The sequence below is a fragment of the Cyprinodon tularosa genome, unplaced genomic scaffold (genome assembly GCF_016077235.1).
Source record: "Cyprinodon tularosa strain WSP-4 unplaced genomic scaffold, ASM1607723v1 ctg271, whole genome shotgun sequence".
NCBI classification, from domain to species: domain Eukaryota; kingdom Metazoa; phylum Chordata; class Actinopteri; order Cyprinodontiformes; family Cyprinodontidae; genus Cyprinodon; species Cyprinodon tularosa.
Genome location: NW_024038976.1, coordinates 390,625 through 462,713, shown reverse-complemented (window position 1 = coordinate 462,713; position 72,089 = coordinate 390,625). Strand labels below are relative to the sequence as shown.

At 37.9% G+C, this 72,089-nt stretch overlaps 1 protein-coding gene across 2 annotated transcripts; it reads left to right on the top strand.

The window, feature by feature from the left end:
- Positions 1–16,319: 16,319 nt before the first annotated feature.
- Positions 16,320–57,427, top strand: fign (fidgetin). 2 transcript variants are annotated; one of them, XM_038289781.1, is made up of 3 exons: positions 16,320–16,507; positions 17,328–17,362; positions 50,259–57,427. In XM_038289781.1, exons 2-3 carry the CDS (start codon positions 17,338–17,340, stop codon positions 52,487–52,489), a joined length of 2,256 nt encoding a protein of 751 aa, XP_038145709.1. In that variant the 5' UTR covers positions 16,320–16,507; positions 17,328–17,337; the 3' UTR covers positions 52,490–57,427. The 2 variants fall into 2 exon arrangements, with proteins under 2 accessions (XP_038145709.1, XP_038145710.1); XM_038289782.1 differs by lacking the exon at positions 17,328–17,362.
- The last annotated feature ends 14,662 nt before the right edge of the window (positions 57,428–72,089 follow it).

Below are 72,089 nucleotides of genomic sequence, written 5' to 3'. Positions count from 1 at the left end.
TAAAGTGACTCTAAATTGCAATGCTCATGCCAAGAAGTTGGATGCTTAAAAAGCAATAAAATTTATTAAAGTTCTGTGGCTACCTGGCATAGGTATAAATCAAATTACCTACCCTAAGTATTAGACACTGCACCTATGTTCATATGGCATAGAAATATAGGGCAGAACACATTTAATTGGGTAAAAAGATAACATTTTCGGATATAATTTCTTACCAATTAATAACAACAAGAACAATCATATAAGAATTTAAGATATTTAACATGTTTTTAAAGAATAAAAAGATAGATTAACCACACTATTAAAATGAATCAATTTTTAATTTTATTGGTAATAACTTTAATTAGTAACTTTAATATTATAATTGTTTTTGTTCTTAAATATGTTAATTTGATTCATTAGTTGATATTTGCACCACCCTGTCATGGTTCTTTTTACATTAACAAGAATTATAAACATCCTTTTAAAATTCTATGCACATAGCACAAAAGGAAAGAAAAATGACATAATTTTCTTTAAGACATCAAATTATATAAATCCATGTTCATCAACTTGATTAGAAAAACTCCACTGTGTGATCACGGTGGGCTTTCACATGGGCACAAAAGCACTTAAGTGTGATGGGCAAAGAGGCAATCAGTTACTGTGGAGCCGGTGAAGCTGATAAAAAGGGGACAGGCATTAATTGAGTGACCCTGGCATCACTTGTTTAAATAAGCAAATGTGCTTCAATATCAAAGGCACACAACTGAAGAAAATTGCATCTCACTGGCTTTTAATATTCTTCATCTTCTGTCCATGTTTTGAATGTTGTTTAATTGTTAACTAATCAGCCTCAATAAAATTACACACACAATGTTGGTGGACTGTACGGTACAGGTCATCTGCATTACAAAGAAGTCTTAGGATATAAATAACTCTCGCTGGGGAATTCTTTAGGTTAAAACCACAGTAATCTACCATTTTAACAGACTGCAAACATGCTGTGTTTATGTTAATGTAATCTTATGTGTCTCTGAACGCATTAGAACTGAAACGAAACCAGAGAAGACAGATCTAAGCCATACCAAGAGAAGAAATGTTTTAATAGTGTCAAAAACCTGAACCCCAGCTGAGGAGACACTATTGCTGCTATGACAGATCAGTTAAAGCAGCAGAGGTTGTCTCTCCTTATGTGGACTTTGCTTTGGACTCATTCCCATCCACACTGCAGCTCTTCATAGTCCACTTGCACGCAGACTAACTATTTGTGCTATTATTGTCCATTATCCAGTTTCTAAAGCATTCTGTTCAATTAGGACATATTGCGGCCTTAAATACAAGTGCTTTATGCTTTATTTGGACTCAATTATTGTGTCAGCTATTTAAAGTTGTTCACAATCAGGAGACAAAATGGAGTCTCTGTGAAATTGTTTTTGTAATGCTTTCTTGTCGACCATATGACACCATGCTGTACAGTATGCCTTGGAGCAGACTTCCAAACAGTCCCAGCATCATCTGGTGTATCTGTCACATCCACAATTACATTATTGCTGTTTCACTCACACGAGCCACTGTGTCAGAGCTCTCAAAAACCAAACAGATGGAGCTTGTTGGCAACAGAAGGCATGCAAATCATGGATCATTTGATTGGAGATCTTATTTAATTATTCAACCAAGTGGCCATCTTGGATACAACTCAATACATGCTGCCTACTGTACAATATGTGTACACAACTGTTACAATCTTCAGGCTAATAAGAAAACTTATTGTGTTTGATGAGCAGGATTATACTGAGCTTATAAGAAATATTTGTCATAAAAAATAACTGTTGCTTTTACTGTTGAACATTTCAATTTACTGCTCTTTAACTCTCTGTGTGTGCTTTATTCACACAACAATCTCATTCAGAGGAACTCTATGGCAACATTTAAGTATAATCTTCATTTTATACAAGCTTTATGAAAAAAAACAGAGGGGAAAATAGAGGGAGAGGGAGATATGACAATGAACCTAAATTACAATCATGTCATACAAGACAAGGATTTCCTACAGTGAAGTAAATTAAATGAAAATTTGGTGGAGGCTGAAATAGTTTGCAGAAAAACAAAATGAGCTGTATTTAACATCCAGGCACAATGTTGAAAAGTGACAATTGCTTATCTCCATGGAGATCAATAATGGCAGCAGGATCATTGTGTAAAGTGTCTGCAGGTTTAATGCAGAAAGGATGTCATTATTATTTTCTTTCTCCTAATGACCATCATTATGCACGGACACTGATTGAATTCCATTTGTTACCTACGTTTGAGCCTGAGTGGAATAATTACCATTTAAGTATCTCCATTAAAATTCATGCACGGATGTTCATACTCAGACCGTCTTTTAAAAATAAGTAAAGTGATAAATGAATAGAAAATGCCTCAGATATAACGCAAGCTTACATTCATACTTCCAAGTATAATTACATTTATTAAAGCTTCTATTCTTTTTTCCAGTTTTCCACTTTTTAAACAAGAAAAGCAGCTGCTGTTCAGTTGTTATCAATACAGCACACTCTCTTAATATTTAATTAAAATGGATTGTTGGTAAGTGTGATCAATACTCTAGACCCTTTCGAAATTGCTTTTTCAACCTCTTGAGTCACAAAAAATAAATATGCTCTTAAGCGTACATATGAATTTGTTACATTCCTGTTATCCTATATCTATCTAAAGTAGAAATAGTGACTGTGTTACATTTAGATATCAGCAGATCTTTTCCTGGAAAAGAATGACAGCTTTAAACAAGATTTATTTCTAAAGCAGCTCTGTCATAGGTCTATAAGCTTATTTCATTATCCACTGGTGCATGAATTCAACAACAACAAAACATGTCACTCCTTGTTTCTAGTTTTACTGGTGGTCATCCTGAGCCTGTAGTCATCCAAGTGGAAGTAACTATGTATATGCAGCAGGTTCATAAGAACTATACATCCCAACACACTCATCTTCCTGTAAATACAGCCCAAGTAAAACAGCGAGCCAGTGGAGGCGAACGGGTAGGGGGTTTGGCTACACCTAATCAATCACTGACAGATTACTGCTAAAACTACTTCCATAAACATTAAAGAGGGACAAATGCAGAATTGCAACTGAACAAGTGCTAGTTTTAAGCCAACAGCAGGAATTCCTGGTGATTTATCAAAGTCACTGCCACTAAGCTGCATGCCTGTGTGAATGTAGTTTGCAATGGACAGGACTAAGAAACAGAGCTGAAATGAGTGTTTATGTCCTCAGCTGTGGCACTGTCAGCCTTGTGGAATTTACTGTAAATCACATTGCTTTTATTGCAAGATTTAGTAGCTTATCCTCTTGTGGGATCTCTTCACTTCAAAATTCTCCCTTTTAGAATTGCAGCAAGAGTTTATACAGTTTAAAAGAATATATACCAGCGGCGTAGGAAGCGGGGGGGACGGGGGGGACATGTCCCCCCCAATATAAAAGCCAGGTGGATATGTCCCCCCAAAAAATTGTACCGCAAAATATTAGCTTTTGACATTTTTTTAACTAGCGTGCTTTTATTTTGAAGGCGCAGCATAGCGTTACGTCACTGTACTCCCCTTCCCCTCTCTGAACTGCTGAGTGTTTGAGCACTCAGTCAGCAGGGAGGGAAACGGCGACACAGAAATCAGAAACTTGTGAAAGAGGTAAAATAGTCTGTCGGGATGCTGCTATGAATATTGCCCATTTATAACGTTTTGTTTTTAGTTCACTTTCATATATAGAAACTGAATCTTTTTGGTTTAGTCATCTTAGTCTTATACGGAAGAGGATTAGGGCCACTGGAAAAAAAAAGTTAACTGATTTTTACATTTTTTTTTTTAGTTTAACATGGGTAAAAAAGTCAGAATTCTGACTTTTCTCAGAATTCTGACTTTTTTCTTCTGACTTTTTTCTCAGAATTCTGACTTTTTTCTTCTGACTTTTTTCTCAGAATTCTGACTTTAATCTCAGAATTCTGACTTTTTTCTCAGAAATCTGACAGATGATTAATATTTCTAATCAATTTACAGTGTTTTTATTTTTTTTCGGGGGGGTACTTATACAGATACATAAAAACAAGTAGGTCTAACTAAAAAATAACCAGAATATATGTTTAGAGTAAAGATTGACTAGTGTTTACACAAGCACACAATTTCAAATCTGCTGAGCTTGCTGTGCAAGAAAATGTAAAATATACGTATAAAGAAATATAACAGGAAGTACTGCTAAAACATAAACTAAATGTTAAATAATGTAGATATTGGTTTAAAAAATTCTTCAGATATGGAAATTTGGAAGGAATACATAATTTTGAAATTAATCAACAAATCTGGTAAAAAAAAAACAACAAAAAGAAATAAAAAATAAAAGTTGCACTTTTTTACTAGAGGAATTTGTTGAATAACTTCATAATTATGAGTTTAACTAGTTGGAGGTAATGCTACACTTCTCTGCTTCCTGTCCTGCTCATAAAAGGTAAACATTATAAACCCACCATTCATTTTCTACATTATTTGGAAAACACAACACAAATGTAATATAACAAAAGTATGTTTAACAACAAACATGTTAGCATCCAGCCATAGCCATGTCTGTTTTAGAGACTAGCTCTCTTGTTTTAATGACCTTCTGCTCCTCCATTAATGAGGGGACCCCACGGGCACGTAAAAAGTTGCCTAATTCTGTCATTTTCCACCAATGTGTCACTGGCTCTCTCAAACAACTCACATCTTTGTAGTGAAGCTGAGTGCTCCACATCTCTGCCTTCATGGTGCCCATCTACATTAAGATCCAAAATTCTGAGATTAAAGTCAGAATTCTGTGAAAAAAAGTCAGAATTCTGACCTTTTTCCCGTATTAAACTGAAATGAAATTTAAAAATCACTTAACTTTTTTTTTTTTTTTTCAGTGGCCCTAATCCTCTTCCGTAGTCTTGGGATGATCACTCATCCAATATTTAACTGCCAACTTTCTCTAGACGTTTGCTACGCTAGCCAAAATGTTTTTTTTTTTTATATATCTCATTTCAGTACAATGCCACCACCAACTAAAAGGCTTAAACAGCAGTAGGACTTACTCAGATTTTTTAAAAAGAGAAACGTAAGTGTGAGTTACAGTCACCTTACACAACTTGTGTTGAAATTAGCCCGGTCTGGGCGTGCGTTTAACGAGGATTTTTTTATTTTTTGCGTGGTTTTGATTCGCCGAAATTGACAGATGTTATACCTGCCGCGCTCCTGATCGTTAGTTAAAACCACAGGGAGAATTAATTTTAATTCTTAGCAGCGGCGGTCGCATTGGTTGTGCAGCAGTCCACTGCACAACCACTAATTAACCAACTAATTAACTTCTGCACCTTTATTTCCTCAAATAAACTGCTGGCTCCTCTTTTTAGACGATAAACAGATTAACACAACATTGACAACTCTGTAGTTTTCTCTGTTCTGTACTGCAAACTGGAATTAAAGGCGCCATTTCTACCAAAGGTCTTGACAGACTGGCCACCTGTCTAGGGTGTATCCCGCACCAGCACCTCCCGACCCCACTAAGGGACAGGGTGTACAGAAAATGGAAGGATAGATGGATTTCTACCAAAGATTTAGAATGCGTTTTTGAACCAGATGCTTCAAAGCACCCTGTCCATAATTCTTCAACACACTGTCAGCTCCCTCTGTCAGTCAATCTATATAAATTCATTTTTGACCATTATTGCAAGTTTGACAAAATAAAACATATCAAACTTTGCACTTCTGTGGCCTACTGAATTGTTTTTAATCAAACTGAAATATTTGATTTTCTAGTGTGATGCAGACACTAAATATGCCAAGGGCTGAAGCCCTTGACAGACACCTCCCTTTGCTTAATAAAAGACTCCAGTCATTTTGTTTGGTGATATGCTCACATCTTATGAACAAATGCATTATGTAAATTTTAAATGCATTATTTTTGCAAGACACATTTATAAAGGAATAAAGTAAAAGATAAAATAGCCTTTTTTTTTAAGTAGCATACTTAAGATATGTTTCTGTTGAATACGAATCTCAGATTTCCGACATGTGTCCCCCCCAATAGTAAACATATTCCTACGCCCTTGATATATACAATAAAAAGTTGTGACACTTTGCAAAGATTTTAAAATATCTATTTTCAATTTATATTAATCAAACAGAAGACTAAGATGACCTAAAAGCTCCGGGCGATAGTTACAGTTTGACTATTAATAATTATTATTATAAAATGACAAAGGCAATTATAATTATTAAAAGTTATTGGTTTATATCAAAATTACCAAGTTGGAGCAACACCCAATTATTAGAAATTGCTAGTCAAACAGCCCTCAGTCTTTGTCAGTTAGTGCTTTATATCCTACAGTTGGTGGTATTGTATAGAGCAGTAGATTGAGTGAATTCATATACTGGCATTCTCAAAGTCGTCAAGTTGGCCATAAAAAATCGTACACAAATCATGCAATGCTGAGTCGTTGTTTGAATATTGTCTTCTTCATGAAGTTGGAAAAAATGGCTCAATTTAGTTTGTAACCTATGAGATGAATCTATTTTGTTTAGATTAACAGAAAGCCCTGAGGCACATTTCACATAATTTTTTGTTAACCTCATAATCAGGGAAACTCTCAGTTTCCGTTTTACAAACAGAGTGTACTAATCCTTTGTATTTTATACCACAGTAATATTATCCCCAAAGCTAATCTGGTCAGTAGCAGATTTTCTTCCATAAACTCAGTGTCCTCTGTCTCAACCCCCCTTAAAGGTATAGTGGAGGATTTTAGCAAATCTTTTAAAAGACCTCTCCACTTTTAAGAAAAATGTGCACAACCATGCATGCACAACCCTGTACTCCAGAACCATGGAGGCCGTTGCTTGTGGAGCAGGAACCTTGGAGGGTGGCGCCTGATTAGCAGGAAGTGAGCCCACACCAGGGTCTTGGAGATGAGGAGCACCCACAAAACTTTGATTATGGAAAGGGTCCTCTATGGAGTATAGGTATGACAGTATAGAAAAGAGGGGTCTCTGGACAGCACAGAGCAGGCTCCTTGTGAGAATCTGACTCTTGAGACAGATCACTAAGAGGTTCTGGCTCAGTGCTAGGGGGCTGACAGGGAGATACAGACACTGAATCAGATGGCTGACGCCTAGTGGCCCAAGCATTTATTTTGTTAAATTATTTCAACAATTTTAAAACATCCTGGAGCTGCAGTAATTCAGACATTACTATCAATTAGGACAATTTTTTGGCTGGTATCACTTTCTCATGTATTTGAGGAAGACGAATTAAACACCTCATCAAGATGCCAAATAGTGAATAGTTGTTTATAAAAGTGTACTATCAGACCATTATTAATGATAAAAATATATATATATATATATGAGCCCTATATAATGTATAACTCTATAACTACAGCATGAATATCTGTTCAGGCTCATGCCACAGCCCCTCTAATCAGCTGTTGCAAACAAGTAGACATCTAAATGGAAGACAGAGAAAATAATCTTGACAAAGGATGAAAGGGGGAATGCTTTAAGAGGCTTTAGGGTTGGTTTTAAAAAACTGTTTTAATTTAGCCCCGGAAAGGCTGTTTCACGGTCCTACCTCCAGCGGAGACATCGGTCAGCCCCACTCCACCTTTCTGGTGTGCTGTTTGCCTGGCAGGCTTCTCCTATCTACCACTGTTCTCCTGCACTCTCCTCCTTAGCTAGCACAGGCAAACCGCCACCTTTCATCTACTTGTGCTCGTGTTGAAATTTGCCTGGCCAGGGAAAGCAACTCAAACAGCCAGCGCAAGGGTCCACTACAGACTAGAGGAAGGTGAGACTGTTCTGGAGCTCTGATTTACTGCTGCCCGCCTCTGAAGTTCAGAACATGCCTCATCAAAGTCTGACATAACTGTGGGATGTTTTAAAAGTGTTGAAATAGTCAAAAACATTGCGCAACCTTTTTCTAGATTAAAACCCCAATTACTTTTGCCCCTGTACTGTACTGTAACTACCTTTACTCCAACACATTACTGGCCTTCTTCTAGAAGGAGGCTCAGTATTTCACGCTTCATGTCCAAAAACCTGAACTATCCCTTTAAGCATACAGCCCCATCTTGTGACTAGAAATAGAAAAAAATAAATTTTCTTTTTTTAAATAAACAGCTTTAATTTTCCACATTCACACTGCATGTGTTATAGTCAACGAATGAAAATTAACAATTTTACATTCTAAATACAATTTTTACATTTACTAGTGGTTAACTCGGACCAAGATTTGTAACTGGTTTAAATGTCAGAGTTTCCTGGCAAATTAGGATAATAATTACTAATTGATAGTCTGAATTGTTAATTATAACCAATCTATGCCAGTTGGGTGCTGTCTTTGCCCAGCGGCCTTCTCCGATCTACCCCTGTCCTACTGCAATATGCCGGTGTAGATTAGCTCCAGAAAGAGGCATGACCCGGTGCTTGTAATGGTTCTGGTGCCCTCTCTGGTGGGGTTCTTGCTGCTCATGTCCAAGCGCAAGAACAAGTTTCCCCTTACCTCTGTTGTGTAGATGATCTATCTTCTAAGAGGGAAAGTTTTGGGTTTCTTAGATGTTAAAGGTGGAGGATTTGATGGACCCAGGCCACTGGCAGCGACTGCGACTTACTTTCTGCTGACAAAAATGTCATTTAGAAAATCTGTTACTAAAGTTCTTACCTAGAATGTGATTTTGACCAAGAAGAATCCCATTTTATTGATCAACAATAGGAACAACAGAAAGGGGAGGGCCTCTTATAAATGTATGCATTGACTTGAGCAGCAATCTTCTCTTTCGCGTCTTCCTCTTCTTTGCAGCTGAAGCGCTGTTTCACTGTCTTTTAAACTCATTCTGATTTTTCTTAAATTTCTTCATTAAAATCTCTAGTTCAAGTGGTGTGAAATAGACATTTCCTCTGGCCAGTCGTCATGGTGACTCATCTAAACGGCACTCCACTGATGATGACAAATTTGTTATGCACATGCTTAACTCTGTGTGGACCTACTCAGAGTTGAATAAACTAACTTACAGCAGTAGTTCTGAAACTGATAACTCAGAGTGTCCAACCTTAAGCTAAATCAATGTAAGTTTGTTAAACCTGCTTTTTGAAACGGGCCTCTAATATTTCCGTTAAAACACAAGAGCAGGTTTAAAGGTTTCAGTAAAACTAAATGTGTTGAATGGAAGGAAACGGTAAGAGGAACAGGGTGGAACCTTTGTAAACTGTGTCAGGCGCAAGCAGGCAAGCAAGGACATCTAGATGGTTCACTGACATGAAGGCTTTTAAGAAGAGATACATCCATCCATCTTCTCCTGCTTAGTCTGTCAGGGTTACAGTGGGGCTGGTGCCTATCTATGGGCGAGAGGCAGGGTACATCCTGGACAGGTCGCTGGTCTGTACAGAGAAACACAAAGACACACAACCATGCACACACAGACTCAAACCTAAGGTCAATTTTACAGAAGTGAATTAACCAAAAGCCATGTTTTTGGACTGTGGGAGGAAGCTGGAGTACCCGTAGAGAACCTATGCATGCACAGGGAGAAAACAGAAACTCCATGCAGAAATACCCTGGGCCAGGAATAGAACGCAGAACCTTCTTGCTGCAAGGCAACAGTGCTACCCACTGTTTCACCATGCAGCCCAAAGAAGAGAGCATCAGGTATATTTAGGGAGGATTGCAGGTGCATCTAACTATCTCAAATTAGCAGCGGCAGATGTTGCTGCTTAGGTAATAAGGGGAGAAGAGCTGGGCAGCCAGAAGCAGAGCAGGCATTTGGGCACAATCAAAACAAACTCCCAAAACACAGCAGAACAAACTGGGTCAGGCACATGCCCAGCATTCGAGTATGTATGCAATAAAGAGTAGATATATTACAGGAATTAGACTAACATACACAGAAATTAAACCAACACTCAAAGCACATGCAAAGGAAAATGCTGCAAGTAGCAAGAACAACTGCAAGTTAAGAAATGCTGCAAACTAGCTTTGCACACCACTAGGAGAACCACTTGGGACAATTATGACAAATAACTCAGGATCAAGAAGCTGAACATGGTAGCACGTTTGAAAATAGCATTGCCAATGGTGCTAAACTCATAAAAGCTTGAGTGAAAACTTAATTCCTAGTTTTCAGTTTTATGGCGTCTCTTAACTTTTACTTGATACATTATTTTTTGATAGGTCCCATATACTTAATATAGATTCACCATTTTTGAATAGTATGATAGAAGAGACAAATCAATAAGCAACTTCAGATGTATTCTACACAAAATCATATAAGGTAGTACTTTTCCCCAAATTATCAGGGGATCTTTGTTAATTTAAATTAGTAACACATAATACATTTACTAATAACTAATATACATGATATAGATGTAAAAATATACTTGGTTAATGTATTTTAACCCCAAATGTCTTTTTTGTAGGGCTTTAACTACAATAAACATTTAAAAGCATTAGTAACATCTGTTCTATAAATTATTGTTTTTTTTTTATACCTTATTTACTTCATACATATCTGGAGCTCTTCAGGCAATAACATTTTATGCCTGTGACTCAACTAAAACAAGTGTGCATCTGAGCTCAAAGATCTTTATTCCTGATGAGAAATCATTGACTCTGATGGCCCATAGATGCAATATAAGACCTCAGCAAATTATATTGTTTACACCATCACTCTATGAAAAGTCCCCAAATCGAATTTGATTAACTTGTGTAATGACAGAGAATATAAACACAGACACAAGATGAAATAGCATTATAGGTTTGAGGGCCGGGGCAAGAACTCAACATGTTGTTATTTGTTATGAAACATGATGCAGGTGTAGCTGCTGTGATTACGCTGAGGATCAGTCAATACCTTGACACACCACTGATCAGGGGAATAAAAACGGTTTGGTAAAGATGCATGCTCCACTGCCTGCTGATGGTTTCTCCGGAGTCAGTGCTTCAATAGACAGCAACGCTACTGAAGTGATCCCACATAAAATAGAATTCAGTAGGCAGAGGTTAAAAAAATGGAAAAGCAACTCACATGCTTTGTAGGCCCCTAGCTTCTTTCCGGGGGAAATGAACAGTTTTGCTGGCTGAGCAACAGGAAAAAGGATATCATCAATTGTTTTCATTCTGTCCTCATTCTTTCATAGGCCTAAATTTAAATCATGTTAATTTCTTTGCCAAATTCCAAAAGTGTGAAATGTAGTTCTTAATTTACAATAAAAAACAAAAGACAATGTAAAATATCTTATTTCTTAAGATTTTGGCATGTGTCAAAAATTGCAGTGTGATAGACATAAACTGTGCTCCCTGTGGCCATGTGTGTACAAGCTTCTGCACGATGTGTGTATTGACATGCTGTAGCAAGAGTTCAGGGAGGCAGCTGAGCAAAATAATTTAGAATGTCCTGCCTGCTGACACAAGGACAAAGGCACAGACTGAACATGCCTATATGAGGAAGGAGACAATGGACGTGGCTACACCTGGAAATGCACTGCTGTTGTTTTCACTGTGACCTTCACAGCACACAGAAATTTTCACAGGCAGTTCCTCTACAAGCTTGGATGCCCGCTTTTGCTTGAGTCATATGAGTGTATGAATTATCTGATGAATGTTGGCATCTCCTTTTACCCCGCAGCAGAATCAGTTCTACCACTCTGTCTCCTTGCCATATAGCTTATTAACCCTTTCATACATAGTGGTCACTACAGTGGACAGTTATTAAATGGTTGTTTTCTCTTAAATGAACATGTTTTAATGTCACATTTGCACATATGTTACTACAGTGGACGCTAATGTATCATCCTGCCACTTGTCAAACTGCCACCTACTCCTCAGCCTTTGCAAGTGACTTTTTTTTCCTCAAAAAAAAACAAAATGGCTGACAGAGGAGCACATGGGTTGTGAGGGAGAGGAATATCTGCTCATTCCTTCTATTCTAGGCGATCCTTGCAGGTAAAAAAAATATGGGGCCATCAAGTAACAATAGTTTTCTTTAAAACAAAACAAAACAAGGTTATATCAGTTGCACAAATGCGCATTGTCCACCCAAGTGGACATGTTACCAACTCCCTAAAGAAAGTATATTTTTAAAAAAAATTTATGAAAATGTTTTTTTCATTCATAAAGAGTAATAAAAACACTTGGTAAAAAAATCATAACATATACTATCGTAATTCATGCATGAAAGGGTTAATATCACATACTTGAAAATACTGCTTGTTTTGATGTGTTCAAAGTGTTATTTCCAGGTGCAGCTCCGTGACTGCTCCCTGTCCTGCCTTATGATTTCTCCAAAGAGTTGGGCCAGCTGGAATTAGCATGTTGAAGCCAAGGGAGTGCTGAAGGCTGATTCAATTAATCTTTTTCCAGGACCTTGGGTACAGAGATGAGAGGAATAATGCAACATTTGCTGTCAAACGTGGCATAAGGTGTCAATGGTATTTTTGGTGTCCCAAGTGAAATATAGAGAACAGCAGTGTCTTTCAAGGTATTTAGTGAAATAAAAAAATGCAATAAGCATATAAAGCAAAGATGTTTATTAAACTTAATGAAACCCAAATTATACTTTCTCTGAATCTGGGTTAGTATTTTGTCTAAACACTTAATTTATTGGCTGGATTTATGGATTTTTCCTGGAAGTCGCTACTCTTGTCAATCAATGTTTCTGTATCTTGTGTGTCTGATTCCGTGGCACATACGTCTCCAGACATGGTTTTAGAGCCCACTGGCCAGCATGTTTTAGGGGTTTCCCTTGTGTGCAACTGACTTACATAATTGGGTGATTAGCAGGCTTTTGCAGCACAGTGGGTCCCTTAGAACCTGGGGTTGAGGACCACCATTTGAATACTGCTTATTTCATTTCCACTTACAAGCACTCTCAAGCTGGCTAACACTGCCTTTTTTTGGACATAATGAAAGAAATGTGTTAATGTCACACATGTAGCTATGAGATTTTTCAGCAATGAAACCCACAATAACTGAAACTTGCTCCAAGAGGCAGGATTTGTAACTGTCCATTTTTTTGCTTTGTGGAAACCCCTATCTTCATAACTGGCTATAAAGAGATGTGTTTGCATGTTAAACATTGAAGGACTTGCATCTCCCATGCACAAACAAAAAACAACAATGGAGGACTTTAGGGTTGTGTCTGTGTTTTAGAAACCTTTTAATTTATGGTGGAGTTTACAATGACACATTTCTTTTTTCTACGGTGTTTGTTTTACCTGCCTAATTGTTGCACAAACAGCTCTTTTCATGATAATAATAAAAGTCTGTATTTGTTTTTGTAAATATTGATTACAATAAAATGTGATTTCTGGACATAACTCATCACACTTAGGGAGCAGTGAGGAGCGATCCAGTCCCCAGGCAGCGGTCTGGGGCTAATGGCCTTGCACAATGATGCAAAGAGGCCATCTCTGGGGTTCAGACAATGTTCAAACTTTTGTTCTATCCAGTATGTCACCACCTTTTCTACATCCTAAATTTATAGTTATCACCCTGTCTTTTTTATTCCCTGTACCATCTTTACATTTGCAGTGTTACCATGCCCCTCGCCACCATGGCAAAAGTAATACAAATCTTATATTACAAGTTCTTCTCTGGCCAGTTTCCTTTTTACACTTAAACGTTCCTGGGAAGATACCCATTTTTGGCTCTGCATAAATGACGCCTTAGATTCTGGGCTAAAATATATAAAACATTGTAGTTCCACTTAAGTACACAATGTATTCACACATTTCTCAGCAGGGAGCATCACCTCTTCATCCATGGAGTGCACATAAGTAAAATTATGAGAACAGTGGTACTAGTTGTATTATAAACAACTAGTTGTATTATATGTTCAGTTTTACACCCACCCACACACACACATACATATATATCAATATAAAACCGGGCTACTCAGTGGTGCAGTGAGTAGCACTGCTGACTTGTAGCAAGAAGGGTTCTGGATTCTTTCTGCATGGAGTTTGCATGTTCTCCCAGAGCATGCGTGGGTTCTCTCCGGGTACTCCGGCTTCCTCCCACAGTCCAAAAACATGACTATTAGGTTAACTGGCTTCTCTAAAGTCCCCGTAGGTGTGAGTGTGTGCGTGAATGGTTGTTTGACCTGTTTGTCTTTGTGTTGCCCTGCGATGGACTGGCGACCTGGGTGTACCCCGCCTCTCGCCTGTAGACAGCTGGAGATAGGCACCAGCACGACCCGCGACCCCACTTGGGATTAAGCATGTCTGAGAATGGATGGATGTATATATATATAAATATATATATGTGTAAGAACCAATATTTTTATATTCAACACTTTATGTTCAACTGCCTAAATGCCTGTAGTCATGATGGTAAGTTGAAGATGTTGGCTGAAAGAAGAATGGACGTCTTTTAATGTATGCAAAACTTTACCTCCTTTCATACTATGTATAGCCTAATTGTTTTCAGTTGGGGGAGAGGACTGTGTTTTCATGGGAGAACATACCAAAGCACTTAAACAAAGGAAACAGGATAATAGTTTAGTTCATCGTTTAATTATTTAAATTGTGCCACTGAGACAGTGAGGCAGTTGTGGTTCTGGAGCTGCAGGCTGCAGACCCCCGATCTAATCAAAATTGGGATCCATTCTTAATATAACTACAAAGTGTACAAAAAGCTTCTCTTTGGAAAAAAATGTTAAAATAAAACAGTAAGATAAATGGTTTCTATGCCAGCACATGTCATCTTAACATGGGCGTAGGTTTGCATAGGGACCATAGGGACATGTCCCTACCAAAATTTTGAACCGTCCTAATTGTCCCAACCAATAATTGGATGTGAGCAACATGTTTATAATTTACAGCAGTAGTTGTTGCAGCAGTGGCTTCTTTTCCTCTCGCAGCTCCTCTGCCTGGTCTCTCCTGTCCTTTTCATGTAGCAGCGCATGGAACTGTGCTGCGCTGTTTAACTCCACTCTCATTGGTTGTTCTGCCTTAAGTTCCGCCTTCTCTCTCTCTGATTGGCTGTTTTCTAGTCCACGTGTGCTTGGAGCACAATATTGAAAATATATTCACACTAGAATGCAGCGGTTACAACAATTAATATTAGGCTACAAAACTAGTCCCAATTAAAAAAAAATGAATATCATGTACACTAAAAAACAAAAACCTTTTTTTTCTTTTATAAAACGAAATATTCTGAGTCAGCCAGGAGTTCTGAAGACTGCTAGAAAAATGAGCAAATAAAGGCTGTAAGCCATCAACATTTCTGATTCTTAGTCACAGCCAATTAAAAAAGAAAATGTGAGGGTTTCCTTTTTACTGATATTAAGTTGATATTACAGTTTTCATTTTTTTGTTTTTATTTTTACAATTTTGATATAATAACTGATCTAAGTGGGTTGCTCTGTGGGGAAAGGCACATTTTACATTTATATTACTGTATGTTTTAAAGTCTCTATACTCCAGTTAATGATGAATCACGTACTAAATTAGTTGACGATTATTGAAATAATCAATTAATATGATTCATTTTTTTCAGCCCCAGATGAAATACACGAAATTGGCTACACAGAGTAACTACAGCCCAGATGTTCAACTTTTATAGTGAAGTTAATATTTTAATGAATGTATTATTTTGCTTGATACAGAGAGAGCATAGTAGGTACAAATATTAGAGTGGGGTTTAACTCTGCACAATTCTATATCTTCAAAAGAAAATACTGTATTTACCTTCTCTCTTAGTCGTTCAAATGAAACCGTTTTCAAAGTGGAAAACAGTCCTAATTCCACATTCATCAGAGCCGGTGATACTTCAAACATTGATAAACAGCATCTAATGAGTGTAGAGCTTATAACATTTTTATTAATGGAGCAAAATGTTGCTTTTCTCTTTTAACAATGAATTCCTCTTATCAGTACGGATGCTCACATCGAGCATAAAAAAGGGCATGCATATTGCATAGCACCAATGACACCAGACTGATAGTGTCCCTACCAAAGTTCAAATCAAACCTACGCCCTTGCATCTTAACAAAAAGTGAAGGGGTCAGGACACAGTCCTGATTCTGTTTAAGGACATTAGAGATGAACCTTTTTGTTATTCTCCTCTTAAGGTGGTTTTTAAGGTATTGGTCATCTAAATTTGGAAAGACAATCCAAAGAAATTTAAATTGAAAAACACACTTAGCTCAATATTCACTGATTTTCTTCCCTGAAACACAGACTATTAAACACATTTAACTGTTGCTCATTGGGGGTGAATAGCTTTGAATTTGGCTCTAACCGGACAGAACATGCGCAGTGACGCGGCGAGCTGCCTTCAGTCAGTGGAGCAGCTGTCCAGGGTTTGGAATTCCAACATGGCAGAGGCTGTGGTCAGTCTTCCCCCCACTAACTTGGAATGGTTTCAAACCGCGAGAAGCCACGCTTGATCGCGGCGAGCCCCGCATTCCTCCCTGCGTTCCGCGGATCGATGGTCGCGTAAAGCCGTGACGCTGCGCTGTCACCTCACACAGGTGAGTCCCGCTCCGTCTAACAGTGATGCGAACAAATTCTATAGAAAGAGAAACTGAGCAGGAAGGCTGAGACACGGGAGGCGAGCATCACAAGGCTGCAGCGCTGTCCGTCTGCGGACGCGCATCTTGCGCGCTTTAAGCGCTATATAAAATGATTTGCTTTAAAACGCAATATCGTTGATGTTGGAGTTAATCCGACTTTGTGTGTGTGTCTTTTTTTAATTTATATATTTATTTTTTTAACGCGGCACAGTTTCAGGGCTACATCCCAAATAAATAACTTTCTTGCATCGGGAAGTTTTTGCATGTCAGGCTGAATAAAAGCGGCCAGTTGAGCTGCAGGCAGGAGGTTAATAGAAAGATGGGCTGTCATTGCGCTCTTAGTGGGACAACTGCTGGCAAGTAATCTATTTTAAACGTAAAGGGAGGAGGGGGGCTTCACGCTGCTTTAGCCTCTTCCTCTTAATGGGCGGCTGGAAGAATGTGTGTTTTATGTCATCTCCAGTCCCTCACATGCTTCCTATTCTATAGTTTCTACTCAGCGCAAGAAGTGACAGCCCCTGCAATCTATCCTCCGTCCACGGGAATGCTTTATTTTTTCCCCCCTGAAATCATTCTTTTTTTCTTTTCTTTTTTTTTTTTTAAACCTTACTCTTAATTATTAAGCACTAAGGAAAAGAACAACGGAGCCTTTTTTAAGTTGTGAAATCTGATAGCTGAAGGAAAAAAAAAGTGGCTGTATTGAGAAGCAACCTTTGGAATTCCACCTCGTGAAAATTCCGATTCTGCTGTTTTTCCCCCCCTCTCCTTTTGTTTTTAGGCTTGAAGACATGATCACTAGCAGCAGTATTTATGGTAGGCCTTTGTTCAATTTGCAATTATCTTCATTGATATAAATTTATATATATATTTTTTGTTTGTCATATTTTTGAAAAAAACATTTTCATTGCAGTATTTATATTGTCTTTTTGTGTGCATGGTTCATCCTAAGTTTCTTTAATGCAGCCTCAATATGATTAAAGATATAAGTGGATATTGATTAGACGAGTTATTGATTTCAGACAAATAGCATTAGTTATCTGCTTTTTAGTTGACAGAAGCACTTTACCTTTCTTTAAGTTCCACGTAACTTTTTAAGTCGCCATGCATGTGCTACTCTAAAAGAAAATGCATTCATAGGACCTTATACATTTTTATCTAAGAAGACAAAAATATTTTCATGTTTGTTTTTCTATTGTGCATTTTAGGCATAAATATATTGTTTGGCTTAGTTTCAGTTATTATTGTATAGCAGTTAAAATACCTATACTAATTTACTAACAATTTGAATCCTTAAAGTATTGAACTCTAACCTTTAAACTTGTAAATTAAAGTACAATCTTAATGTTAAAAATCCACAGTTAACGGGGAGAATTGTAACAGTTCATTTGGTTAATATGCAGAGAAGAAAGATGACAGTAATTAAATATGTCATTAAAGTCCCATGTTGGTTGATATTTAAATGTCAAATAGGGAAACACTTTTTTCAGTTCTCCTTCCAACATGAGTTGACACAAAATAAGATCTGCTCACATATATTGTGCTAAATGTCAGAAGTAGTTCTCATTCTTTGTTCCAGTGGTAATCATTTGTGACAAGCCAGTAAATTGACACATAGTCAGATGGTGTGTGTGCGTCTGTGATAGGCTTGGAGGTGGGGGGGTAACAAGTTGTGTAAATTCTCTCCCCCTGCAAACGTTCTGTCCTGAGTGAACCTGTTCTCCACCTACCAGTTACGAACAACTCACTTAATTGTGTTCTTGCAGTTCATTTGCATGTTTCGCTCTGAGAGGAAATTAAACATCGCCATCAGTGAGCTGAAGTGTGTTTCACTCCTCTTCAAAAAAAAAAAAAAAAAATGCATTCCAGCATCCGTAACTCATTAGTTTAAAAAAAAAATACATAACCACCACATTTATTATCTGTAAGTGTTTTTGTTGTAATTTGTTTTTTTGTAAAGTGGGTATAAAATGTGCTGCTTGTATTTTGATTGTTTTGTCATTTTTGTGTTTCCCAATGTATGTGTGATGTGTAGTTGTGTTAAATGATTTTTTTGGTAACTTAACTCAGTATACAGGATCTTAAACAGGATGAACATAATTTCTATGAGATGCAATATATTACCCTCTCTCACCCTGTATGCTGCAGATTTACTATTTTATTTTTTCATCACATGGATTAAATGACAAGATACAAAAATGGTAATGTGAGCATTTAAACTTTCCATTTACCCATTAGATCTTTATAAAATTTTTCCTGAAAAGAAAACCCTTTTATTAGATATATCTGCATGTTAGAATAAATCTGTTTTTTCTCCTACTTCTCAGTATTTGACCTCTAATAATTAAGAAATGCCTGAGCATGCGTTTCAGAGTTTAATGTCCTGAAGGGTTCCACGCCTGAGCTCCTGCAGAGCATTAGGTGATTCTAGCAGGTCCTTACTTAACCCCAGACACTTCGGATGTGCATAAAAAGAACGCTGGCAGCGCTGTTTATTTCTGTTAGGATAACATTTGCGATTACAATTCCAGCTTCAGCTTGACCTAAATATTAAAGAAAAAAATCGTCAACAAATACTGACCCGCCACAATTATTTTTTTTGTCACCCTTTTTGCTGTTAATTTTTTTTTGAAGTGACTGGTAATAGTAATATGGGAAATATATTTGTATTAGCTTTAGTTAAAGTTAAGGGAACTTTTGCTGAAAGAAATCAAATTGTTTATAGTGCAGTTATATTATCAGACTGTAAAAACATGTATAAATGCTAAATTAAATTCTTAAAGGTTTACTTTTTATCATATTACTTTATTTATTTATACACCAGAATTATTCCAGTAATCAATCTTTTGCCTATTATTTCTAAATGCACCAGAAGGCACAAAAAATATTCAGGAAAGTGCATCCCTAAGAAATCTTCAACTTTATAACGTCTTTACAAGCAATTTACCTTCTCTAAGTGTTCCGCCTATAATCTGAAGTGTGCAGCACCACACTTTCGTAAAAACGAAGAGAAACATGTATACAACAGACCTGACAGCTCAACAATGGCAAATAAAAGAACACTGCTTAGGTGTCTAGAGAAGCTTTGTAAATTGATGAAATGTTTATCTTTACACATTGATCTATCGAGCTGTGACAAAAAGAAATCCCTTGTAAGGGACTCACTATATTAAACCTGATCAGATCGGGGTTGTCAGCTTTATGGAAACATATTAAGCGGTGTCATTGCTGTTTTTTAATGATTAAAAAAAGAAGACTGTCCGCAGAAGTCAGACTTCGGCATAAAAAAGAGAAAAAAGAAAAACTCCAGTCTTTCCACGTTTCCCCTCCCTCCTCTCTCTTTGTCTATGTCTCCCCTTTTCTTGTTTCCCCATCTCTGTCGTTTCCCTCATGGCAGCCTGCTATGTTATCTTTGTGCGTTTTCTCTCTACACTGACAATTCTCGCAGTGATTTAAGTTGGACGGCGTTAGAAGGTGGAGGCAGCTGTCTGTTGCCATACTGAGGGACGTGTTTGCTCTACTGCAAAGATGAAGGACCATGGATCCTTGACATCCTCCCTTTTCCTTCCCCTCCTCCTCCTCCTACCATCTCATTTAGACACAGTGACTGTCTGCTCAGACTTGTTTTTTTTTCTTTCCTCTGAGTGACAGCATATGGCGTAGATGTTTTTTTTTTTAATTCATGGGCCTACATTTGACTGCTTGTAGCTACCAGCTTATCGTGCAATTCATTTCTCCTACTAGAAAGATGAAAAAAACACACAAATAAATTCTAATTGATTTTAAAGCAACAAATTTTGCAAGTTGAGGAGTAAATCACCAAGCAGAACTTTATGTAGGCCCAAAAAACAAAACAAAACATAAAGATCACTTTTATATTATTCCTAACTTGGCTCTTTTGCATGTTAAAAAAACTTTCCATTCTAATGTCTGCTAAATCCGAACACGTCATTCCTCTTATAAAATACTGATTAGGTGTTAAACTGAACCAAGCAGCATATCCAAATAACTGTTGTGTTTGCCAAAATGCATTAAACGCGTCTTTGTTTTTCCAAGTATTGATCTCTGAACTTCTCCTCAGTGAGGCATATTATTTAGAAATGAATATGACTTTTTTTATTTGAGTTATTTTATGATCCTTAGTATGGTCCTGTACTTGCCGTTCGCTAGTCGTTTTTTTTGCAAGTAAAAGGTGAAAATCTCTCTCCTTATTTTTTTATAGAGTTTTGTATAAATTTTTTATTCAGATGGGAATGAGGTTGCATGAGGTCATCATGCTGTGATAAATGTGTTTGAAAATATTACAATATCACAGTATAAACACAAAAATGACATGACATGATCCACTTTTATTTATCAAAAAAAGAAAACATAGCGATGTAAAGATTATATAGTGTTTATTATAGTTTTAATACTCTTGTCTGAACCACATGTTTACACTTTTCATATAAACGTCGTAAGTAAAATAGCGTCTAAAATTACCAAAAGTTTTTAAGTGCACCGATATTACGTGTTATATTTCCAAACAATAGGAGCTTCTCATCCATGTCAGCACCAGTATAAAGCAGCTGGTTATTTTGCAGGGAGTTTTGTGTGAATGCGGCCACATCAGGCAGGCATCAAGATGACTTATTGTTCAACAATTTTGTAGTTTTAGCACATTTTATTTGCAGTTTGCATAATTTGCATATTTAGTTTTTTGTAGAGAAACATAATGATTATATTATCACTAGGATTTCCAAGTTTGCCATACAGCAGCAGCATAAGCGCATTTTTTCTCTTGCCAGCTGACCTGCAGTGCACAGCAGAATGGGTGGGACACTCAGTGTTGCGTTTTGGGCATCTTATAAAAAATGACTTGATTGAATTTGTCTGCTATAAACATTTTAAACCTTTGTCTATATTGACCACAGAAACCTTCCCATGCCTAGTATGTCATATTATTTGAATTCAAAAACATCATGCTTACTTTACTTTTTTACCTTTTTGTTTCCTAAGCTAGTTCAAATGTGGTCAGTAATTCTTTGCTTTGTTTAAAAGAAATTAATTCACACATTGTATCCTATATTTTCTTAAACAAAACATCCTCAAAGAGTTCAGGGTTCCCTGAATAACTGATTATAACACCAACATTGCCAGTAAGTGTGTTATACAGGCAGGGCTTCTTAATTCAGGCCATTGGTTGGGGTATTATTTACTCAAAGTGCTGCATTTGTTACCTCCAACTCCTTATTCTTCCCCGCTTTCCAACACGGTGAAACAGGGGCTTTGTTTCATCTCCCTCACAAGAGGTGTCTGCACTCATAAGAAGACGAGGCAGCTCAGAGCCTGTTGGGGATTGGCTAGAATAGACAATCCCCAGGTGCACCAAACTAGGTTTAGCACTAAGGCTTTTAATCTGGACTTGTTGGAGATTCATGTGCATTCATAGATTCGCCTCTGTAATTATCATACCCCCTGTGGCAGCCAAAGAGACGTTTGTCTAAATCACTGATGTCCTCATTACACTATTTACATTTTAATTAGTGATGCAAAGTCCTGTTTTGTTGTTTGTTTTTAGTCAAGCGTCCAAAAGTCTTTATTTAGCTTAGAAGTGGCATTTAAATGTATATCAAACTCATAATTAGAACTGATCATTTTAGGAATTTCTTAATTTGCAAAAGTAGCCCTTTTGACATTTAAACTGTTTTATAATCTGCGATTCTACTTTCTAGCATACTGAATCATTCTTATGTTGTTGCATGTGCATGGCCTTAATGCAGGGCTTTCGACAGCACTGGATGTCAGCATGAGCATGTTTTTTTCCTTCATAAAAATAAATACTTGTCCGAATCCATTCCTAAACCTATGATTTGCTTCCTTAAACAGATACATGCTTTTATTCTCAGGGTCTGAGGACCTAACACTCAGAGAGTATGATTAACAAATTCTACAATTTAGCGACTTTTGAAAATAGCTCCCACTTTGGGCTCTCATTGTCTGCCTGAGTACTGTTGCTTATCTCTGAATAACCTTGTTGAGGAGAGGCCACTGTTTCTGTCCTTCTTTCAAGGTGCTTCTCGCTTTTTTGTAAAAACTGCTGGGCAGATTCACATTATGAAAAAAAAAATGACAAGCCTTTCATAGGAGGACTGGCGAAAAAGATGATTTATTTCTTTTGAATAATCTTGTAACCAAATACTACATGTTATAGAGAGAAAAAGTGAAAAGTTTCATCATTCTATATGTAAAAGTTATTACAGAAAACTTAGAACGCAAAATTTCTAACCTAAACTGGGAGCTTTAATTTATCTTGGGTTTAAACAGAAGGGTAACATTATTTATATGTAAGAAAGTAACACTATTACATTAATCCCGTTTGCCAAAACCAGTTTTATTTTTTTGCTGTCTGTCTGTTAGCTTGTTGATTATATTTTTAAAACAGAGTCACCTAAATAAGGTTTGTAATTTTTTTTCTTTTAACACTCTGACTGCCTGAATGACCAAAATTTGCTCCCAATAGGCTCTATGCACAGCTCCACTACTTCCTGAATTTAATGCAGCTCCTTTGTTTCCTGTCTTTCATGATTGGATGCACTGATTAATCCAGGTGTGTATGACCTAAGTAACTGGCCAGACACACCTGGATTAATCAGTTCGTCCAGTAATGAAAGACAGGAAACAAAGGAGCTGCATTAAATTCAGGAAGTAGTGGAGCTGTGCATAGAGCCCACTGCCAAATCTCTCTGCTTTGTGATAAGGAAAAATAAGCACAGTGGCCTTCGTTAAGCCAGCTGACCTGCAGTGTACAGCAACAGGTATGAGGTTGCTGGAGGGGAAACTATTGGAGCTAAGCTTGTAAAACGGTATGAAAGAATCATACCATCCCCATTGTTTTGAGCATACCAGATCTTTTGTGTAGATTGGAAATGAATCAAATCAAAATAGCTCCTTTAAAATATGAAGACAATTAACAGAATGGGTTTCTGACATTTTCAACATCCTGACAGGGGCTATAACTCACTTTGAGTATACTATTTGCACATAAAACCAAATCACTTTGCAGTTCTAGAAGCAGTTTAATTACACTTTTATAATTCATGTATTAAAATACATGCTTGGATTAACTTTGAAATCAACATTCAACAGCATGCTTTTGAATACAGAAGCTCATCCTTTGAGTCTTTCTTGTTCTCCCTTTTTTAGGCCCCTCCGTTGCTAATTGTCTCAAATATCAATTTTGGACAATTAGCTGAAACGATGATCACATGAGATATGAGTGATCAGTGTTTTTCGCAAAGTTCGTAGTGATTCATTCATCCTCTGTGGTGTTGGGTGGTTGACAGGTTGGCCCCATGCCAGGCGTGAGCAGAGGGAGCCTGGAGTGCCAGCGACGAGAGGGGACGGGTTGGGGTTTGCCTGATGGTGTAGAGAGGAGGGGGACGAGGATGCCTGGAGGGAAGGGAAGCAAGGAGAGAGGGATTTGTGCATGTATGTAGGTGTGTGTGTTTGTGTGTGCCGTCATGGAGGTCTAAGGTGACAGGCTATGGCGAGGCAGCTGGTGTCTACAGTGGCATGGTGACATGACCACACCAGTCTGTGCTGAAGAAAGGCATGGAGCTTATACATTTATGGAAAAAAAAGGAGAGAAACGTTTGTTGCTTTTTGTTCGTATAAAATCCACGCATTAATTAGTTTTAGAAATTAATAGGTACCAGTTAGAATTTCTCTTTCAGTAAAACTTTGACATGTTTTTACAAATATTATATTTCTCTTCTATATTTAAAAGGTGATATAGTTTTTTGTTTTTTTTCAGCCATTCTGATATGATCTCACAAAATGTTTACCGTAACATAAACGTCACTATGTAAGGCAGGAGTTGCAGTAGAGCATGGTTTTATTATTAAAATAAAACGCAAAAGTAATTTATATTCATTACTGTCTTCAATGTCATATATTACCAACCAGCACTGTTAATATAGCTAGCACTACCAAACCACTGGTCTATTTATTCCCTATATCTCGCTACGTTTTTGTTGTCCCTATCCTTAGTGCTATTGCTGTGGTTACATCATCACAAATGACCTGCAGTGAAGAGTAAATAAACTGGAATTTATTTTAAAGACTATTGCTTTGTTCATAACATTTTTCAGCTGCAAAAAAAGCACCTGCTGCTTCATTTTTGATGCTTGTACACATTAAGGTCAGATGCGCCTCAAGAGTATCTTTGATGCCCCTATGGCATCCATTAAAGTGTGTCCAGATGCGTCTGATTCTTCTGCTGCTCCTGTGTTCAATGGCAGAAAGCGGCTTTGCTATATTTGCTGTTATAAGTGGGTAAAAATTAGTTTGAATATATTTGTATGCAAGAAAGTCCACCTTAAAACATCGACTGTGCAGTCAGTTCCTCAAGATTTTGATCCTGCCTTAAAATATTATTTCGCTGTTGGGATCATGCAGACCCCCACATAGCAATATGCGCAGTCACTGGGAAACCTCAGTGGCACCTGTCTCAGCCCGGGTCGCCTATTGCGGGTTTTCCAGTACTGTTCAGGGCGACTTGAAGTAGATGTTAACGTTTTTTAGGTATGTGCTACAAACTGCAAACACCAGAATAATAAAAGCAAATATGGTTTCCACATTTCAAATTAATTTAGGCATTAATAAAATATTTCAGAGGAATGATCATAGCGCTCTGCATCAACAGTGTAGCTTCTCTGATTGGTTGATGTGGCGCATCGGGAAAGAAAAAAATTTTTCCTGCTCCAGAATCTGCTGCGTGTGAAGAGCATCACGCACGTCTGATGCTCAGAAGCTTATGAGGCTCTGCTTCAGATGCGTCAAGATGCACTGCTCCCGCTGCTCGAATAGTGCTGCTGGACCTTTTGATGCGCCCTGATGCATGTCAACCGTTGACTGCATGTAAAGAGGCTGCTTTTGCTGCCCCAGGCGCGTTAGTTGTGAATGTAGCATAAGGCTGTTCTGCTATAACTTTTTAATTTCCGCTATAATACTGATATTGCAGCTTTAAGTGGTAACAGATTCTGAAACTCAGCTGAAACATTATTAGCACAAGGTTTGATCGAGCGATATTACCCAAACAGAGAACAAGCAGTTAACAACATAAGGTATGAGAACAACTGAGTCATGTATTACTAACCAGTGGGTTACAAAAGCTTCAAACAGAAATGGAAAGAAGCAAATAAATTATGTCAACTTGTTTTTACCTGAGATTTTAGGTCCAGGCCTATATACTTTGATACTAATATTTCCATTACCAGTAATGGATCAGGGATGTTTTCTAAACACTTCAGGTGTCAAAGTTGTCAAAGTCTGCCAGCGTCTCTAAATCTAGATTAAAAAGGATAACAATTTGTTATCCTTTCCTCAATTTTCCTGTTGTCTTCTTAAAGTCTTGCTCTATCTCACACCCTGAATAAACCTGATAGTGCTCAGAAACCTAAAGGACAGTGCTTACATTGATCATTTGTGTAAACAGATTGGATTAAGATTAAATTTTTTAGATTTCAACCGGTACAGCACATCTCCATATGCTGTAGTTTTGAGTGTATTTGAATAATGTCATATTAAGTTAATTCAAATCAGAAAAGAAATGGGGCAAAAGATGAGAAATGAACAGTTATCACTGGGCATCATGATAATTTGTTATCAGAAGATTGCCTCAAAGTGTTGTGTTGGCTTATCATAGCTGTTGTAAGGCGATGGGAAGCTAAGATGGAAATATTAAACTGAAGTTTATGCTGAAAAGAGTTAAACATAGTTTAAACTCCTCCTATCTTAAAATAAACCCATTTGTCCTGTTGACCGGCCCTGCTTGTTGTTTTCTCCTAATGTTCTCTTTATTCAGAGGAAAATGTACAGTAAAACATCATTCTTGGCACTATTAGCTCTTCTCTTATGGTTCAAACCAGCAGTTCTATAAAGTGAAGTATAAAAGTAGACTCATTTACTTGGAGGGTTATATTTGTGCAGCCCAAACCCTGACTGCATCGCCTCTCCACATCTTTAAATGGATCCCATGAGTTTTCAGCTCTGTTGTTTCCATTATTCATTTCAAAATTTCCACGTTGCACGAAGAGGCTAGAGGGTTGAAAAATAATTTTTCTGTCTGGAAAAAAAAGAAAAAAATTGATGTAAAGCAAAGTCACTGGTTTATGCAAAGTGTGCTGTGCCTTGGGAGAATGTGAGCTGTTGCGCCGTAGGAGGAGGGAGCGCTGCTCGAAAAAAAGGGGATGGACTGTGTGCATGTGTGTCTGCATGCTGCTGTCAGTCTGTCAGTTAGGCCTAATGCGGCTCCCTAGAGGTACCTGGGGGAGACCCATCTAGCACCCAGTAAGCTCTCGCTGGCGGGCGAGTGGTGACAACGGGTTCCCAGTGAGAGGGGAAGTGTCATAGCATGTATGTAAACTAGTGACAGATGACTGAAGACATGTGGCCTGTAGACACTGGGCCTGAAAGTAAAACAGTTTCTCCTCTTCGGCGTTCTTTTCCATCCTCCCACTTGAGACTTCAGCGAGTGGGCATCTGGCTTCAACAACGGTACATGTACAGTGACAAGACAAAGACGGGAATAAAAAAAGGATGCAAATCATTTGGCATCAAAAGACATATGCTGTGTGCAAAAGGTTTGGCTCGCCTTTGAAAGACTGCATAAGAAGGAGTGAGGAGTTTTTGGTGTGCTGTGCTTCAGGCAGCTTTTCTAGGCCACAGGTCATGTAGGTCAGTGTTACACTCCCTGCAGCCTCACTTCAACCCTCGGTCTGTAAATAGAACATGCAACGTCACCCAGCCAGGAGGGAGGTAGATTCCAGACTTCAGCGGCCACAGGCTACACATGTGGAATCTGCCTGTGTAGTTGACCCCGAGTGTTTGAAACTCAGAGTGCTCCCAGTAGGGTATTGTTTCTTCATGCATACCCAAATGAACAAGGCTGCATGAATTGCCTTGTACAAAGTGGACCAGTATCCTTTCTGTTTGCTGTTCACAATTCATCAAGGGAGCTTTCACTACCCAGAGGCGGATATATTTAACAGTTTATTTAACAGCAAGCACCTAACTCTTAACAAAGGCAAAAACCTAACAAATAAACAGAAGAGTAAATGCTTTTTTTTGCCTCATTTCTGCCAGTAGGCCGTTTGCCCACTTTCATTTGTAAGCATTCAGTGTTTCACAGGGAAAGCTGCCAAATGCAAGACAGACACAAGAAGGTTGCAGTGAGGAACATATTTGAGCCATGCAAAGAGACATCATGAAGCATTAGGAATTTGACGATGCATGTTGCTGATGAGATGATACATGAATTTTCTGAAACTAGAAATCTCTTCTGCTTTTGGCTGTCTGGCTGAGTTAATTAATAACCGTGCTTAGAGAAGTTTGTTCCTTGTTAGGAATTAAACTTGATCTGGTTAATTAAACTTGATCTGGTTTTATTCAGCTTTTTGATTTTTAACACTGTGGCATTTTGAAAATTATAAATACTCTTTAAAATAATCAGTGGAAAAAAAAGAAAAAAAAAACTTTAACAGCATTCCAAAATCAAATATTTCTAATTGTTAATTTGATTGTTTCTGTTGGTGATTTGATGATTCCTCTTTGGTGATGAACTCCAAGTATATGAGACTGGAAGGTCCACTAACCATTACCCTAATCTCCACCTCCTGCCAATTTCTGTTACATTCAAGTTGGCATCACTGCTCTACAAATACAAAAATGTTTCTTCCGGTCAGAAAAAAGACAAGTTGGTCAAGTAAAAACCATTGGTCTAAAACTACCACGAATATTGATAATATTGGGTTTAAATGTCATCAAAGAATGGTTCAGTTTATTTTAACTTGTTCATATAATGCATATTCTTTTTATGTTTGTCTGATTCTAAGATGGTTTTAGTTAGTGCTGCAGCTAAATATAATAATCTAATTTATTGATTTTTTTTGTTCCATTAACAAAGTAGTAATAGATAGCAGTTATCACATAATGGTGATTATTTATCACTTTATTATTTATAGAATCTAGAAGCTAAAACTATGGTTGTTGGGAAGTTTGTTTGGGAGTATATTTACAGACAGAGAAGTTCCTGCTTTAAGTGTTTTTTTTTTCAGATAACAAATATTTTATTATTAAATTCAATTTAGAAATACTTTATTAATCCGAAAGGGAAAATAAATTTCATTATTGATTGAATAATACATTTGCCATGATTTATCTAATTGCTTCAGCCTTGGTTTAAATGCTCGATATGGGTATTATTTTCACAAATAGAAAAAAAATATCACATTCAGATCAGACAAAATTTAAAAGGCTTCATATAATAGTTAGGATTATAAAGTTCAGATTGGATCAGGCTAAGTTTATTAGTTTTTGAACTATAGCACATCATATCTAAACTGGCATAAGCCTGATAGATACATGTAGTTCATTTTTAATTCTGAACAGTAACCATCTGAAGAAAGTGTTTGCAAAAAGGAGGGACATTTAGTTCAATTCCTTGAGCTGATAAATCAAGAGGCACCTGTTTCCCATGTACAGTAGCGGTGGTGTGACATTTTACATTCCTGATTTGTTTCATAACCAGCAAAGTTAACTGATAAATCTGGACATATGAATATGCAAACATCTTTCCAGTCAACAAAGGCGTCCTTTTGCACGTTTTAAAAAAAGAAATAGATCGTATTCCAGATAAAACCAACGCAGCTATATTTGTTTTGCTTTAGGGTTACGCTTCTGGTTGACGTCATACCCGTCACTGCAGTTCATCCGCCCAAATCATTTTTGTATAGAGAGCTAAGAAATCTGTTGTCTTCTGGAAAGATGTATTATTGGGAGTTTGTGATTTCACAATCAAGGTAACATCATATCTCTGTAGGCATGAAAAACACGTTGCAATTAGTAGCATCAAAGCATGTCATTCTTTTGGCAACAATAGTAACTACCTGTTACGATACAATGAGACCTCTTCATTATATTTTGGTGATCATGTGTTTTTTGCCTCATTGATAATGTTTCCATGATAGTTTAGTCATTTCCTTTTTAATGCTGGAAAAAATTGTGGGTTCATAAAGAAAATCTAAGATTATCTAAAGCATTAGCAGATGAGAGCCTCTGGAAATTGGTTTTGGAAAATTTGAAACAGATATTGAATTGTTGTTTACATCTAAACCCTCGTCAAAAGCACAATGCAAATATAACTTCAAATTATGTTTATCTGAAATCTAAAGTATTAGACAAATATTGTATGCCAAGATTTAAGTGTACATCTCTTTTTTTTTCTTACGTACACAACCGGAAGCTTTTCTCGAAATATTTGCAAGTGTTTACCATAACAGGACGATCACTAAAGGGAATTAAATTCCCAGAAGAGTGACCCAGAAGCGGCCAGTTGATAGAGATCTGTATTTCGAACCAACGGCTCGGCTTTCTATCCAGGGAAGTAAAATCAATCAGCACTGATGAGTTCATGCTCCGACAAATATATGCGTGCCAAACTGTTTATTGTGACTTCCAATAGTGCTATTGTGCTATTCTTTCGTCCACGTGGTGCAAGGAACCAATTTGCATTTAAGCAATGGGTGACCCTTGGTTGTGTATATTGATGACTGGGATTTGTTTCTTAATAGAATTGTGTCTAATTAATTAGCTTTTAATTGGTTTAATTCTGAACATGCAAATGTAGCACATTGTTGAAGCGCCATGTTTTTAAACCACATAAAGAACTGCACAATGAAAAGGAGCCAATCCGACCTTGTGCTTGTGATTTATTTTGTGCCAGTCTTTGTGTCTTACCTGAGAAACTGATGGATATTACAAAAAATCTGCATTGAACAAAGAAAATGGCAACGTATTTGAAATGTCCTCCTCTTGATTTCTGTTAATTATCTCATTTATTTTTCACAATTGCTTTGTGACTCAAATTGACCCTTTTTCTTTCCTTCATTTCATAATCTATTAAGGAATGCTGTGGAATAATTTTCTTTGCACATCTCTCATTTCTGCCAAAGCTCTGAATTCTCTGAAGACAATCGTCTCTTATTTGGCTGCCTCACAGGGATTTACAGCTTTTTTTTCTGCTCTTGATACAAATAATTTTGAAACCAATTTGTTTCAGCTTCCCCATACCTATGGATTGATTTGTCAAAACTAGTGCTGTCAATCGATTAAATTTTTTAATCGCGATTAATCGCATCAATGCCTGAGTTAACTCGCGATTAATCGCATTTTAATCGCACATTTTTTTCCTGATTGAAAATCATTTAAATACTCTCGATGACATACAAAAAAATACATACAGGCTAGGTTTGTGCCAATGTTCTTTTTTAAAAATGAAAACAGGTCACAGATACTGATTTATGCCATAGAAACATATGGCAGGAAGATGGGGAGGCATGTAGCAAAAAATAACAAATATGTAGCCAAAAAAAGGCCCTGAAAACAGGCTGATGTAAAAGACAGTCTTTACAGTTAATACAGTCTTTTGAACAAAGACAAGCATTTTACCCTACTGCTATAAAATTTAGTAGAGTTAACATTAGATGTTAATTAACCAAGGTAATAATGAACAATTTTCAATCAATACATCAAAATCAATAGACCGACATCACTAGATGGAGTCTTTGCTCTAGAAAGTTACTTTTCAGCCTCTTAACAAAAATGAGAACACACACACAAGCAAACGCCCACCCACCCACCCCCACACACACACACACACACACACACACACACACACACACACACACACCCGATACCGACCTGTTGCGTACACTGACAGCAAGCGTGCCGTAGCAGATTCCGTTTCACCTCAGTAATCTGTTTTCTCAGCGTATTTCAGGTTGCTACTAGTTACCAGACACTCAACTTGTTTGTTGGTGGTGGGGCGTAAAGAAAAGGCACTAGCGTCACCCAGTGTATGAGCGTCTTTTTCCCTTGAGGAGGTCCGCTCTCGAAGCCTATGAGAAATGCATAGACTGGGGGAAAATAGCCCCGCCTTCCTGCAGGCTGCAGCGGGATGCACTTGGAAAATTGTACCATAAAACCACATAGCGTTAATCTCACGTTAAAAAAATTATCGCCGTTAAAATGGCCTCGCGTTAACGCGTTAATAACGCGATAATTTTGACAGCACTAGTCAAAACACAAAGTTTAATTAGTAATTGATGAAAAAAATTGATAAAACACATTTTGAGAGTGTTGGCCTAGTGGTTATTGCAGTGCGCTTGTGCTCTGAGAAGGTTGCAAGTACTCGGTTCGATCTCCAGAGCCGACACTCTGTAAAAGTCTGGTCAATTTTAAAATACAAACTTTTGAAAGTACTTTAAATATAAAATTATTACATACTTTTCAATAAATGGTAAATGCTTATTTTTTATGCTAAAGAGTAATTTCATTTGAATGTGCTTTACTGAAAACATCCATGTTTGTCAAAGAACACTACTGCCACCCACCGGTTTGTGACGTCACGGTGCGGTATTGGCTGTTGAGCAAGCCCCAGTGCTCTATCTGGTGTTTGTCACAACGCGCTATTATCCATGATGGGGACGACCAGTGCACTATGCGAAGCAGAGAGTAACGGATTAATGATGTGCTTTTCCTCTTACTGAAAGTTGGATGGCAAATCCTTCCTCTTCAAGTTGGCAATCCAACGACCAGCACCGCAGTAACCCGTCTGTGGTGTATCATGAATTGGAAGGGTGAAATAACTATTTTTTTTCCCACTTTTACGAATTTCAATGATGAAGTCCTCTCGAAATCTTAAATATTTGTTGTTGATTGCAGGCGTTTATATTAGTTCCCATTGACTTTGCTTGTAAAGCGGGGAGAATGGCGCTAGGCTTACCTCACCGTGACATCACTGCCGGAAGGTGTGAGGAGTGAGGTGTTACTATATTTGGCCAAAAATGGCCACTCCCGGACTCAGTGATCACTACGAAAAATATTGTTTTAATTTTCTTCTTTTGATTAAGACTAAATTCATTAAATCGCCTCAAATGTATTTGTTTTAGGTATAGATAATGATCCATTGGTTATTCCTTGCTGACCGGACTTTTCCTTTAAAACAACGATGGGCTCCTGATAAAATTAAATCAGAATACCCCCTGAATCATCAAGTCTTTAAAATGAAATGTTTAGAAGAAATAAGTCAATTTTCTCCTGTCTTTTAGTTGGTTCAGTCTTACTTCTCTTGTTGGTCATGTCGGCTTTCGGGTGCCTCTTTATCATAACGTATTTTCCTTGTTCAGGAGGGATTTACGCAGAGGAAACTTAAAGTATCTGATTCTGTGTGCCTTCTTAATTGTTGCAACAGTGTTTCATCTGTCTCACTGACCTCAAATCACAGTACAACACTATGCACAATAGTACGGTATGTCTCTAAGGTGAAATTACGCTTAGCCTCCACGAGTGACAGCACTGTGTTTCTGCTTCTGAGGACATACAAACACACTAAAGGTTTAAAACACTGATGATTTACTCTGCTTCCATTGCAATAAAACTTCAAGGTTTGCTTATAAACAGTAATGTAGAGACTGTTTTCAAGGTTAAACCTGGTCAACTTAAAATACAGTAGGTGTAGATGCATTGAGACTTGCAAGGGGAAATGTATTCCAGATGAATCAAAACACAAAAATCTACTGAGTGATTTGATCAAGTCTTTTATCTACTGCTGTACATCATGTGAAACTGTTAAATGGGACTTTAATAAAATGTACAACTGGACCAGAGGTAGACATTCAGGATCTTAGGTATACTCACATAAACCAAATAAACAGTCTGTTTTGCTTTAATTAGATACAATTAATTAGCTAGAAGGGTTTTGTAATATGAGGAAAATATACAGTGGGTAAAATAAATGAATATGTAAATTAATAAAGTTGTTTCCCATAACATATTTGCTAATGCAGAATCTTAATACAAAATCTTCAGATACATATTACCTACCCTAATGTATATAAAATCTTTGTGTAAAATAGACAAATAGAGAAGTTTGAAGTAATCCAAGTGACAAACTAATTTCCAGCTCGGATGCTGAGCTGTTACCCTTTTGCTAAACCAACTGAAACATGTGCGCAAAGCATTCAATGCATGGTGTACCTTTATTGCTGATAATTTTTTTGTATATTTGCACTACAACATAAATTGATGTAGGAAGGCTCTTTGTCTGTCTGTCACTTCATTGTATGGTCTACAGTAGCATTTGAATAGAATTGCTGGGTTTGCAGTTCATGTATTTTGATCAATAACGAGTCTATCTAATATGCTTTTATTTAACCAGTGGCGTCACGCAAACTCCAAGTGTCTTTAGTAAAGCTGTTAACACATGCATCTGATACAAATTCCAGCAGAAAACCTCAAACCTTTTGTAGTCTGGCTGCATCGGTCAGGTGAAATTAAGAGAGGTGGACACAACATTATTCAGGCAGCGGAAAACCTGGGCTCCACAAGGAGTTTTAAAGGGGAATACATATTGGGAGCGTCCTTTTGACCCTATCTTATAAGAAACCAATCTCCAGGAAGTATTTTTTTGTTGCCATTTTGATTACAAAAAAATATTGTTGTTCACATATACAGTGAATAAGAAACAATACACCAGTAGAAGAATTATAAGCAGCTAAGAAGTGGAACAGGTAAAAACCAGAATGTAGTGAGATTTGTCTTCATTCCAACAGGTTTGAAAAACAATCTCTTCCTTGAGAGTCTAACTTCTGATGTGCAATTAGACTGCTGGTATTGCCAAGCTTGCAAGGAGGGACTGAACTGCTTTAGATGTTTATCTTAGTCCTGGACAGCATGTTCCATAAATGTGTGAAGAATACGGAATTTGATGCAACACCATAACACTGTAGAGTTGACAGCAAACAAGTACATTTGAAAGTTGGTTAGAAGTTCTGGATCTTCTGTCTATTATGGGTCTTTCCTGTATTGTAGACTTTGATCCTGTACTTCGTGTCCCTGATAGCATTGTATTAGTAATTTTTTTGTACACTTAAAGTTTGTTTGTCAATCTTGCTATGATATAAATAACAAATAACATACAGGGGTTGACCACTTGCCCTTTGGGCAAGTGACTTTCACATTTCATTTGCCCAGAAATAATTTTTACTTGCCCAGTGTAATGTTTGATAAATATAGTTCCTAATATTCGTTTTTGTATATATATATATATATATCAATGAAACATGTTTGTTTTTTAAATGTTTTTTGTAATTCATTATTTTTTAAGTTTACAGGTTCCTGGTGTGTATATGCATGGGTCAGATAGTGAACTCAAGCATACATTACTGTGTTAACATGCTTTTCAATCCTTCTTGCACATTCTTTTCAAATCAAACTTTGCTTTAAACTGTTGTGTGCTTGGAAAAATATAAATTGTAATGTTAAAAAAAAAAAAAAAAAAAAAACTTGACAGGTTAAAAACTTAAGATAAATCACAAGACAGAAGTCAGTGTCTCAAATTAATAACTTTAGTTTAATTTTAGTCACGGTATGTTTATACAAGATAATACTATTAATATAATGTGACTTTTCTAGACAATCATTATACATAGTTATTTTATACAGGGTTTCCACAATCCTTACTTTTAATTGACTCAGGATTAGTTTTCCCTGACAAGATAAATGCAGCAACAAGACAATAATAATAACATCACAGGTCACCAATTTAACATGTTTACCTCTTTGTAAGCACTATCATTATAGTCCAGCAAATGCTGCAAATTTTAATAGATAATTTTTCTATAGTAGTTACAACCTCCAATGTTTATAGTTTAGTAGTAAATGGCCTGTCAGTTCTAGGTAATTCAATGCTCTCTTAATTTTTCATTTATTTCAGTTTAGATGTATATAAAAATGTATTACCGGTAGATCATGGACTCCAGATTTCAAGTGACTTATTTAACAAATAATATTTTAGTCTTTGCCAAAAACACAACCAGTAAGGTGCACTTATGTAAGTATACAGTGTAATACTGTAGTGTGTTATCATTCCAAATGTGCAAAAATATTATGTGTATTCACATAACATCTAAAGCAGTCAGGATATTTAATCTAACAATAAGCATCACATTGTTTAAGAGATTTTTTTATACATCTTGAATGTAATATTAACACACTTTAAGAAATTGATTAAGACATTTTTTTAGTGCAAGCTTTTCCCACATTCAAAGGAACTTTAGATTTGATCTTAAAATCAAACCTCTTCATAAAAGTGAAGATGACTTTTTTAGCTTCTTGGTGCTGTGGTCTCCATGCCAGCTTAGCTGTTTGAAGGCATTGTTTGCCAGTGGGTGAACCAATCTCCTCGACAGCTCTTTTCCTGTAAAAGTTCCCCTTTATGGCTTCACTACTTCACTTCAGTAACTTTATTACAGTATAGCTGAGAGATTTCTATTTCATATTGACCTAAGATTGCTCCAGTTGTCTCATTTCACCTTTTGTCTGGCCTGTGTTGCAAAAGTGACCTTCTTTGAGGCTTTGCAGCTGAAACTACAGAAGGCTTCACAATTTTTCTGATAGCGGTTACAGATAAACATCCTATTGTTGCCTACTTTGGTATATACAATAAGGGTTAAGCTTCAAAATATATTCAGTTTAATGGATCTGTGGTAAAAACAACAAATATCCTCGATATATGCGTTAGTGCAAAGGAAATAGAATAAACTATTAAAGTCTCTCATGGAATAGCAAGGAATTAGTACAGGAAAGTAAATACATGAACTACTATTTGAGGATCTCAAATAGCATACTGTTTTTTTTCTCCACTTAACAGAGGGAGAAGTTAATACAACAAATAGGCTTGGCAGTGATTAGATAAAGTTTGTTGTTCAAGTTGAGGAGCTCTTAAACTATTAAAAGATTGATTTTCTCACTACTGTGAATTATGACATATTTTTATAATGCCACTGTGTTCTTTTAATCGGGTTATTGTAGTTATAAAGCCTAATGGTTGGAATTAATCACAGCTGTGAGCTGGTCCAGTGAGCAGGATAATTTGTGTTTTTCCAGAGGGCCAGCTAGTGTGGAATTTGAAATGACTTTACAAGTAAAGGTGTTGTTCTCCTCTCCCTTTGGGGAGATTAGCTTTTGGGATGACATTAGTAAGTGGTTTTTGGACAATGAACCCGTACATAGATCTAGCTTACAAAGTTATAGCTTCTGTATTTGTGGTGTAACGTTTAAGTTGTTTTACCAACTACTTGTGATACACAAGTGTGTTCTTTTAACTAGCAAGCCAATTGAATATCCATCAGTACTATGCAATGTAGAGCACTATGGAGGCCGTCTCCTGGAGTTGACTTGAATTAAACCAGTTTTTGCATTCCACTGTATGGGCCGGATCTATCAAAGGTTTGCGTGTATAAAAACGTGAGCTATTTCACTGCGCACGCTAAAAAATGTACAAACTGATCTATCAACAGCGTGCTAAAAGGATTTGGTCTTTAAAACGCGCTAAATAGCGTCTCTTATCCATTTAGTACTTTTTCTGCAATGAATATGCAATATGGGGCGTTTACACGCAAAAGTGCGTCTTGTGGGAGGAGAACATGTAAATATATTAATTTAGCACTCGCAAAGTCATTTATCAAACCTAAAAGCAATTTTGCTAACGGTATCTGACTCTATATTTAACACGTTTCAAAAGAAGGTGCAAATGGTCTGTATGCGTAATTGCGCACACATGGCAGCGGTTATTGTCGCAAGAAGGAGACATGGAAATGAAGCAAGGAGACGCAGAGAACTAATTTTTTCACTCCGTGTGAATATTTTTGGAATGAACGAGGAAACGATCATCAAAACATATCGTTTATCCAGCATTGCCATTTTGGAGCTGTTGGGGGAACTCCGAATGGATTTGGAGCCAACCACAAGGAGGACCCACGCAATACCAGATATCACAAAACTCTTGCAACGTTGCACTTTTTTGCATCTGGGTCATTCCAGCGTACGGTTGCAGCGAGAGCTGGGATCTCCCAAACTCGTTTTTCAGAAGTGCTGTCCGACGTTCTAAATGCCATGTCGCCCTGACGCCCTACCAGAGAACCCCGACCTCCTCGCCTGTGGAGCAACATGCCAATGCTGCGGGGATGCGTACGTGCAGTCATCTCATCCACAGTCCCATTGTGAGCCATTTGGTATGTGCATTTTTCTACAGGCCAATACAAAACACCTGTTTTTTTTTGTTTTTTTTTACTGCAGTGAAGTAGAAATTCAGCCACATACCACCTTAGGGAATAAAGGTTGCCAAAGTTTATATATATATATATATATATATATATATATATATATATATATATATATATATATATATATATATATATATATATATATATATATATATATATATATATATATATATTTTTTTTTTTTTTTTTTTTTTTGGGGGGGTTGGGGGTGTCACTGTAAAATTTCTTAATGCTCTAGTTTGCACAAACTACTTTGCCGCAAACCACAAAACGCGCAAAACCATAATTTAAACAAACCATGGTTCAGCCCCTCGCGCAAAATTCCAGTTTGCGAGCGCAAATTACTGCACGCAACATTGGATCTTGATAAATCCGGCCCTATGTGTGTTGGTCCCCTTTTTGAGTATGTGTGTAGATTTAAGTGTACTTATTGCAGTAATGGAAGATGTTTCCTCAGAGGCCTTTTGGCCTAAAGAGTCATGGTTTAATGAGCTTCACTGAGAAAAAGAAATGACAGCTCAACCTCAGAATTCACTGTATTAGTTGGTAAAATGAGAGATTCAAGATTCTTTAAAGCCAGTAGAGCTTATCACAGCTTTGGCACAAAAACCAATGGGACGAGAAAAAAAAAAGAACATTTAACAAGAAAATATCTCTCTTCACTTATTTTCTTAACCCTTATTAAGGATAATTATTCTCCCATTTGGCCCTTAGTCCAAAGCAAAACGCAGCCTATTATCTTAAAAACAAATTATGTATTTTGTTGCCCTTTGGAAAAAATTACAAACTGGACAAAAAATTGTATAATAAAGTAAATTATTTCTATACTGAAAATAATGAAAAGTAATACGTTTTTCCTAAGAGAATAGTAGATGTAGAAATATATATGGTCTTGTAAATTTCTTATTGCTGTTGTCTACATTATTTTTTTATTTCTCCATCTAGATGACAGCAATCCCCTTAGTAAGCTGTATTAAGCTGTATCAATTTGAACACACTATTCATTCTAAAGGAAAAGGAAAATTTGTTACCAACAGAATTAAAAATGATTTAGAGTACTATTCTATATATCAACACATATACACTATAAAGCATGGTAACCATTTTGTCATTAATCATAAACAATAGGGGGAAAAAATGCTTTCTCCTTTACATGGTAAATGGCCTGTAATTTTATAGCGCTTTTTCAAGTCAGGAGACTTGTCCAAAGTGCTTTACACTACATTCAGTCATTCACACACTAATGGTGGCAAACTATGTTGTACCAACAGCTGCCTTGGGGATCACTGACAGAAGTGAGGCTGCCATACACTGGCGCCAACAGGCCCTCTGACCACCATCAGTAGGCAATGCAGTTAAAGGGTCTTGCCCAAGGACACAAGGACACTGAAAGCCAGAAGCGGGGACTTGAACCGTCAACCCTTCGATTGCAAGGCAAACTCCTACATCCGACACCACTGTCGCCCCCTGCTTTTATATGCTTTTATAAAACTATTTATTTTTTTTATCTCAAACATTTCACATAATATTGTTAAAAGATGAAGAACATCTAAAATGTGAAATTTAGTTCAATTTATAAAAATTCAGATGGTAGTTGTTTTTTTTGTTATTAGTTTCCTTTTGTACAGGTCTGAACCTGTTGATCCCAACTCTGAGATACAACAAAGGTGCTCAAAATAATTCTGTGCTCCCACAACAGGACATTTTGAAAGTAACACTGTTGTAAACACTGACTGCCCCCCATGAGCCATGCACCCAGCTGCTACAGCCCTGTCAATCTCTAGGTAGCTGAAAGATGAATATCACAAACAAATGCGTGAAGAGGGTGGTAGTATTGTAATGTAAACCAGTGTAGAACAGCGTTTTTGGTGCTAATAACTTTTCCACTAATCAGTAAAATGTAATTCTGCTTCTCATATAAACCATATGTTTTTTTATTCCTCTCATAAGGTGATTCAGAGTATCCATGTTTCATAGCAGTAAGCTAAAAATCGATCATCTTAGGTCACAAAAGTAACAAAAACAGAGATTACCAGATATGTCCAGTAACTAGTCTGCATCAGTTTTGCAGTTTTCCCTTGTTTATGTTTGAGGTATCCCCATGGAGTAAACGACTTAACCCAAAAAAGGCCTGTCCCAATCAAATTCACATATTATCTTCCTTTCCTCTTTCAGTTTTCTACTCAAAAGTAAACTGCAAAGTTCATCATAAATCTGCAAACTAATAATAATAAGAAAAAAAACTGTTCTAGAATCATCTGTGGACAGCTCAGTGCAAGGTGTGTGGTTACCACAGGAACAGAACCATGAAACTACCCCAAGGTCAGTGGAAAAGAAAGTTGCAGGTGTGTTTTTTTTTTTTTTTTGGTGACAGAACCCGCAATCATCTTATAAAAACTTGGATTACAATCACAGGGACTTAGAGGAGGATAAAGTAAGGGAAAATTTTTTACTTCATGCTGCTTTAAAAAAAATTAAAAAAAAGTTTAAAACCATCAACCAACTTTATGGTTGTAAAACATCTTTTTTTTTTTTTTTTTTACAATTACAGGAAATTCAGTATATTTTTAATGTTATGTCCTCACTGACATAAGTAAAACTACAGATATAGTACCTCACAAAGTGTTTATCGCCTTTGCAATCATTTTAAATGAAACCCACCTAATAACAATTTACAGGGTATTTTCAGAGGGGAAATTATATGACAGGAGGCCTTGAGTAATACCTTTATGAAGAGTATAGAGGTTAATGTCTTTACACAGTCAGAGCCATCTGAGCAATTTAAGGGGAAAAAATGTATCGCTTTAAAATACCTTTAGATTTGAGAGTTACTTAATGTTTGTCTCTTTCAGGAACATCCTGTAGCTAAAGTATATGGACAAACGCAGTGAAGCAATCGTGAAATTCTGCTATTCTTAAGCTACATTGAGGAAAATAAGAATTTGAACAACCTACTTTTCTGCAAGTTCTCCTATTTAGAAATCATGGTGGAATCTGAAATTGTCATCGCAGGGGCATGTCCACTCTGGGAGATATAATCTTTAAGAAATCCAGAAATTACAATATATGATTTTTTAACTATTTATTTATATGCTACAGCTGCAAATAAGTATTTGAACATCCGTCTTTCAGCTAGAATTTTGACCCTCAATGTCCTCTTTTTGGGCCGATTCTCCAGTTGTGCAAGAATTTCTTTGCATCAGGGCAAGTTTCAGCCTCATCATGTGTCCTGCAACCCTAGCATACAGGGGGTAACAAGGGGCGATTAGCCTCTCACGACCACCTCCCGATCAGGAATCGTAAGGTCGGGAGAAAATGAAACATGTTGGAAATTTAGGCGGCACTCTTAAGGTGTTGTGATTAAATCCTGTTGTTGAAGCAGAATTACAGGTGTCTACAAGCCAATTTAACTGAACCTTACTGTGCATGTGCAAACGAGGGAGTTCTTCATTTTCAGTGCCATCTACTGGCACTGAGTCCAATGTGTGGTTTTTGGAAGTACAGTCTGAGCAGATACATTGCATCAGACATGGGACCACCGTTTTCCAAGGTTACTATTAGTAAGACATCATGGTTTGAAATCATGAATGGCATGGAAGGTTCCCCTGCTTAAAGCAGCACATGTCAAGGTCCGTGTTAAGTTTGCCAATGACCATTTGGATGATACAGAGGAGTCATGGGAGAAAGTTATGTCGTCAGATGAGACCAAAACAGAACTTTTTGGTCGTAATTCCACTAACCATATTTAGAGAAAGAAGAATGATGACTACCATGGTCCATCCCAAAAACACCGTCGCTACTTTGAGGCATGGGGCTGGTAGCATTGTGCTTTTTGGGGTGTTTTCTGCACCAGGGCCATATATTGAAAAATTTGGGGGAACTAACTCTTTGCCTCAGTTAGCATTGAACATGGGTTGGCTGAAGGTTGGCGGAGCTCGCTACAACATTTGTGGTACGTGGGTTTAGCGGAATTCCCAGTATTTCCCCAACAAAAAACATTAATCAGGACTTCACTTCCTGTTGATCTTGCCTGCATGGGGCAATCACGAGAAGTATCACAAAAGAGGTATGTCTTCGCCCCACCTGTCAAAACACATTTTGCTTTGCGTGAGCAGAAAATCATCCTGACCATAGAGGTACTTTCGAGAGCACAGTAATCCACGAGCCAGGGCGCCGCACAGAAACTTGTGAGATCACGATCGGAGCTAGTTTATTACTCCGAAGTCGCAGTTCCTTGTGTATGTGGGATTGTTTTGTGCGATAGTTGATGAACTCATGAGTGAAAGTAGTTTAATATACTTGGGAGTATGTTTATTTTGCTCTTAGAGGTTTTGACATAAATGTGATGCAATAGTCTGTGTTAGAAGAAGTGTCTAACACAGCTGTAAATTAAATTACATCAGTTAATCCTGTGGAGCCGAGCGAGAGCAGAGACTAAACTGAGCGTGCAGAGAAAAGGTCGAGAGCGCATTGTCAGAGTTGAAAGCACAGTAGGCCAGTTTTGAGTGACGGTGTGCAAGCTTAAACAATGCATATTGTTGACGCTGCATGCTCAGTTTGGTTGCACCAAAATTACGCCACAGATATTCAGCAAAATAACACGAAATGCATAGTTTGTCTGAAAACTGTCGGGATTACCCAAAGTAACACATCCAACCTTCACAACCTACAGCACAACCACGCTGTTGAGTTCAAAGATGTGCAAAAGGCTCCATTACTAGTAACATTTTTCTCCTGTTCAATGAGACATTGTTGCATGTTTAAACCTGAATGGGTACAGGATTTTAATATTTAAATGAAAGTAATATGTAATGCGATTTATTCAATAAATTGATTATCACCAACAAATTTTTAACATTTTTATTTATTTATTTTCATTTTATGAGAAATATGTAGGATGACCATTTTATCTGCTTCGCACAGTGCCCTGCTGTTGTAAAACATCTGTAAACCAATAAGCCCTCGAGGTTTATTGCTTTGATTAATCTATTGGAAGGATTTCCTTTACTTAGAGATTTCTTGCTTTGCATTGCTTTGGTTGCTGTCAGGAGTTTTTGTTGATGAAAGCAGGTAATGAGATTTGTTTGAAGGTAAATAGTTTTTGGTTTAAAGTGTTTAATGTATTTACATTTTTTAAGCATTTAGTTTTAGATTAGCAAAGTGAGCGTACAACAGGATATTCTACTTCACGTAAAGCTACTTAACTTTAGGAACCAAGAATTACACCAAAATTGTATGATAAAGAATTAAGCTAAATGGATATTTGACACCAGAAATTACAAGTTCTGATGTAACACAAAGACCAAAATACGTCTCTAGAAACTATGAAGCTTTTTAGAACATGCAACACTGTTTTTAGTCTTTGGTCAAGGGGTGAGGATCTGAGGGAGGAGTTTTACATAGGGAAGCATAATACCTTTGGTAAATCTTACCTATAGTGAAAAACAGGAGCTGTTGACTTTGGGATTGTGCATCAAATGACTGTTTGCTTTAACGGGTGCAGCAGTGTCAAGGTCCACCATGCATGTCACTGCAGAACGCTTTCCTACAGAATATATATGAAAAAAAAGGAGGGAAAGAATGCAGAACCTATTTAACTAATTTATGGACCAATAAAAATTAACAGGCCTTTCTCTTATAAGTTTTAGAAATGTCTTTACTTAGATCTGAACAATAATTCTTTATAGTCCGTGCCATTACTGAAAAACTGTGAATTTGATGGGAACTGTATGTTTGTCTCCCACATTTAGACTTTGGCTTCATGAACTATATCCGTCTGTGGCCCAGCTGTCATTTGTCTCTAAATCTTCCCTACAAACAACAGTCAGTTATTTATAAGCTAAATATTCAATTCTCAACAGTACCATTTGAAACAATAAAGACAAAGCCTTCTACAAGAAATAAATATTAAAGAATATTGGGGACAGGGCTTCTTCAACAGTGTTAACAGTGTCTGACATTCACAGATTGTCTGAAATTGTGAAATTGCACGATTTGCATATATTAGTCAAATTGATTCTAAACTTTTTCTTCTAATTTGGGGGGGGGGGGGTGTTGGCTACTGGTATCTTAATCCCCTTTAGATCAAATGTGTTTGAGTTAGTCATTAAACCTCCCTTAACAAATTAAAAAAAGAAACCAACTTTGTATCTGGTCTACGAAAATCTTTTCTACCCTCTGCATTTGTCATTGTAGTAGTAAAACAATAAGTCTTAACATCAGGAGTTTTTTTCTTCATCTTTCAACTTAAAAACATGCTTTTTTTTTTTTTTACACCCTTGATGAGAATATCTTCTGCTTAGATCAATTGAGCCTAAAAAATGTTAGAGAGGAGATGTAATTTGCTGCCCTGGTTGGCCAAGCTGTGAAATGTGTGGACAGAAGCCCTGGAAAAGACGGTAACAGAGGGAGACATATCTTTCCTAAATGAGGGGTTAAATGGCACCCTGCTTTCCAAAGATTGGAATTACTGCCACACGGAGATCTAAATTGAGTTTAAATTATCTTAACTTGATATGTAAGATGAATGACTGTCCGTAGCTGTGCCGATTACCATTTCACATTGTATTAGCGTTTCTTCCCACCCCTACTCTGAGTATCCCTTGTGAATGTGAATATAAGCATGAGTGTGTTTTATTTATAAACATAATTGCTGGCTGTCAGCTATATTTACATGCTCATCAAGCAAAAAGCTCTGTCTATGCTGACTAAAAGCAAGCTTTTCCATAATTATGTTTATATCCAGTGCTTAAAATCCTTGAATTGTAATGATCGTTAATGATAAATACTTTTCAGCATCTCTAGTGGTTTAGCAGCAGCTATTGTTGGTGTGAAGCGCAGAGATTGTTCTGCTTAATTATGACATCCTACATGGTTTAATGTACCCGCCTGCTTTAGCTTTGCAAAAACACTTTCAGTGTGTAATCACGCTCAAGTCTGACTTTAAAGAGCTCATTACAGCGAGTTTTCTAAAGAGAAGCTTATTAAACACAGTTACCTAATAAGCATCTTTGGTGGTGCAAATTGGTAAAAATGGTAATGAGTCTGATTAGGCTGTGTTTCAATTACCACAGCATTTTACTCCCCCCACCCTCCACCCATCCCCACCCAGAGCATCAGAACGAAAAGGAAGGTCCATCTCTTTATGTTCGGGAACCTCCTGGAAGGAATTTAGCCTCCATTCTATTTCTCTCTTCCCCCCTTGCTCGCTACTACACACAAACCATGCTCACATGCACAAGGGAAAGGGGAAAAGAAAACCACTCTGCCACCTCTGTGCTTCCTTTCAGGAGCACTGTAATGAATAGAGAATTGTGCAAGCGGTGGTCCAATTTACGCACTAGGAAATTGGATGGACAGAGTCGAAGCCCCAGTCCTGTTTGCTTAAAAACGGCCTATAGGGCTTACCAAATTAATAGTTACCAAGAAGGTCAGCATCCTTGTTTTTTCAACAGCCACTCAAGCAGAAATTAAACTCTACGTTAATTGATACCACTGCATTATCAATTGCATGATGCCTTTTTTTATTTTATTGAACTATGAAGCATTTAAGTGCAGTAGTTTATCACAATCTGCTTTGATTTAGAGATTAGTGTACAGATATCAAAGCCAAATGATGTTCTTAAAAGTTTATTTCTTGTCTTTCCTAAATGTTATAGTCCATTTATTGAGATTCCAGAAAAAATGGTTGAAGGTTCTTAATTTTTTTTGTTTTCTAGCTGTCTGAAGTATATAGATGCCTTCCTCCACCCCACCTCTTTCTGTGCCTACATGGTCAACTTTGTGTAGAAGGGTGATTCCCTATTTCACACAAAATCTAGGTTTGAATCTAATAAATATTTCAAGTTACAAAAATCCTTTTAGATAACACGTTTAGGAGTTCAGAGTGAAAGAAAAACATGCAGTGTGCATGTATTAATGAAAGTAAATGTCATGACAATATGACTCTCACTTTAGATAGTTATCAGACACAATAGAAAACAATTTAATGAATCACTTCCTAACCAAATGAGGTTTACTGAGAAAGCTCAACCTGTGTCATCCGTCACTGCTGTTTCTGCAATAAGACAACTTTGCTTCATATCAATGCAACCTCTTACCAACATACCTTTGTTAGACAGTTTCTGTAGCATTGTAAAAAAAAAAAAAAAAAATCACCATTTATTTTATAGTAATGCAGAACTTATTTATAATTAAGTCATAAATTACTGGTTTTTCCAAATGTTTTATTTTGCTGTACTGTTTTTGCCCAAAGTGATATTCCCATGACTGTATGATAGGCTACAGTACAACCCTTCTAGAAAACTACCTGTCTGATTATCAGTTTGACAACTGATACCGCCTTTAAGTTTGATTAAATAAAAATTAATTGAAAAGGGTAAAAATTATATGCAATATGCAATCTTAAATTTTCCTATTTTCCAGTATGTATTAAAATAAAAGAGGTAAATGAAACCATATAAATAATTTGGTGCAATAATCCACATGCAAACATTGTGGCAGCAGTAGATATAACGATAAATCATTTTACTTTTAACTTCCAAGGATTTATATTCATTCTATTTTAATGTTATATACAAATACAAAGATATCTTGAAATTTAGCAATATTTCTCAATGTTGAAAACTGCAAGTACATCTTTTTTAGATTTCACATAAAGCAGAAGATAGTTTAACAGACTTTGAAGCCTCTAAAATTTTGACAAATTTGGCTAAAACATTTGGTGAACTAAACTTCTCAGAATCTTTTCAAGACCTTTAAATAGACCTAAGAATTGACAAAATAATGACTGTAACAAAGGCCCTTTTATTGTTAATGGCTGATCAGTGGAACTTGAGCTTGTGTCCTGGGGCGATGTGAAAACATTCCTCCTGTTTAACAGTGTCCAATTATACCATTTCTTGGAAGGATTAAAGGAACCTGTAGACGTGTTTTCTTTTTCCTTTTTAAGAAAATATAGAATAAAGGGCAACATTTAAACATAGTAACAAAGTAATAGACTACTGTTTGTGTTTAGGTACACTTATCCATTTGTATCTACATTTTTTTGTTTATTTATTTTACTTTTATTTAACCAGGAAAGTCCTGTTAGAATTTAAAACCTCTTTTTCAATGAACGCACATATGTTATTTAAAGGTATATAAAGTGAGTAATTCCCATGCAGTCAATCTCAAGTATAATTTTCCCTCTTTGCATAGTGATAGAAAAAAGTTAATTATGTACATTAGTAGAGTGTCTACAGAGCATACAAAATATCATAGTTAATTAACACTAAATGGATTATTTTTGCTCAGCCTAAATATACTTTTTTTATGTTATCAGAGGGTGCAAATTTGTTCTTAAGTGTCCAGTGCAATTATACTGTCTTGGATTTTCTCTATTTTATCTAAAACACCTGATGCTTAGTGAGCTCAAGTACACTTTGTGAGTACCTCCTCTTTGATTTGTCCAAAGTGGCAAATTGTTCAGAGAGGATTTGCCGTAATAGAAGAATCTCTCTCGGTGTGAGCTGTGTGCAATTTTGCTATTGACAAAATGGGCCTTGAGTGTTAAGGAACTCAGCTGAATGATTTTTACAAAATCCATTATCCCGCTACTCTTGCTGCAGTGTCACAACGGCTTTAGATTCTTGGCAGACAACACAGCACTCATTGCTATTTCCTCAATTCGCATTTAATTGCAAGAACCTTTTTTTTTCCCAGTTTCCAGTCTTTCTAAAAGAATGAGGGACAGTGTGGTGTAGTAAATATTATATAACAGTCAGATATTTTTTAAAGAATAGCTTTTCATTTAAGATAAGCATTTCCAATATATATATATATATATATATATATATATATATATATATTCCATATATATATATATAGTAAAAAAAAAAAAAACAATTAGTCAGCCACAGTGTCGGTCCGTTTCTCCTCATTGGCTCTTTAATCCACCAAACTGACTGATTTTCAACTGAAAATGTAACTTTATTGTGATCAACACACACACACGTAAAAAAAAGTCAAAAGCATGCACTTGTTCCATTAAATAAAAACATCTACTGATGGATAGATTGCATAATCTATCTTTTTCATTATATCTTTTTTTGTTTTACACTCCTTAAAATACCTAAATGAAATCTGTAGAAATGGGAAGCAGTTGATAATCCCTTAAAGAAAACTTGAAATCTGTGTCGGCAAGCAAAAGTCTTAATTGGTACAGCTCTGATAAAGACACATAAACAGTATGTTTGTCTTTGAACCGTTAATGTATTGAAAATCCATGTAAAATAGCAATACCTTTGTTTTAAATATTGGGATATTTTTTAAACTATTTTATTTAGTCACTTTCAAGTAGGGTTTTCAGATGATATTTGATCACCTTGTTCACAGCAAGCTTATTGCCTCAGGACTTTTTTTCCCCTTCAGTCATTAGCTTGGATGGTTGACAACCATGTGTAGCACAGCACAGATCTCTTTGACTAAAACCTTGTAAATTAACACAATTAGTGCAGCATCATCCTGCTAATTAGCTGCTGGTGTCTAGTGTGGCTGGTTGGCAAATGGCTGGGAGGAAATCAGAAGGGAATTCACAGAGAAACTGCGATTATAGTCTGCCTCTGGACACTAGCTGTTTTTCAGTTTGCATCCTGTGATATCTGCTTTACCCACTGACGTATAAATTATAGCGGTGTAATGTCAGCAAAACAAAGAAAGGCACATGGCTGCACCATCTTCTCTCATGTTACTGAGTTTATCTTATACAGCTTAATTCTGATGAGAGATACACAAGGCTCACTATTTAAAGTTGTTTTGAGTATTAATCTTCTTTGGACTTCATACTGAGAGGGTCCAGAGGATTTCTTCATCATCCCAGAATAAAGAAGCACAGTTAGACAAAGATTTGTATTTGCAGATTAACTTTAGGATTTAACTTGATTATTTCTGTCATTCAAACCCTTTAAGGCCTCACAGAGAAGATGAGTGAAGCTGCGGAGAAAAAGACAAGTGAAGCATGTTTTTCTTTTTCCCCCTCCTTACTCTGTCGGGTGGGAAGCAGCGAGCAGACGCGATGTGGATGTAATACATGCTGGGCTGAGGGCTTTGTGTGATGAAAGCAACAGAGCGCTGCCAAGGAAGATTGCTTTGCTGCTCTCCTCCAAGCAGATCTGAAACTGTCTCAGAATGCCTCAGATGAGAGTTGGATTATAGACTGACCTACAATGTCTGTGTCACTCTGCTCTGCATTGGGTAGATTATTCCATGGTAACCAGGTGTTGGGTCCAATATCCGACTGCTGACCATCTAGCTAGTCTTCCGTAGAGTTAGCTTTTTTCATTTCATATACTCCAATACCTCTTATTGTTAAATATTTTAAATATTGGAAAATATAATTTTTTTTTTTATCATTTTCTTATCAGTACATACTTATATTGATAATTAAAAGACCTATTAAATATCTAAACAATTGTAGCTGGCTTTGATTAGAAAAAATAATATAATCCAACCAAGCCCAAAATAAAAAAAATCACACAGCTTTAGATTTTTGATCTTTTTCATATAAGCAACATTTTACCTTTCAAATGATCAAAAGAAAAATCTGAAATTTCTTATGATTGCTGGTCAGTTATGTTAGATATTCCCATTGTCCTTGATTTTGACCTCCAAGTCTGGTTAGAATGCCTCTTTATCATTACTGTAATTGTTAGTTCCCTGTTGAGATTATTAGATTTAAATCAGAACTCTGAGCAAGCCACCCTAAAATCTTTGATATTACTTTCAGTGAGAAAAAAAACGGTGACCAAGTTGAACTACTACCAAGTTGAATAAAAATGATTTTGTACAGTAAAATGCTCAACAAAAAAGGTGCCCAATCAGGATGTTTAATATATATATATATATATATATATATATATATATATATATATATATATATATATATATATATATATATATATATAAATATATATATATATATATATATATATATATATATATATATATATATATATATATATTTTTTTTTTTTTTTTTTTTTCTGAATTTTTGTGCTGTTCTACTTGTTATTATATTTCAATCTATTTATAATTGCCAGTTTTCTCCTATTACCCAAAAATGATATTGTATTCTTATGGCTATATTTGCAGAATAAAAATGATGCAGTAATGTCAGACCTCAAACAACACAGGATTACAAGTTCATTACCATCTTTAAACAAAACACTTATTCAAAGAGTTCAGAAATTAGTTTTTGGTTGAATTTAACAGACATAAATGAGACAGTGGTCTCTATATGAGCTGTACCTAATTGTGTAAATCTATTGATCAGTATTAAAATAACAAAGATGAAACTCCAACAAATGTAATAACTGCAGGTCTTGAATAATGGTTTTTTTTGTGTTATGAGTTAAAAACATTTTGGTTATATAATAGATATTAGGTTTAATATTTTGTTTAATAAATAATTATTTATGGTATTTTTTTTTTTACATTTGAATCTCTGGCTATTGTTAAATAAATAAAGACATAAACTTTAACATATTTCATCCTTTTCCTACTGTCTAGGTCTAAAGATGCAGTGGACCCCGGAGCACACACAATGGGCAGAACAACACTTTGACATCTCATCTACTACCCGCTCTCCAGCTCACAAAGTGGAGGCCTACAGGGGGCACTTACAGCGAACATACCAGTATGCGTGGGCAAACGATGACATCTCTGCGCTGACTGCCTCCAATCTGCTCAAGAAATATGCAGAAAAGTACTCTGGGATCCTAGAAGGCCCAAATGAAAGAGCCCTGCTGTGCTCCTACTCGGATAGCACCAGTGGACTCGTGAATGGAAGAAAGTCGGAGAATGAGTCCTGGCAGGAGGGGATTTACCCAATGAACTGTGCTCCAGATGTTATATCTGTGAGCAAAGCTGGAATGACAGCAGCCCTCCCCCCTACAGACGTGTCTGCGAGCATAGGAAGCTCTCCAGGGGTGGCAAGCAGCTTGTCTGAGCCTAGCTACTCCAGCAGTAACTGTGGGAGTCACCCAGCCACCACTCTTCACTCGGGCCTCCCCTCTCAGGAATATAATGCCAGTTACAATGGCTCTTACCTGCATTCTAGCTACAGTAGCCAGAGCACCCCAGCCCTCCCCTCCCCTCACCCCTCTCCTCTGCAAAGTGCTGGGCTCCTACAACCACCACCACCTCCGCCTACTTTAGTGCCAAGCTACAATGCTGGATCTCCTAACCTTCCCAACTATAGTTATCCTCCAACAGGGTATGCTTCACAGACCGCTGCGTGTCCTGGTTATAGCCCTGGGGGAGCACCACCACCCTCGGCTTATCTGCCATCTGGTATTGCAGCACCCACTCCAATACCTCCTTCCACTCTGCCCGGTTATACCTACCAGTCTCATAGTCACACACCAATCACACCTACACCTTTAAATGGTAGCTCATCTAACTCATTAAAACGGAAAGCTTTCTACATGAGCGGACATGGAGATGTGGACACAAGCTACGCTAATTTCAGCTACAACCAACAGCGTTCCTCACAGAGCCCTATGTACAGAGTAGCAGACACCAGCATCTCCGACTCAAACAGGGGCACTGGCTTTGAAAGAAACACAGAGCCATCATCTTTAGCTTTTAAACCAACAAAACAGCAAATTTCCTCTGATCAGCAAAGAAAATTTAACTTGCACTCCAGCAGAGCACTGACTCCTCCATCTTATGGATCAACCAAAAACTCTGCAGGAGATCTAAGAACTGGGGAGCCATACAGCAAATTCGGGTCTCCAATCATGGGCGAGCAAACTGAAGAGCACAGACAGCACATCCCCCACTCCCTTTCAGGGCCTGATATAGGAACGGCTACCTCATCCATCCAGGCTGCAGAGGAACAACTTAAGAACAGTGATTCCAGTCTGGTAGAATTGGTTAACACCGAAATCCTTCAGCAGGGTTCTCCGGTAGACTGGACTGACATTGCAGGTCTAGATATGGCCAAAGCAACTATTAAAGAGGAAATACTGTGGCCTATTTTGAGACCTGACATGTTTAGCGGACTTGCCACATTACCGCGGAGCCTGCTCTTATTTGGACCTCAGGGAACTGGCAAATCACTGCTGGCTCGCTGCATGGCCAGCCAGCTGGGGGCTGCTTTTTTGCGGCTGAGTGGCTCAGCACTGGTCACAAAGTGGCTTGGAGAAGGGGACAAGATCATCCAAGCTTCTTTCCTTGTAGCACGCTGTCGTCAACCAGCAGTAGTCCTAATCAGTGATGTGGACCTGCTGCTGTCTGCCCAACTAACCGAAGAGAGCCCAGTAAATCACCTAAAGGCTGAGCTACTCATCCAGCTCGATGGTATTCTGACCTCTGCAGAGGACCACGTTCTTGTGGTCTGCTCCACAAGTAAGCCAGAAGAGATCCCTGACACCCTACGGAGGTACTTTACGAGGCGTTTGCTCATCCCTTTGCCTGATGGGAGTGCACGCCATCAGATAATCAGCCAACTTCTCTCACAGCACAACTATTGTCTCAGTGACAAAGAAATATCATTACTCGTTCAAAGGACAGAGGGATTTTCAGGGCTGGATGTAGTCCAGCTGTGTCAAGAGGCTATGGTTGGCTCTCTTCATGGCATTCCTGGGGCTGAACATCCCAGCATCCATCCCAGTCAGATTAGACCTGTCGCATACCAAGACTTTGAAAATATATTTTGCAAATTCCAGCCTAGCATATCACAGAAAGAGCTAGATGTATACACCGAGTGGAATAAAATGTTTGGTTGTAGTCAGTAAAGGGGACCAAATGGACACAATTTCCTTACTTTACTGTGTTAAGTATAAATAAAAAGTTTGGTCTTTTTTAAACAACAAAAAAACAGTGGTGACATCAACATTTTATGTAGAGCTTTGGACACAATCTGGACATCATACAATGCTACATCCATGCTCAAAACTAACTTCAAAGGGATGTCCCACTTTTTTGTATATAGATATATACAAATATATATAGGTATAATGCTGATTTTGAGATTTAGTTGCAATCAAGTGCCTGAGATGGTGCTGTTTAAGTTTTTTTTTTGCCTCACAATCTTCATTGGTGATACGTGCTAATATAAAAACAAGCTTTACAATGTGAAAAAAACCTTTTCTATTACAGCAGTGTTGTTCAGCTGTGTCTGTTTTGTGATCTCTGTAAAATGTTGTGGTTAATTTCAGCTGAATTAAATTAATTGGCAGAATTTCCCTTGAGCCTCATTTCCTGGCACAGGTTTCATGTGTGCATGTAGGTTATTTAATTATAGTAAAACTGTCACATATATATTTTACATTTATTTGTTTTCATTGCCTTCTAGAGTTACATTTAATCAATGTACTGGGCTTGTTTGGGTTGGTCTACATACAAAACATTACAAGGTGGTATCAATTGATGTTGAAGTATTGACACCAGGGGTAAGTTTGTGTAAAAAGCTTTAAAATAAATTCATATTTAACTGCAGTAGCTAAATAACCATCCTGAAATATTTAGAAAAGCTCAGCATATATTTTCAGTACATTATTTAAGGACTAAAAATACTTTTCTTTTTAAAAAAACATCAACACCGCTTTTATAGATGCCCTTGCGTTTTTAACCTTTTAAACCTCTTTTGCCAAAAGAAAAAGACCTAGGGCCTGATCTTTGCATGTATTCAAAACTTGTAAGCACTTGCAAAACTGATCTTAGCACAAGGCTGCATAGCAATTTGCGTGTGCAAAAAAACAGTGGGCAGAGACTTACTTTCTTTTTTCTGCATTGGAAAATTTATGGAGGATAATAGTCAATTGATATACTTACCATTGGCGAAGCGATGTATTACAACTAAACAGGATTGAGGGTAAAGTTTTTGCATCTATGTTTAACATGCTTTTAAGTCAGTTGCAAACTCATGCAAAATTGTTTGTTTTAGTGCCGACAAGAGAGACATTGGTACAGTGCCAGTTGATGGAGATTGTGGGCATTTGCGAACATATTGGATGGCAAGAAACAAAATATTTGTTGGTAAAAAATGTCTGGCCTGGCAAGCTCAAATTAATTAAAAAGGAATACTAGGTTTATGCAATTACACCAAAGTGAAAAACACCATGACTGTACTTGAATATTGTAGCATCTTTATAAAAAAGCAAAAGAATATTAAGAGTAACCAAATAACAAAAATCACAGGTTCTGTAAAGAGACAAAGAGAGGGAACTTAAAAATGTGCATACTAACTTGTGGTAGGGGGGAATTTTTCCCCCACTCATTGTTCTTTTAGAGGTTCCTTGCAAAAACATTCATTTCACTTTTTTAGAACATTGAATGAATTAAATTACTGGCCTGCTCTATTTGGCAATATTCGGGGTAAAGTGGGTGTTTTGATTTGTTTGTCGAGGTAAATCCAAGTGATTTTAAAGCGTATATCACTGTAAACCTGACCCTAGCTCCTTCTTGGTCCTAGGGCTTTGGAGGAAGGAAGTGAAATGTTCTTACTTTTAATATTTTTATAATTTTTCTAACTTTATATGTCACAATTTGAGATATGTATATATATATATAGTTATTTCCTTTTTTTTAATAACCATTGTTAACTCCATTATTGCCACCCTCAAACTGCTAGTCGCACACAACTTAACCTGTTTACATGTTTTTTACTTTGCCCATGCAGTCTTTGTAAATCACAAGCAACATGCATATGCATTTTTTTTTGTCCAGCCAATTCAGTGCTCCTTACAGTATTTGGATTTCTTTGAAGGTCAGGCCCTAAGTCTTCTCCAGGGCCAATTATTACAGAGTGCTGTGTCCTCTCTTCTAGAGTTCTCTGTTCTCCTCTCTTCAGGTCTGATGTATATAAAAAAAAAAGGTTGATGAAGGGCAAAATAAATAATTTGGAAAAGAATATGTTGGATCAAAGACATCAGACCACATCAAAATTCTATTCAAGCAGTTATCTGCTTTCAGGGATATCAGACACTTACCCCTAACCTTTGAAAAAGAATAGCATGAGACGCTCCACCACACTCAACAGTGGGGATGTTGTGGTGACGTCGTATGTATTTATTTTTTGTTTTGTCAAAGATACATTGCTATCAGCCAGTGCTCTATTTATTCAGGTCAGACACAGCAAGCTAAGCACCTTGTTATTGTGTACGTTTTTAAGCTTGGGTTTCTGCACATGCTCCAATATCTTTCCAATTCTGAGCATTGAATTTGAGGAATTGATCTCTGTGTCATGTCCTATTTAAAATCAAAGTCATGAATTACTTATTAAAGCCTCCTAAACTCCTTTAAAATGACTCAATTAGATGAAGTATATTTTAGTAGAATTTTTAAGGGACACAAATTATTGCAAACAATATGATTATATCACAATATATTTTTGAAACAGTTTTGTTAAAACATGCTATTGCAGTATGCGGTGAAATTATTTTAAGGCTTTTTGCACATTACTAAATTTGGCAGATGCTTTTAGTTGCAAAGTTATTCCTAAAACATATCCCTGCAGTCATTTATTAGACAAGTTATCCATAAATTCTTTTTCCTATTTGAAATCTCAGGAATGTGTTTGTGATATACACTTTACAAGCTTGTAGTACAACACTATGCATGACAAACATTGGGTTTACTGTACGTTTAAAACTGTATCATTAAACACATTAGGATTTTTAAAAAGGTCAAAACATAAGGGATTCTGTAGTGATTAGATAATGGTTTATTTTCAAACTTAAAAATCAATTTGTTTATAATATTGAACCTTTTTATATATAACTTGGTACAACTAATGGCTTGCCTCATTGTGTTGGGATAGTATCACAGTGTCGGCATATATAGTGGGGGATTATACATTTACTTTTTAATCAAGTTTTTTTGTAATTCAATGCTGGCAACAAAGTCGGAAACCTTAATTTACAGGAAAATAAACCACCAATCTTGTTATTTAGACCCCAGTTTATAGATTGATGGGTTCATTTTGTGCCAAGAAATTTAATAAGTTCAAACAAATATCTTAAGATTGAGAGACAATTGACCACCCCAGTACCCCCCATTGGCAGTTTATGATTTATTAAACCCCAAGGCTTATGTACAGTGTAAGTTTTGTTGTGTTACCTTGTTGCATTTATCTTTTAAAGATGAATTCACCATTACATCTTAATGTCACAACTTTTCCATCTTGTTTTATAATGATGCTAAATGAACAGAAACAGGATTTTGTGTTTAATCTATCCTTTATATTTTTCTAAGTTTTTCACCACATGATGCACTTAAAGGGCAATACCACTGACGATGAAACAGTCTGCCTTTGCCTTTGGACAAGTTTTTTTTTTTTTTTAATCAGCTTATATTCAGTGCCACATTTCATTGCTGTACCTTGTTTGAACCCTGAATCTGCAATGTCAAGTGGAGATGTTTCAGAAACCTGAGTGTTTCTGTGCGTGCATACTTTCTGTCCTATGGTATTTCAATAGAAGTTTACACAAAAGTGTTTTTATTATATCTCAAAGTCATTAATTTAGTTGCATTTCTTATATTCTAATCCTACATATTATTTGTATGGAATACAACTTTTTTCCAGTTACTTTAAACTGTTGCTGTGTTTTTACACTGTTTGCTGCCAATATCTTGCTAAATTTCCATAGTACATTTCCAACAATGTATGAGTCAGTCTTAGAGTTTAATTGGCAACTTAAAATATTGAATGTATTATATTGTGAGCAGAGCACTTGCACACTGAACCATGCCAGATAAGAGGAGAGCACTGACAGGGTATTTGTACAGAAACTGCAGATTAACAAGCTTTTTTTTTTTTTTTTTTTAAAGAAGGTCACTTAATACAATACTTCTTGATGCTTTATCACATATTATTTTAAATCAAAAATTTAGCATTGTATGATTGTTTGGAACTAATAACTTTTCAAGGTCTGGACATTTGAGGAGTTTCCAAGACAATAGCACACAGAAAGTTGTTAATTTATCCAGAGTGATACTTGACTCTATTTTTCCATTATGTGTAATTCTTTGTTTGTACTCAAGTTCTAATATGTTTGCTGCATTATGGTCAGAACTGCACAACGGTTGGTGATTTGTGGAATGATTATTATTAGTTTAAACATGTAGAGACATATGTGTGGGAACCGAGTGCCTATACTGTATGTGTGTAAAAGGGTAATTAATTTGAAAGTCCTTTCTATCATCCATTGGATAATATCCCATGGCACCAATTTAACGATCAAAGCTGGTTTGTTTGTTGTTGTTTTTTATGTAAAGGTTAACTGTTGTTAATATGAAACTGGAACCAAAGTGAAACGGTTTCTCTGGCTCACCAGTTCATCAGTGTGCATCCACATTGCCACTTTGCCCCACTATCTACTACCATACAAACTTAAACCATAGTGAATCTGTTTTGTAATAATTTGGGGTTTTTCCTAAATCATTAAGAAAAGTTTTTTTTTAAATTGCTAGTCTCCATATAAATGGAAATTGAGTTGTAATTATTTGAATGATTTTATTTGTTTTATTATATTTCCAACTATTTTGGCTCTAATTCCCTTTTCAGCAATCTGACTTTCAGAAAGCAAGATCAAGTACAACTCCCTGTTTGTAGCTACTGTATAACGAATTTATGTATTCACTTTTCCTGATAAGATTCAGACTATGTGATAAGAATAAGGTGCCACGGCTCAAATGCAAAGGTTTTAAAAAAAATGTATGACTTGAAAATCACAAATTGTAATGGATTACTGTAGTGGAGATGGATGGACCCAAAGACAACCCGCAAACAGGTCAGTGAAACGTTAACAGTCTTTATTTAAGAGAGAGGGCGGCACGGACTCCCGGGAAGAACGATCAGGCTCAGCGACAGGCAGCTCCTATAGACAGAGTGGTGGTTAGTGACCAGTGGGGGCAGGCAGATGTTTGAGTAAGGAACTTGGTCACTAACCTGGCTACAAGAAGGCTCGGTTGGGCTCAGTCCGGTTTCAGGAGAGGAGAGAGTCCGTGCTGGGGAAATCCTAGGTTCGGTCCGGGTCTTGACGAGGGGGGAGTCCGTAAATCCAGCAAAGGTATCCAAGGGGGAATCCAGGGGAAGTTCCGAGTCCAAATCCAGTTCAATATCCACAGAAGCAAACACAGTTCAAAGGGGCAGGCAATCTCGGTAACTCACAGGCAGGCTGGGTCAGAAACACGGTTTGGCAGTCCAGATCTCTGAGGCTGACGAGCAGGGCTCAGGCGGGCAGACAAAAATCCAGAAAGGGGGTAAGGCAGGCTCAAAAAACTGGGACAAAAACAGGTCGAGGTTCAGACAGGCAGATGCACGTAAAGAATAGGCTGGAAGTTCTCACCAAGAGGCTTGAGACGTTCTGGCACTGGAGGCAGGAGGGACAGAGCTTTTAAGCAGGAGGGGAGGAGAGAGAACAGGTGCACTGATTGCAATTAGCAGCTCCAGAGCCAGGAACATTACAGAGCCCCACCCTCAAGGGCGGATTCCAGACGCCCTAGGCTGGTCCGGGTGGGCCCTGTGGAAATCCCTAATAAGGGATTTGTCCAAGATGTGGCGGGCAGGAACCCACTGACGCTCTTCGGGCCCATAGCCCTCCCAATCAACGAGGTACTGGGTACCACGACCCCACTTACGGGACTTCAGGAGCCTCCTAACAGAGTAAACCGGGGAGCCATCAACCAGGCGGGCGGGCGGTGGGGGCGTGGAGGAGGGAACCAAACTGGAGGTTTTGACAGGTTTGACCCGGGAGACATGAAAAGTGGGATGGACCTTCATGGTGGGAGGGAGGCGGAGGCGTACTGCCACCGGGTTGACCACCTTGGAGACGGTGAACGGTCCGACGAACCGCGGAGCCAACTTCCTATTGTCGACCTTCAGGGGAAGGTCCCTGGTGGAAAGCCAGACCCTGTCTCCCACCTGGTACTGCGGGGCTGGAACTCGCCGGAGGTTAGCTGCACGGACCTGATTTTGGGAGGCCGCGTGTATGGCTCTCTTGGCCCGCCTCCAGGCACGCCGGCACCTCATGGCAGAAAGGCGGGCAGAGGGGACCCTGGACTCTACCTCCTCAGTAGTGAACACCGGCGGCTGGAACCCGTAAACGACGTAGAAGGGGGAGAGACCTGTAGAGCTGGAAGGGGTGGCGTTAATCGCGTGCTCGACCCAGGGCAAATTCAGAGCCCATTTAGAGGGATCAGACTGGCAAAAGAGGCGAATCTTGGTCTCGACCTCCTGATTCATCCTTTCAGATTGGCCGTCAGTTTGGGGGTGGAAGCCGGAGGAGAGGTTAACGGAGATGCCGAGCATGGCACAAAACTCCTGCCAATAACGGGCCACAAACTGGGGACCCCGATCTGACACAATGTCAGAAGGCAGGCCATGTAACCTAAACACCTCCTTGGCCAGGATCAACCCCATCTCTTTGGCTGAGGGGAGCTTGGGTAAAGGGACCAAATGGACCATTTTGGAGAAACGGTCCACAATTGTGAGGATAACTGAGAAGCCGTCGGAGGAGGGGAGACCAGTGATGAAGTCCATAGAAAGGCTGGACCAAGGCCGAGAAGGGATGGGCAGAGGTCGAAGCAGACCTGACGGAGGGCGACGGGAAGCCTTAGCCTGATTGCAGGGGGAACAGGCAGAGACGAACTCACCGACGTCTTTGGCCAGAGAAGGCCACCAAAACTGAGATCGGATGAGCCGAATGGTTTTGTTGATGCCAGGATGACCATAAAGGCGAGAGCTGTGACAGAGATCAACGACTTTGGGTCTGAGGTGGAGAGGGACAAAGAGCCTGTCCTTGGGACAGGCCTCGGGTATCTGTACAGACCCTAGAGAGTCCCTTACCTCCTTCTCGAGCCCGAGGCGGGAAACAGCACACCTTACTGTGTCTGGCAGGATGAACCCCCGTTCTTGGTCGTCGTCTACCTCCTCTGCCTCGAAGAGCCTGGACAAGGCGTCGGGCTTGATGTTCTTAGGACCCGGCCTGTAGGAAAGGGTGAAGTTGAAACGACTGAAAAACAAAGCCCACCTGGCCTGTCTGGGGTTTAGTCTCCTAGCAGTCTTGAGATATTCCAGGTTGCGGTGGTCAGTCCAGACCAAGAATGGAAGCTTGGAGCCCTCGAGCCAGTGCCTCCACTCCTCGAGAGCCAACTTAACCGCCAAGAGCTCCCGGTTGCCCACATCATAATTCTGCTCTGATTTTGACAACTTCCTGGAAAAGAAAGCACAAGGGTGAATGCGGCCATCACCGGACTCTTGGCTAAGTACAGCCCCTACCCCAGAACTAGAGGCATCTACCTCCACGATGAATTGCCTCTCCGGGTCGGGGGAAACGAGGATAGGTGCGGAGGTGAACCGTTCCTTAAGGCGTTTGAAGGCGATTTCTGCCTGCTCGTTCCAAATAAATTTGGCCTTGCTAGAGGTGAGAGCGTGGAGTGGAGAAGCGACCTGACTGTAGTTGGTAATAAACCTCCTGTAGAAATTAGCGAACCCCAGAAACCTCTGGAGCTGCTTACGGTCAACCGGGGTGGGCCACTCGGTGACCGCTCGAACCTTAACTGGGTCCATGGCAATTTGTCCAGGGGACAAAACAAAGCCGAGGAAGGAGGTTGATTCTGTGTGGAAAGCACATTTCTCTGCTTTGACGTATAGCTGATTCTGTAGGAGGCGGAGAAGGACGGAACGGACGTGTTGTTTGTGAAGGGTGAGGTTCTTGGAATAGATGAGGATGTCGTCCAGATAAACAAACACGAAGCGGCCAATCATGTCCCTGAGAACCTCGTTAACCAGATTTTGGAAAACTGCTGGGGCGTTGGTAAGACCAAAGGGCATGACCAAATACTCATAATGGCCGGTAGGAGTATTGAAAGCGGTCTTCCATTCATCACCCTCCCTAATACGGACCAAATGGTAGGCATTACGAAGGTCCAACTTAGTGAAAACTTTAGCCCCTTGGACCTGATCAAACGCCGTGTTCATTAGGGGGATAGGGTAACGGTTCTTCACCGAAATGTTATTAAGCCCCCTATAATCAATGCAGGGACGAAGGGAGCCATCCTTCTTCCCGACAAAGAAAAACCCTGCCCCTGCAGGGGAGGAAGAGGGGCGGATGATGCCCGCACTTAGGGAGTCATTAATGTAGTCCTGCATGGCTTGGGTCTCAGGAGGGGAAAGAGAATAGAGGCGACCTCTAGGTGGGGTGGTGCCTGGTAACAGATCAATCGCACAGTCAAAAGGACGATGAGGAGGGAGACTCGTGGCCTTGGATTTGTTAAAAACCTCCCTCAAGTCATGGTAAACAGATGGGACCTTGGACAAATCTGGGTAATAATCATTAGTCTTACCCTCAGCGGAGTGAAGAGGCTGGGCGGAGAACAGACATAATTCAGAACAGGAAGGAGCCCATCCCGTCACCTCGACCCGTCGCCAGTCAATCTGGGGATTGTGTTTACGGAGCCAGGTGGCGCCCAAGATAACAGGAACCTGCGGGGAGTCAATTATCATAAAAGTCAGCATCTCCTTATGATTACCTCCCATCGTTAGCTCCACAGGTTCAGAGACGAGGCGTGACTGGTTGAGTTCGTGACCATCCAGGGCGAGCACACTGCGGGGGGATGAGCCAGGGTGGAGTGGGATACTCAATCTTCTGGCCAAACCTTCATCCATGAACTCAGTGTCGGCTCCTGAGTCGATGAAAACTGACAAACTATGGGATTCAGAGGAGAAGGTTAGAGTGGCTGGAAGTAAACGATCAGAGGAGACGGCCAGTTTGGTGTAGCTCAGTAGGGATCCCCCACCCCCTACTGAGCCTTGTCTTTTGCTGGACAAGACCGAGCTCGATGGCCATCCCCCCCGCAATAGAGACAGAGTCCCTGCTGCTGTCTGCGCTGGTACTCATCTCTTGACAGGCCCACCTTGCCCAGCTGCATAGGTTCAGGTTCAGAGGGCTTAAGAGAAACCGGAGATGAAACAGGGGGGGAGCCGAGAACCGAGGATGGGTTGTGGGGTTAGAGCGACGTTCCCTTCTTCGCTCCATTAGACGGAGGTCTACCCTAGTGGCAAGCTCCTCGAGCTGACTTAGGGTCTTAGGGTAATCCCGGGTGGCCAGCTCATCCTTAATCTTGTCATTAAGACCATGAATAAAAACATCCATGAGGGCATATTCATTCCATAAACTCTCTGCAGCCAGTAAATGGAAATCAATAATATAATCAGCCACTGATCTATCCCCCTGTCTAAGAGATAAGAGCCCCCTAGAGGACTCCCGGCAGGGGAGCACGGGACTGAACACCCTCACAAGCTCTTTGGAGAAGTCATCATACGAGTGGCAGATGTGTGTATCATTCTGCCACTCGGAGGTTCCCCACAGTCTGGCTTTACCAGCCAACAGGGAAATAACATAGGCGACCCTAGACCGGTCAGTGGGGAAGGAGGATGGCTGCAGCTCGAAATGTATCTCACACTGTGTGAGAAAAGCCCGACAATGCTCCGGATCGCCACTAAAAAGCCCAGGCGGAGAGAGACGGGGCTCTGACGGAAATGACGTCACCGGAAGTGACGGGGGACTCGGAGGAGCTGCTTGCGGAAGTGGAGGCTGTGGGGTAGCCTGGTTTCGGAGATGATTGAGGATCTCCGAAACGCCGGCTTCTAAGTCAGAAATAGACTTTTCTACCCCCGCGCGCCACTGATCCCCGGGTGCCGGGTCCATGTTTTCCATTCTTTTGGCCAGAACGTACTGTAATGGATTACTGTAGTGGAGATGGATGGACCCAAAGACAACCCGCAAACAGGTCAGTGAAACGTTAACAGTCTTTATTTAAGAGAGAGGGCGGCACGGACTCCCGGGAAGAACGATCAGGCTCAGCGACAGGCAGCTCCTATAGACAGAGTGGTGGTTAGTGACCAGTGGGGGCAGGCAGATGTTTGAGTAAGGAACTTGGTCACTAACCTGGCTACAAGAAGGCTCGGTTGGGCTCAGTCCGGTTTCAGGAGAGGAGAGAGTCCGTGCTGGGGAAATCCTAGGTTCGGTCCGGGTCTTGACGAGGGGGGAGTCCGTAAATCCAGCAAAGGTATCCAAGGGGGAATCCAGGGGAAGTTCCGAGTCCAAATCCAGTTCAATATCCACAGAAGCAAACACAGTTCAAAGGGGCAGGCAATCTCGGTAACTCACAGGCAGGCTGGGTCAGAAACACGGTTTGGCAGTCCAGATCTCTGAGGCTGACGAGCAGGGCTCAGGCGGGCAGACAAAAATCCAGAAAGGGGGTAAGGCAGGCTCAAAAAACTGGGACAAAAACAGGTCGAGGTTCAGACAGGCAGATGCACGTAAAGAATAGGCTGGAAGTTCTCACCAAGAGGCTTGAGACGTTCTGGCACTGGAGGCAGGAGGGACAGAGCTTTTAAGCAGGAGGGGAGGAGAGAGAACAGGTGCACTGATTGCAATTAGCAGCTCCAGAGCCAGGAACATTACACAAATAAGCATGAAATCAATGATGAGTAGAATGATAAGTAGCACTCATTTAGTTCTTATATCCTAATTGTTTTGGGGTTTTTTTAGAGAGTAGAAAAACAGTATTTCCAATAAGTAGAATTTATGTTTTTTGTTAGTATGAGAAAACCCGTCATCGAGCTAGCTGAGTGGCACTGCAAAGTAATGTACTAAAGGGGAAGCAGTGTGCTACTCCATGCTGCATACAGTCCAAGTAGACTTTGGTTACTCTGGCCCATTTTCTGGCACCTCATTAAAAGAGCTTTAAATCACATGCACATGCTGTTTTAGTTCTTAAACTGTTACTTTTTAGAACCATTGCAGATATTGATACAGTAAACCAGCCCATGCCTGCAGTAGAGAATGACTAAATAAAAATAGACCCATCATCCCTCTGAACTGTCCAATGGTAGATAAGTCATTTATACCTACATTTTTGACTCAATTACTCTTGGTTCCACAATGTAACCTTGCTAATTAAAAAAAGACAGAAAATCAGACGATAAAAATATGCATTGCTTTTTAAATGCTTGGCTCTCTTTGCAACAATCACCAGTTTACAGCATTAGATTAAAGAACAAAAAAAATCTAAGGCACAAATGTCGGACAAGGTCGGAATGTACAAACCTTTGGTTTGGTTTGTTAAACGTCACTTAGTAGTGATTTATTTTTAGAGGGGGCATTAAAAAACTACCTTAACTTAGATTAAGCACATATCTCACAGGTTTAAATGGTCAGGGTTAAACAAATATCAATGAGATCCTGTCCTGTACAGTTGAAACCAGAAGTTTACATACAGTCGTGAAAAACAATTTATTAAAACTCCTGTGTGAAATTAAGATTTGTGGGTATAACATTGTTCCCATAATCTTCTTTCCTCTTAATAGAATCTTTTAAAGAGCACCACTCCTTCCTGCAATAAAATAGTCTCACATCATGATGCACCCACCCCTGTATTTCACATCAGGGGATGTGTTCTAAGGCTAGAAAGAATTAATCATTAGTCACCCAGATTTAAGTATGACTGTCATGGCCAAATACTTCTTATTCTTTGAGTGGCAGCCTAGTCTTTAAGTATGTTTTACTAATATTGTAAAAGTCCATCATTATTTCTCTGTTCGCTTTTTTATGGAGTCACATACAGTACGGAAGTAGTGTGTTTAAGTTGTTGCCTTAAAAAATACATACATAGATATTGGGAATTAACTCAGTCAAAATCAGATAAGCCATCAAGATTGCATTTGGTAAACCTCTTCATTAAAAAAAAAATAGTAATAAAAGGAGTTAAAATATATATATATTCCGTAATTGTTTTGGCATCTAGCAGATCAAAATAATTTTGGCAATTCTGATTGAGCTAAAGCCTCAATGCTTTATTGAGGATTTATGTCTTTTTATACAGTATTTGTAAATATCTGGTTGAATTTTTTTTTTTTCACTCTTTTACTCAAAGCTGCATTCCCATTAATTTGAATATACACCTGACAGTAGGATTGTGTTTTGCAAAAGCAGATGGGTTTAATGGTATATATTTCACATATTATTTAATCTTTAAGAAACAGACAAATAGACGTTCATTTTTTGAGTGTAGTACAATGAAAGGACCTGGAGACACAGACAGCACTTGACTAGAGCCAATAATAAGCACACCATGATCCTGAGTCTAGACTAAAGACTATCATCATTTTCTTTCAGTATTACTGTAATTAGTTTCATGTTGAGAATTTGTTTTAATGTATTTCTCATCCAATATAAATCATTATACATCCTTTAAAACCCTTTCTACCTCATTGCTACATATTGTACTTATAGTACTTATGTCGTTTCATTTTGAATGTCATTCATTTGTGAATTAGAAATTGTAAAAAGAAGAAAAGATTGCCCTTGAATTTGAGCAGTCTACCTCAAAAAGACTGTCTTATGCTGTCAAGTACAAGTCACAGAGAAGAAAAGACAAAAAAAACTGCTCCTTTAAGAAAAAGATGAAGCTTAGCTGCACAATCTGACATACAGTTACAGTATTTAGAATAACACTTTCTAACTACAGTGTTAAATATGTTTTCTGCAGTTTTTTTCTTTTTTTAATGCAAACTCTATTTGATTGAATTCTCTGTGAATCCTGTAGTGCCATATTGATGTTTATGTGCTTTACGTGCACTGGCAATTCTCCATGTGAGTGAGAGGGGTCAAAGGCAACATGTGAACATTCTGAATTTTTACTTTTCATACATGTGTACAAAAAAATGAACTTGCACATAGCTGTATATATATTGTAAATTTGCTACTGATATACATCATACATACATACAAAAAGCGCCATGTACTTGTTTATACGTGTGTATGTATCGCCATATTTACAGTACAGTCAATTTAATTGTATTTTAATTTTACAGTACATAAAAGTCACTGAAAAAACTGAATAAAGTTGTTTTCTTGCTCTTTTTCTGTGACCAAACTGGTTTTATTCTTGCATCTTTCTCTTAACTTCACTCAATTTCTTATGCTATGTGATGCCTTTTTTAAGCATTTCTTTTGTCTCCTAAGATTTCTTACAAGTATTAAATAGATTTGTGCTAAAACTGAATAGAATAGAAGCAATTCAATAGTTTTATCAGACTCTTAGCAATGAGAAATACATGTATTAAGTGTTATTTTACTTAAAACTGAAGAGATTTACCTTGAAAACAATATTGGTTCAAGAGACTATTTGTGCAAAAAAAATAATTATGAACAAAAAGAAATTCTTATTTTGCATTTTGAACAGCTTCATTTGAGGGATGATGTAGTAGTTTATTATTAAAACTGCTAAATAAATTATCTTTTCTAAATATGAATGAACAACATTGTGTGTCCATGTTAAAATGTGATGGGTAAAATATGATACCATTTACATAAAGATTTGTTATAAAATTCAAATCCAAGAGAAGACTTTAAATTCACACCTGAAATTGACTGATAAGCATTTCTCTGTAAGAATGATATAACAAAAAAATCACTAATAAACCATTTTAACAACAAGCAGGAATTTGTCAAATCAAATAAATCTGAAAGATGTCTATTTAGTGGGGGGAATAAAAGGTAATTTAGGAGGAACAAACTTTGTTTTGTGAGATAAGATAATTCATTTTGTACAAGAGCATTCATATCAAAATAAAGTCCTTAACTTACAACAGGAAACACGGTCTGAAATTACTTTAAATATTGGGTCAGTTAGAAAAATTACAGAGGTCTTCCCCTCGCATTTCCAGAGGTGCTGCTTTTGGAATTGCTGATTAAAACAACGTCTCTGATAAATCTAGGTTCATATTAGGTATACTAATCTGAGATCTAATCAGGCTGAATACCTATCAGTGATTTTTGAAAATCTTAGGGAATTAATTAGCCTATCAACAAAAAGTTTATATATTTATATTGTTAAAAAGTAAGTTATATTAAAAAAAATATAGTGTTAGTGAGCTACTAAAAGACAGAACTGAGTTCTCTGACAATTATACATGCTTATATATGCTATATAGGTGCTTCTAGTGTTTGTGGTTCAGTAGTCCCTAAGCTTATCTTGTGAATCTCCACTAAACTTTGAAAAAGGTTTTGCTTTACAGTTCAGTCAAGGATAGTGCTATCCCTGATGTGTACTTGTTCTACCACATTTTTTCCTTCCACTCAACTTTCCATCAATATATTTGAATGCAGAACTCTTCTGGATATTGTAGGCCAGGGGTCTTTTATCCCATTCCTGGAGGTCCACTGCAACCTTTAGTTGAGATCAAAAATCTGGTAATAGGCAAAATCTGAGGAATCTGACTGCATTCTGACAAGAAAACCCACAGGGAGGCCAGAAATCTATTGGAATAAAAATATCTTTTAAAATAGTGACTGGGTAACATTCTAATTTTCTTTTAAAAAAGCTTACAACATATGAAACTCATTTCAATAACAGACATAAATGAAATATATTACAATATGTGTATTAAAGCTTTTTATCTTCTATTTCACCCGGCATACGATACCAAAATATGAAAATCGATAATTTTACAAAAGCAAAACCTAATGATACAATGATATGACAAAAAACATTCCAAACACACAGATAATACATTTAAATTATAGACACTATACCCCAGGAAGGCTACACCAAGAGACTTCATAAGATATTTTGAGATCAAAAATAATTTTTAAAATATATTTAAACAGTTCAAAAACAAATTCATAGTACACAGGCCATAAGTAACAAAAGCTACAACATATTCAAAAAAGAAAACAAATATATTTGCAGTGATTTAGAAATGATTTTAAAAGTGAAAGAAAAATCAAAAAGCTAAAATACACTACTTAATTTTTTTTTTTTTTCTACTTTTCTATAAAATGAACCCAAACTCGTTTTGTGCTCTATATATGCTCTTCTTAAACATTTCTGCCTCTAAATCTCCTGGCTAAATTTGAGAATTTATGACACATTTTTAGTCCTTATGGGTTGTCTTTTATGTTGTTGCTTGTTTTTTGTTTACTCTTAGGAGTTTCTTAAATGCTTTTGATATCAAATATTTTACAAGTGAAACCTTTTTTTTGTGCTGCTACTGCTTCTGCTGCTTGTCTTGGTCAGGACATTTCTGTAAGAGATTTCTGATCTTAAAAAATCCTTTACAGGAAAAAAGACTTTAATAAATGAATATGTGTACATTTAGACAGCCCAATATAAAAGCGTCAACCCAGTTTCTGCCTGAATCAGACTTAATACTACATTCTTTTAAAGTAGAAAGTGACTTATGTTTGCTGATGGCTCGTATACATGAAAACACATTAGTACAAAATAGACAAAACAACATTTCATTTTGGTTACCTGCCAGGGCAAGGCATTCCATCTTATTTCTGGACTGAAAATCTTTCTGCAAATGCACCATTTCTTTATTCTAAAATCTTGGGAACCAGCCATTCAAGCACAGAATAGGGAAAACAACCTGAAGATAGAATCAGAACCGATAAGAGAAAAATAAAGTTGAGTCAAACAAATTACACTCAAGTTATTAGTGGCCTATTTTGTAAATATCAAAGATCCACTTGTCCCAGTGTTCTGGGCTTCATTTGCATTCTGATGAAACTGGAGTGGATGTGTGTGAACTCGGAGGTTATCTGTGAAGCCGCAGCGCTGAGCCGCCGAATCAGACCGCTCCGCAAACGCTTGGCTCAAGAGGATGAGCCACAGACCTCTCTCAAATCATTTCCTTCATAACAATTAAAATATGCAAAGTGATAATTTTCCTTAAGTAGCCTTAAATGTGCAATCTATTTAAATGCGAAGGAAATTGCTTAAAGCTTGCAGTGTGTGGATGTGTGGTAAGGTAGGGGTGGCGCCTGGGTAGGGGGATAAATTATGCAAATAACGGAAAAGACTCTTGAAAGCCTAATTTTTCTGCAATAAGCATACTGTTTCATTTAATTTTTTGCCTCTTATTAAAAGTGACAGTTCTTTGCACCGTCTGATGGCTATATCTGACACAAGCCCCATGAAACTGACTGCTAGACTAATGGTGAAGCATTTTTTGTAGCTTTCAGATGATGGTTACATTCACAAAGTAATTATGCACTAGAGAGTCCAGAAATAAGGTTTAATTACACAGTAATCGGTTCTGATGGACACTAGGAAGTGTGAGCACTGCCAGACTGCAATCCATCAATGACAAACCTCTGGCCAGTTTTAATTCCTCCTCATTTGCATCATAACCTCGGCACCAAGTTGCACAAACGCTGTTAAACGTTAATAGGACCTGTCTCTCTACTCAAAATGAACGCTTAAGCCATTTCAATTCTCCCTTTTTCTCTCTCTATCTCTTTCTTTCACTCCCCCTCTCTTTTCCACCCTTTTACGCACACACACACGCACACCCTCTATCTCACACAGTCCATATCTCCTCTCTCTCGCCTCAATTCTCACATCCTCGTGAGTCTTTACATAAATAGAGCCTCTTCAGAAGGGAAGCTGAGCACAGGAGACAGTGCACGGTCACTGCTGTGCTAATTGGGAGCAACATGTAAAGTTTTATCTCCTGAGTGCTAACAAACCATACAGACAAGTATAAATTCTTGCCTTGTGTGTCCGATTGTGTGAGTGTGAAGAAAACTGCAAGAGGCTGCATGATTGTCTCGCACAGTTCTTGAGCGCAAAATAGAAGGTAAGGCCTCAAGTTATCCTAATCCTGAGAGACTGGAGGAAATTATGTTATTATTAATTGAAATTTGTTATTGGTGTGAAAGTCCAATCTTTCTTCCCCTGCAGACTTTTATAAGGTTGATTAGAGCCACCATGTCTCATTATCAAGGATTGCAAGTCTACAATTCATTATATACCTGGGACATCCCAGAATAAAGCAGCGCATGAAAATAAAGATGATGCCTTGCCAAAGGTAGAGACTGAATCCACTAGAACACCTGTGGATACAGAGCAGGTATTTACCGTAGTAACAGGAAAAACAACACGTTTTTTTACTTTAGTGATCCTAACATCACATAGGCATAGAGTATTATGATGTGACCTTGTTATTCCCTAGCTATTAAAAGCAATTCAATCCTGATATGAAAAAATAATGAGGCACACAGATTTTTTTTTTTTATGTATTTATCTAGACAGACAGACAGACAGACAGACAGACAGACAGACAGACAGACAGATAGATAGATAGATAGATAGATAGATAGATAGACAGACAGACAGACAGACAGACAGACAGACAGACAGACAGACAGACAGACAGACAGACAGACAGACAGACAGACAATGTTGAATTTACCTTCGGCGTTACTTTGTATTTGATTTCTAGAGTCTACCTAGTCTTTGTCTAGGTAGCCACAAGGTCATCTTATGTGAGCCGAACAATAAAAACATATCCTTGCATAGTTTTACTGAACTTCATTTTAGTGATAAAGACATCTAAATTGTATGTTAAATATTAGCATTTGAAGAGGCTCAGTCTGAGATACAAGTTGAATCTGATCTGATCTTAGGAGAGATCCCTAATAAAAGCATCCCCATTGCTTTTAGTAGAGATTTTTAAAATACTATAGTATTTTTTACAATTTGGCTTCATTTATCTTAGTCTTCCTCATAATTTTTTGTGCTGAATATAAGGATATAAATACTTAAATTTATAATAATAATATATATATGTATAAAATGTGCAAAACTTCCAGTGGAAGAAAAAGCTGATATTCAGAAATATTGCCACTTTCCGAAAAGGGGTTTGGCGGGCCAGATTGGTGGATCTCTTTAGTCTGTCTTAACCCCTGGCTCGGTACAAGAGGACCTAATGGGGAGCAAAGACAGAAGAGTAGATGTCCAATAGGCACTCGTTCCCCTCTCAAGGCAATCATGGGAAACACAGAGCGTCACTCTTTCAATTTCATCCTTTTCCAGTGTGCAAGTCGCCCTCTAAAACGTCATTATCTCCCACAGATCTGCTGGGCCCTTTGACAGGGCCATTGATTTCATATAACCCATGGCATTTTTAAAGCCTCCACATGTTACATAGACTGTCATTTTGGGCAAAGATATGAAAATCAGAGGGAAATGTCAAACTGAGGATTGGCTTTGTTATATAAAAAGCGTTGTTTACTCTGATCACTGGATCATAAAACAAGATACTCCCTAATGCCACGTTGTCAGTTTATAATTCAAGAGGTCTCTATTACGCTTTTGAACTGAATTGGTCTAGCAGGTTTTTCACATCACAATAACAAAGACAAGACCAACAGGAATGAATATGATTATTAAACAGCAACAGGAAATTTTAAATTATTTATCTTAATAACATTTTGGAACAGGACTGAACTGTGAGTTTGCTATAGTGCTGGACACATAATTATATTTGTTCAGGTAATTCATGTTGATAAACTAACACCAAATGACCCACCTTGCTCTCATTTTATCTCAATAGCTTTCTAAACTGTTTTAAGCGAAAACATTTTTATTTAATCTCTGAGCTCAAAACTTTGACGCATAGCTGCAGCAAGATCTATTTACTATTTAAGTACTTAAACTGTGCAGCAACTAGCATCAAAAAAGGTAAATAAGTTATGTTAAATTGGTAAATAATTAAAATTGTAACTTTATCTTTGAAATCTAAATGTTGTGCTCTGCTGACCTTTTTATCATTATCATTATTTAATAATTTTTAAAGCACCTTCAGTTCAATTCAGAGAAAAGAAACATTGATCCGTGAGATAAATTAATTTATGTAGAACTTCATAGGAATATTTTCAAAGAGCTGCTCAATATATAGATAACTGCAGGATGGATGGGTCTTTTGTAGTGGTCGGACTTGTAACTTATCTAGAGCAGACTTTGACTAATGACACTTGTTGTTTTTTCCACACGTTTCAACAAGATGCTCACCGTTGTTCAGAATGCTTTTCATTTTATGAGGAATTGTTCTTTGCTAAATAATCTCCAGAGGTTCTACAAAAGGTTGCAGAACAGAGCCTGCCTTCTTTATCAGCTTATTATGCTTTTTTAAGTCATTTGCTGCATGGGCGGTTCTAGACATGGCAGCTAGCTCGGAGCTTGTCTGCCTGGCTGTGTGTTTCCTGGACCGAGCCGCCTGTGGAGCTGGTTGACAGTTGCCTTTTGTATCTCTGCTTCTTTTTCTATGTCTACTCCTGTCTCTTGAGTCTGGTTCTGCTGGAGGTTTCTTTTGTTAAAAGTGAGTTTTTCCTCTCCACTGTCACTACAGGTATGCTTAGAGTGAGGGATTGCTTTCATGTCAATGAGTTGATGCAATCAAATGGTTTTCCTTAGATAGAAAACTTTGAATCAAACTGACTGTATGATCTGGTTGAATTGTAAAATGCCTTGAGATGACATGTGTTGTGAATTGGCACTATATAAATAAACTGAATTGAATTAAATGATCTTAAA

Bases quoted from the DNA above. Each gene is read 5' to 3' on its own strand.
- fign (XM_038289781.1), top strand. From the start codon at position 17,338: ATGATCACTAGCAGCAGTATTTATG. The intron at 17,363-50,258 runs GTAGGCCTTTGT...CCTACTGTCTAG, and splicing joins CACTAGCAGCAGTATTTATG to GTCTAAAGATGCAGTGGACC.